The sequence below is a fragment of the Cryptomeria japonica genome, chromosome 8, assembly GCF_030272615.1.
Source record: "Cryptomeria japonica chromosome 8, Sugi_1.0, whole genome shotgun sequence".
Lineage (NCBI taxonomy): Eukaryota > Viridiplantae > Streptophyta > Pinopsida > Cupressales > Cupressaceae > Cryptomeria > Cryptomeria japonica.
The window spans coordinates 49739315-49811403 of NC_081412.1; the positions used below are offsets into that span (position 1 = coordinate 49739315).

The following is a 72089-nucleotide window of genomic DNA, read 5'->3' on the forward strand; positions in this document are numbered from 1 at the left end:
GAAATCCAAACTCAACCAATGAAACTACATGCAATACATATGAAATAAAAATACTAATATTACCTTCATGATTTATGTCTCATTGTGTCTTAACTCCACTGTTCCTGGTTGCAAATGATGTGCTCTCAGACAATGCACTGATACCTTCCAAGATGGCATATGAAGAATGGACTGATAACTGATAGTTAATTGATGCTATGATATGCAATACTACATTATTATACTAAAATGATTATGCTATATTGCTTCAAGGTTAAAACTCACGGATACAAATGATTTGCTTGAAAATGCATTTGAAGTCTCTTGAAGTCTCTTGATTCTTAAAGTCTAACTCTCTCTCAACTGAAGCTCTTGATTTTATAGACCTTGAGAGGATGAGATGATGTGGCTTAGATCAACAGTCAGGATCAGATCTATAGATTTGAATGACTATGAGTAAGGGTGAAGGTTGAGAGAAAGGGGGAAGGAGAAGACAAGTGTCACTCATCTCACCTTGATTGGGTTGCTGACTAAGGGAATCTAGGGATGGTTAGAGAAGATTTAGGCATGAGAGGACAAGTGGACTCAAGTCCTTCCTAAGATGTAGGGGGTGTTGGAGAGAATATAGAAGATGGTTATGAAATATTGTGTACGTACACAATATTCATTAAATTTGGAGGTTGAAGATAAATGATGAATTAATATTTAAGAAATATTAATTTCCTTAGCCACATGTTTGATGAGTTGGCAAAGGGAAGATGAAGTGGAGATGGAAGGATGAGTTGGAAAAGAAAGATTAAATAATTTAGGAAATTATTTAATATTTGAGACTAAAGGATAGGAGAATAACTATTAAATATTAGATATTTAATTGTTTCGAGAAGATAATTAAATATTAGATATTTAATTAATTATAAGAATAGGATAGATGAATTAATTAATAAAATATTAATTAATAGAAAGATAGGAAAATGAATTAAATAAATTAATCTTTTCAAATTAACTATTTAATAGAAGAATAATCATTAATTAAATATAAAATGAGCAATTTCGCAATTTTGAATCATCATAAATAACATGCATAAATATTTTAATTTATAATTAATGTTACGTTATTATTATGATAAGATAACAAAAAAAATTAACATAATAATTACTAATCATAATGTAATAATGCTACAATAATAGTATATTAAATAATTTAATAATAGTATTAAAATTTAACCCAGTGGGAAAACGTATAATCAAATAGGTTTCCTTCAGAGACATACAAGTCATGGTTTCCTTATGGATCTAAATCAGATGTAATTGTTAAAAACATAATTTTAGTCACACAAATATTATATGTCAATTGATGCACAATATTTTAGGGGCTAGTCAAAGAGTTTTATACATATGCACCATTATGATTTTATAAGTTTTTGAGATGTAAGGAATATTAAATATACAAATACGCCTCGCGGAGAAGTTTACAATTCACAATCCTTTCATCAACAACTATGTTATTTTGTTCAAATAGTGAGCTATGAGCCTTATGTTACTTTTATTTCTGATCACAAATTTTGGGAATATATATTTATAAATTTGGAGATATTATTAGTTTAGAACTTTTGACATTATGAATGCCTCGTTTTTATGAGAGCAAATAGGAGTAGTATTTTTTATTCTTTACTGCTTAAATGTTTTGACATAATGTTGCAAAAGAATGGTTTTACATAATGTGACTCCAATTTCATACATTGAGGAAGAACGTCTACCAACAAGTCTAACCCTAATTGTATTGATAAAATGTCATAAAATTGCCACCAAGATTCTCATCTCAGAAAAATGCATTTCTATTTTCTTCTCTAATATATCAGCCAAATTATATCTTCCTATCAGTAACCATTGCACCTTTTGATGAAAGCGCTAGTTATTAAAACCTCATAATCATCTTGTCTACCTACATGCGTGCCGATGAACCCTAATCCTAGATAAAGAATCCTCGAATATCTCTGGTCGCCGCTAGTTGCAGCAATCCAAATCTCGTTCCAATAAATGCGATGGCAGTTTTGTATCCTAAACACTTTCTTTGTTCAATGACATGTCTGTCATGCATCCCTCTAACAATTTCACTGGAACCCTTAAGATTTCTACAGTTCGCACCACTTTCATCATCATCGTTTCCTTCCGCTCCCTGCCTCAATGTTGTGTCAGATTTTTTAACAAAAGAATGTGGGTTTTCTTCTTCTCAAGTAACAAGACTAATGAGGAGAAGACCAGGACTGTTGAGAAGCAAATCCGAACAGACTGCTAGAGAAGCCATTCATATTCTGAAAGATTATGGATTTACTGAAGACCAACTTAAGAGCGCCATTCTTAGTAACCCAACGATTCTTATGCTCAAAGTGGATGCGCAGTTGAAGCCCAGGATGGAATTTCTGAAAAATTTGTGCTTGGCTCCTGAAGACATGCCAGTTATTATATCTCGTTGTACCAGACTTTTTGATTCCAACATAGAAAAGTGTCTCGCTCCTAATATCCTCCATCTTAGAAGCTTATTTGGCTCAAAGGACGATCTGTGCAAGGCTGTCAGATGGGCACCTCAGTTTCTGACAAGAGATTTCAAGAAGCATGTGATACCTAGAGTGGAGTACGTGAAGAATGATTTGGGCATTCCAGATGGCTCCGCAGCATTTGTGCGAGTCCTCGGTGTGGTTCTACGCCTTAGTTTCGAAAATCTGGAAGATAAGACTGAGAATTTGGCGAGCCTTGGTCTGGCAGCGGAGGAGATTCGTCAAATTCTTCGGGGTAATCCTAGGGTTCTTCAGAGTTCAACTAAGAAAATAAAGGAAAATATGGATTTCTTTATACACACTGCAGGTCTGATGCCCGAGATTGTTGCTTCACGTCCAATGATCCTGAATTCCAGCGTAGAGAAAGCGCTCAAACCCCGCTTTGAATTTTTCAAATATCTGAGGACAAATCCACACTGCAAGAGTCCACCTAGTCTGGTTGATTTTCTTACATCAAGTGAGAAAATATTACTTAAATATTATGGCCAATACCGTACTCAAGTCAAGTCTAACGATTATACAATCTCCTAAAGCAAGCATTTTGGAGCGGTGATGAAGTTGCAAAGTATACAATCTTCTATGGTTGGACTGACCTTAAAGGGCGTAGAACTCGTCTCGGCTAAGGTAATGTTATAAGTATCTTTACCCTCCTGATTTTTCTGATACCCCAATTTGATGAAGAAAAAGTTAAATGTATCACTTCTCTCGAATTACGACTGATTAGCTAAGTGCAAAATAAGACTGTTGAAACATCATGTCTGTTAAGACTAAATTGTCATTTCGTTGCCCTGTTTTTTTAAGTACGTCTCCTTCATTTTCTGAGTCTGTTGCTCGGTGTTTTATCTAAGCGTGGCTTCTATGTTTCAAGCTAAACATTAGATACCCATTCCCTCACTATATAATGCTCTGTAGAGACTCGAGATATTTTCAAAATCCATGATGTCACAAGTTTTTTTTTCGTAGGATGCCAACATAATATTATGTATGGCGTGTGTAGTTCAGGCTTTTAATGCCACTATGAAAGGGAAGCAACCATATTGTACTTAAGGATGTATGTAATCGATTCATTAGATCAAAGAATGAAAATTCATTTCCATCAAGGGATTCAAGGTTCTGTGGTCTGTTCCTTTCCATATGAGCCATGTACATATTTTGAATAGTTGAAGGACAAGTCATATAGATTCTGTTTAAATTTTACTGACAAATTGTTTCATGTTTGGATCATTCTGCTCTAGATCAGATCAAAGTGAACAATCATTAGATCAGGTTAGCTCAACCCACAGTTTTCTTTCCAATCTACAATTAAGATATCCACTTACAGAGTATGTTAACAATTGCTTTTTTCTACATAGCTTGAACTTTAACAATAACAGTGTTAATCACAGCAGCCTATTTTCTCGAAGCCCAATGGCATTCATACAAAGTCAGGTCATATTCTACTCCTTATAGGATAGTGCAATTAAGAATTTTCTTCAATATTCTACTTCTTCTAATTGGCTAGTCGTTGTGATATCCATAATCTACTTAAGTTGTGACATTAACTTCAACCTGGTTAATCACTGAGTTTCGAAGTCAATCTTAGATTCGTTTTCTCACATGTATAATTTATCCCTGCTTTCAATTAATAGTGGCATGCAATATTCTTTCTATTGTTGCAAATCAATCGCAACAATATTCATCTTTCTACTCTCAAGATGATTAATATTTTTCTGTTTGAGATTTCTGAAGATGTTTCAGTTTGATAGAGTGTTTAATTCTGTCATTTCTAGGCCTTGGATAGTCTGGTACTTTAGCCTGCATAATTTGGAAACGGGTTGTTAGAGCTGCTGTGATTTGCACTGTTCATTGTGGCTGCTGCCTTTGATGTGCCAGAATATTATGTTGCTTTTACTCTAATAAGCGCTACTCTAATTCCTGCATGGAAGCAAGTAAGCTCCATGTAACTCCCATTTTTCTGAAATTCACTATCCTTGTACGTGGGTCATTTCATGCCTCATATATTCCACATTGTGAAACAGAGATATTATTTAAAAACTGGAAGGATATGGTCTTTAGCTAAAGACATAATTAGATTCTTGAAATTATATTCACTAGTTCACTTGTTTGAAGCATTTATGTGGAAGCAATGTGTTCTATCAGCAATCTGGTAAATAAAATTGAATAGGATACAGCCTTTTCTAAATAAATGCTTCAACTTGTCAGAAGATACAATTTGATTGCAAATTATCAGTGATATAAAAGGAAAATATTGTTCAGAATGCCCTTTACTCAAATGGCATGGAATTACAAACTAAGCTTACTCATTAAAAAAGTTGAGTAGTGTTTGATTCCACCACAAGTGAGAAGCAATTGACAACCAGAGTATATGCAAGGGACTTTTTTATTTTGGCGGATGATGTGGTCATAGGATCGCTAAGTTGTTGTGACATGAATTTATCATGTTTTTACATGCAGGCCTTGATGTTTATACCATTGCTTATACTTTATAATTTGTACTATTATACTTCAAAGAGATATCCATTAAGGAGCTCCAGTCTGTAATCCTAAGCATTTACATATTGACAATGAATCGTGTAGCAAAATCCCAGAGGTCAAGATGAATTTTGAATGCATTAAAGGTCTTTTTCAAAAAGTCTTTTCTTGAATATAGACTTTGGAAGCCTTAATACTCCTGACCACGTTCCAATTCGAAATGCCTAAATTATATATCAAGGCTGCTGTGTTAACTTTGAGCAAGTCAGAAATTTATTTGCAAATGAGTCTAGTTAATATACAATTAAGATCACAATATGACTGTTTGCTATTTTTGTTCATGTACATTTTGAAATTTTAAATATCACAATATACTTGGAGAAAAATGCGAGAAGTTGGAAGAGAAGCAACTTATTAAGTTATTACTAAATAGCATTTGGGTCACAAGTAAATGTGCAAGGCAAGGATGGTGAATAGATGGAAGGGCCAGTTAAACATGTAATGTGTGGATTTTATAATTACAAGGAGAATTTTGATGTCATCTGTATTATACTATTATAGTAAATTATTATCAATTTAGTGAAATCATAATCTGATTATTATTCTTTGTGTATGCTTACCATTTTCAATGTAGTTTCTGAACACTTATCCTTCCTATACCTGGGAGTAGAGAAGCCCATCTTTGCCTTTAAGCAAAGGAGCATTCATAAAGGAGAACACATGAGAAACATAGGCAGTGATTGGAGGAGAATACAGAGTTACTTTGAAAATACTGCTATTGATCCATCACTGCAAGTTTGATGCCGATAGCCTACATATTGTTGGGCTACAACAAATGTAGAATCTCAGCCAATTTGGGAGGAGCATAGACCCTATGTCTGTTTATAATGTCTGGAGATTTGGTTTAGGGTTTGTTACCAAGGATTCCTAGAGTTTCCTTTTCAACATTATTCACTTGTGTCCTTTGCATTCACAATCAGCACCTAAGAATGACTACAAGAGCACTATAAAATTTATATTATTTGATAACATATAAAAGCTACAACAGTGCCTATGAATTCACGTCCTAACAACCATGTTGAATGTAGATCATCGGGACAGCTTTGTATAGAATTGCAAGAGGAAGAAACTACCCAGCAAGCTCCTATTGGAGGCTGCTATGAGGAATGTCTTTTAAATATTTCTTTCTTTCTAATCTTCAGATAAATGCTTGGAGAAAAGAAGCATGAACAGTCATGAAAAGGCAAGAATGAGCTAAGTAAAGGTAATTTAAATGTTGGTGTGAAACTTTTAAGATTTATTATTTGAATTGAAACAATTTGTCACAAGTAGCTCAATCGGCAAAGGCGTTAAATTTATCCCTCAAGGGTGACGCTTCAAATCTGCTTGGTGCTAATTGTGTGTTGGGTAATTGGAGGAAGTTTTAAATTCAAAGCTTTTGCTTTTCGCAATTTATCTTTGTAAAATTGGAGATAGAAGGTTTATATTGTAAAGGTATATTATCAATAGAAACCTATACTTGAAACATATGAATTTTATTTTGTTATGTGAGCAGTTCTTAGAGAAACAAGACTTTGGTTGGCTTGAATACCTAGTATTTGATGCACGGTGTGCCATTCACCACGAAAAACAAAAGCTTGAAGGTGGTTATGAGGAGAACTTTGAAAACAATGGAGAAGGTAGAAAGTAGAGAAGTTTTAGTTGTAAGGACTTAGAAGATCAAAGAAAAGGGTGGTGGACATCAAAAGTTGGAGGAATTTTTTCATCCCGAGCTAACTTCTCACTTTGAGATATCTAATTGTTTGAAAAGCATCACCACATTCGTGTCCATTCTTGGGGCCAGGGGTGCTTGGTAGTTTTGTAACTATGGATAATTGAGTATGGAAGCTCACACTTTTAAGATAGGCAGAGATCTAGTGTAGATGAAGCCCAACATGGATGGTTGCCTAGGTAGTTTGGAGTTTGTGGAACTTGAAAATTAAATATTTAGAAGGGTCATGAGACAACTTGATGTAGCACTATGAAAGTAGCTCGACATGGATGGTTATCCAATAATTTGGAAATCAATTATTGTGGGGGAAAAGCCATTGGTTCTAGTCTCTTTTTATTTAAGGCAAAGTTGTGCTCCATTTTTGGGGAGGTGAGCATTAGAGCAACAGAAGGGGAATTTTTTCAAATTAGAACTATGGGAATCAATTTCTGTGCATTGTCTTTTTCTGATTCTAGAGATCAATGGAAAATACATGTTGTGGATTATTGTGGTTTGGCTAATTTTTTGTGTTCTATATCTGTTTGGAATTATTGAATGCATTTGCAATCCTCTTTTTTATTTTTCTGTCAGTGAGAACTTGCAGGCACAAAAGCGTAATTTGCATCATTTTTTTGGTATAAGAGCCATCTGTAATGGCCCAAAGGGGAGTTCACATTTATTGAGGGAGAAACGGAAGGGAGAATGTAGGCCCTCGAAGAAACACTGGTGAAGTGCTTTGAATATTAGAAACCCTCAAGGCGAGATTAAAATTGTACGGTTTTGAAGAGGAACCAGAGAACTTGGAGAATGCTACTTGGATATCAGATCCCATGGAGAGCTTATTTAAGCATTGACAAAAAAGAGCTCCAAAGTAAAGGTGGATATTTCAGATTTTAAAGGAGAGCTTGACCTTTATATATCCATAGACTGGATCCAGGAGTTGGAGAAATACTTTGAGATGGAAGACATAGATGAAGATGATCTAAACAGAGTGAAGATCACTGCTTCCAAGATGAACTCTCATGTAGCCCTTTGGTGGGAAAACATGTAGAGTTTGAGGAGGCGGCAAGGATAAGATAAAATTTGACTTTGGTCTAAGATGCTAAAACATCTGAAAGCCCGATTTTTGCCCTTAGATAACCAGGAAAAATTGTTTAAATAATTTTAGACTCAAGGCAAGGAGATTAATTAGTGTAGGCTTATACTGAACAGTTTTTGAGGCTTCAAATTTGGACAGATATACAAGAAAGTGAAATTCAAGCTGTAGCTCGCTATGTGAATGGCCTAAAGTTCCAACTTGAGGTCAAGCTCACATTAGTGAAAATTAGTACAGTGGATGAAGCTTAAGCTATAAAGGTGGACGAGAAGTTGATCCCTTAAGACAAGTTGGCTAGTAACTGAGGTAACTGTTAAAATACTTCTCATTGATGTCAAATGATTACAGGCTACACAAAGAATTTATACAAGGTTTGCACTAAGAGTGTCAACATAATGACTAAATAGATGTTTTCAGACATTGATCTCTGAAATGGATACACAAGGTTTTATATTCTCAGAAATAATTTTTAGAACAATCGTATTTCTTAAGTATACCAAGAATCTGAAAATTTCTATACGTTCAGGATTCCATGTTTTTGATTTATGCATTTGAAATGTGGTCCGAGTGTATGTGACTGTACAGCAAATGTGGAATTATTTGTAATTTGATTAAAATCTTTCTGTGTATGTCCGATCCCATTTGTCTGTCTGCAGACTTCTTGTATTGAATGCACAGAAAATAAGTTTCAGAAAGTAATGAAGAAAATAAGTTTCCGACCTTAATGAAGAAGAGAAGATCGTTGCTCTTAGTCTTTCATTCGTTTGTATCTTCTTGATTCAAAATAATTAAAGACTATTGTTTTAGTTTGAAGAAGGTGCGATATATTTATAAGAAGGTAGATTGTTTAGAAATAAGCCATGATGAAAAGAAGTTTGAGTGGCAGTTGGCAGTTGGAGATTGGTTATAACTACTTGTAACTTCTTAAACTATATACAGTTAGCCAACCACTTAAGTGCCGATGCGGAGGAGTAGAAACAAGCATGTTTCGAAGAATTTAAAGAGAGATTTCTTGTTGTGTAAGTGTAACATATACACTTTATGAAACAAATGAGGTTGTATTGAGACAAATGTTGTTTACAGAAGAGTGTTGAATGGTGATCACGTGTGCATCGATTTGATGAAGATATTCTGAAGGTGACTTATTGCTGAGGTCTGAGGTTATTTCTTCAAGAAGGAAAGTTAACATGTTAAAATATCAGGTATATCGTGACAGTGATATTCTCAAGTCTGATTTTACAGCGCTTAGTTTAGAATACCATATTTACAGAGATACATCAACTCTCAGCATTGATTTCAATGAATTATCTTGCAGAGATACAGGTTCATTTTGTCATTAAAGTTTGTTGTATTTCTCAGCATTCCTATTCTGTTTTGATGCTTCAGATTGTAGAAACAAAGTTGTATATTTGATCTGTAAGCAAATCAACTGTGTAACTGAACTTCTTTTGGAATTGATGCTCCAAGATTCTTGAGTTGGTGCTCAAGTTATTGAATTGGGATCTGAAAGAGTTGATGCTCTTAGAATAGGGGTTTGGTTACTCCTTAGGGTTGGTGCCCTTTAGCATTCTAATTGAAGATATTCGAGGAAGGGGGAGGCTTCAATGGTAAGCGGATGAGGACAAATGCCTCTTGAACCCTTGAAATGCTCTATTTATAGCGAATCTCATAAAATTGTTGATTGACCTCAAAAGCCCAAAAGGGCAATGGTGGCTCAAGAAGGAGAACATGGGTTTGAAGAAGCTGAAGTTGAGTCAGGAGAGAACCTGATGCTAAGAAGAACCTTAATATCGAGAGACAAAGAAACCCCTGAAGCTGATTAGAGGAGGAGTGTCTTTTAAATAAAATGCAAAGGCAACAACAAGATGCGTAAAGTGATCATAAGCGGTGAATCTACTAACAATCTAGTGAGTTTAGAAATGGTTGACAAATTACAACTTGCTTGCATTCCTAAATCTAATCCCTATAAAGTCTCCTGGCTGAAAAAAGGATCATAGTGTGCTTGTGGATAAGTTGTGTATAGTTGCATTCAAAATAGGTCCTTATGTAGATGAAGTTCTTTGTGATGTTGTGCCAATGGATGCATGTCATCTGTTGTTGGGTAGGCCTTGGCAATATGACTGAAAAGTAATCCATCATGGTAGAGAGAATACTTATGAAGTTGAGCATGAAGGAAAGAAAACACTTTTGAAATGATGGTCAACTTTAGTCATTGTATCAATGAGCTATAAAGACTTTCGCAAAGACGGAAAGAAAACAATTTTCTATTTGCTATGCTCAAGAAAAGCAAGTGAGCCTAGTAGGACCCAACCTCCACCATAGGTGCAAAAGTTGTTGAAAGAATATTTTGATGTTACTCCATCAAAGTTGCCATAGGTTTGCCTCCTTGAAGAGGCCTTATACACCACTCTGATTTAGTGCCAGGATCGAAGCACCCTAATTAAGTAGCATATTGGTTATCTCCAAAAGAAAATGAATAGATGAGAAGGCAAATTATTGAGTTGATAGACAAAGGGTTTGTTAAGGAGAGCATGAGCCCTTTCGCTACACCAAGTCTACTCTTGCCCAAAAAGGGAGGCAAACAAAGATTGTGTAGACTTTAGAGCTATCGATAAGATCATGGTGAAGTACCATTACCCTCTTCCTAGAATGGATGACACACTAGACTATTTGGCAAGTGCTAGAATTTTTTCCAAGGTGGATTTATGAAGTGGGTATTATCAGATTTGAAAAACCATTCTTCTCAGTAAAATAAACCACTTAGTGGTAGGATGCCCCTTATTCTTGGATCGACTTGGGCGTCCAGGCTTTTTGGCCAGAACCTCAGGGGGGTCTTCTACATCTTCTCCGGACACAAGATCCATCTGTGCTTCCGCGTGTGGAAGGGAGAGGTCTTTGTTCAGTGTGCAAGGAACTTGCGAGTAAAGCAGAGAAGGGTCTTCCTTTGTGGCCGGAATAATATAAATGTCAGAGTCGTGTTCAATTTCATTAAGGCTATTACAAATAGGGTTCAATCTTTGAGTAGTATTGATTACATCACTAGGGAAGGGGTCAAGGAGAACTCTGAGTGTGATTCCACAGCCATTAGGAGAGGAGATCAAACTCGAAGGTCTAGTTGAACCTTCCACAGTGATGGAATCAGTAGTAATCAGTTCCGAATTTTCAAAGTCTTGAATGATGGTTTTGACCACAGAGTTAGATCCAGATTTGTTTGCCGAGGATCGAGTGACCATAGCATGATCGACGATGGTGTCATTCTTTTTATTCTTGTTAAGCTCAGGTGTTTTGAGCGCGTTGTTTTTTAGCACACTTTTCCTTATGCATTTTTTTGATTTGTTGGTAATCGTTTGGAATAAATCTTGCTCACTTTCGAGATGCTCCAAGGCTTGGACAATCGGGGAGTGGGGAGGAGGGGTGGCGTTAAATTTGCCAAAGTGGGGGTTGAGGTCAAGGTTCACAGAGGAAGGGACAGGGAGGTCAGGGGAGGAGTTAAACTTATTAGCGGAAGAGGTAGGGAGAGGGGCTTCCTGGGGGACAGATGGAGCAGAGGGAGGCAAGGGGACGACAGGAGCAGAGTCGTTTGTCTTAGCTTTGGAGTTTCTCCTGATGATAGGGCAGCTATTCCTCAGGTGCCCTTCCCTTTTGCAGAGGAAACAAGCATTCAGACCCCCAAGTATTTCGAGAGGGCATGAAAAAACGTCACCCTCAATATTGAGGTCTAACGCTTTAGGGATGTCTATACCAGGCTTAAGCGAGATCAAGATACAGGCATCAAGGTGGGGGATGAGTCGGGAGGTCTCATCGATTCGGATAACCTTGCCAATGGGCTCCATATGCTGCTGGATAAATTTCCAGAGGAAGGGTGGAATGTTTTTGAGCAAAACCCACCTAGGGCACGAAAGTGCTAAGACTTCTTCGCAAATAGCTTCAGGGGTCCATCCGAGGGCACGGAAGGATGTTTTCCCAACCGCCCAGTATTGTTTTTTTAAGACTTCGGATTGCATCTCATGATTAGCAAAAAAGATAACAAACAAGCCTTTCTGAATTTGTCGACATAAAGAAATTTTAAAGCCTAACTTTAAATTCTAGTAATTATGAAACCAATCATCCATAAATTTCCTTGGGGGACATTTTTCAATATCAACAGAAGCAAAGAAGATCACAGTCTCTTTAAGCCTATTTTTCTCCAACACTATTTCATTAATCATGGAGGTATTAGGAGAAATGCAAATAGTAGCAGGGTCGGAATCAGGATCCTTGCCTTCACTATGGCCTCCTTTGTTGCCGCAGAAAGGCACAAATCTGGCATGATCCGTAGTTGTCTCAGAAGCCCTAGCCACAACGTCTCTAAATGAAAGTTTAATGGCCGGAATAGGGTTAGGGAGGTCATTGTTAGGGGCAATTAGATCGGCCCTAAGGGGAGCCTTAAATGCGCCATCAGATTCAGGCTCCATTAAGAGCTGAGGGGGAGTACAAACGAAGAGGCAGAAGAACGTGGGGAAAATGAAAAACTTAAATGAAAAGTAATAAATGCAGAGGGAAGCGAAGTTCAAACCTCGTGGAGGAGGGAAACCTCCTCCACAACACCACTTGGAGACATTCGGCGGATTGGGAGATGGGTTGCTGCCGTCAAACGAATGTGTAGGACTGCTAGGGAGAGTCACCAACCGCCGGGAAAGTGCAGGGGGGGATCACTGGAGAATTTGCATCCTTCGCATTCTGCCTTTCTTCGTCACCAACAGCTGCTTGCGGAGATCTTCCTTGGGAGGGAGGTAACACAACTAGAAACCTATTCAAAACTTTTGCATTTGTATTCAACACAACGATTATGGCCTCCAATGAGAGCTCTGCGTGTTCATGTGCAAGTTCTGCTCGCAATTTCCGCAAATCTTCAGCTGCAACTGAAAAGATGGATAAAAAATGGAGATTGTTGTTGGATTCGCCTTCCTTCCAAGTGATATTCAAAGGCTTTCAAAAGTTTCAGGTCTGCACCTCAGGTTCGCCTTTGCAGATTCAGTTCTTGACCAGCCTTCTCAGATCAGAAATTCGCCTTCCTGCTGCAATTCGCTCTTCCAATTCTGCTCCTCGAATTCCACATTAAAAAAAATCATAACAGCTCCAAATAATGTCTTTTTTAGATAATGTGCATGTTATTATCAAAAGAAAATGAAGAAAACATTTGTTTAAGTTGTGATTAGCTCTTTGTTTTACTTCAAATACTATGTGTATTTTTACAACAAAGATGATTCGGCATAACACCTAGTATATTCTATGTAATTAAAAGGGGTCATCAAATTACAATTTGAATAGACAATAGAGGTGACAAGATTGAGAAAATTGCAAAGTATGGTATAAGTGGTAGTAAGTTAGATCTAGAGAATAAGTTTTGAAACACCTAAAAATGTTTATTTCAACTATACTACCCAATTAATGTATTCATCACTTAGGTCCTAGTTTCATCTAATTCATATTATCATCTTATCACCTAATACACAACTTCACTTTATCACCTAATGCATACTAAATTAAATAAATAATTTCTAAGTTATTTAATTTTATCTATAAATTTATCCTTTCCATCCTTTGTAATTAAATAATATGATTACTTTTATTCTATATGTTGTTCTTGCAGCCTTTTGTTAGACTGCTATTCTTTTTTATTGTAATTCAACGTTGATCAATAAAAAAATAAATAAATTTTGAATTATTTAATTAATTTATTAATTTATTCTTTTAATTCACATTATTAAATAACTTATGAATTGTTTAATTAATTTATTAGACATTAGGTGATAAAGTGATTGCATGTGTACTAGGTGAAAGGACGATTAAGTGAATTAGATGAAACCAAGACTTAGGTGATGATTAGATGATTTAGGTGATATAGGTGAAAGCAATATTTTTTAGTTAATTCATTTATTTGCACACATGATTTGTTATTTGGCACTTATAAGCCTTTAAATGACGCATTTGACCTAAGAAACAATGCATATGATATGGGGAACATCAAATCTATTATTTTTAGGCCTTCAAAATAGCTTTGTACTATTGAAGGTTAGATTGGCACCATTGATTAATAGAATGATGCTTCTGATTGATAAAATGGCCCTTTTAATTGATATAATGACACTTTTAATCAACTTACATTTTTAGGGTTTTTACATTTTATTTGGCAAAACCAACTTAATTTGGTACTATTGATGCATAGAATGGTACTATTGATAAGTATCATTGCACTTTCAAGGCATAAGATGACACACTTTTGATCAGTGGAATTCAATAATTTTGATTAACTAACTTTGATTAGCGGAATTCTTACTCTTTGTCCTCTTTCTATGTTGTAATAAATGGCATCCTCCTAATGTTTTGAGAGTGGGCATGCCAGTGGTTAGAGTTAGGAGTTTCTTTATTATAAATAAGTTCAGAAATCCATTCTCAAAAGCATGAACATCAACTATTGTAATTTTCAGTTTTCAATTTTATTGCAGATTATTTTTTAGCAGATATTATGAGGTAACAAATGTTTTCAGATCAATAAGATAATATTCTAGTTCATGGCACATAGTTGATTTTTGGGAAGACTTGCCAAGGGGGCCCACTTAGTAAGAATTCCACCCTTTTGTATTCAACGGTTATTTTCCTTTAGATTTTAGTTTGTTGTCCTAACAATTGACTGTTCTTGCAACCACTAGAAATCATCATGTGACTGTTCTTGCAACCAAGGCAGACATAGTAGTTTCCTGCCAACTTGCTATGGACCAAGTTCTTGTTTTTCTAAATTCAAGGCAAATTCAAGCATTTTAGTTATTTACTTTCAGAAACCTTTTCTTCTTAGTAGAATGACTACAATGAGGACTTTAGTGCATATACCTTGCTGACCCATTTCAAGTATACGTCTCGGGTTGACAGAGAAATGAACTTTCATGATGATCATATAACTACTTAGTATGGATGTCCAATTCCTAACTCATGGTCTCAAAGTCTAGTTATTATAACCATTAAGAGAGAAACATTTTTGGCGTCGTTGTCATGGATGTTGTCAAACTAGGGAACCCTTTTGTAGTCATTTGTAGTTGTATTTTATTTCCAATGGTATCAAAGTTTGTTTTACATATGGTTTTCACTTTTATAGAGTAATGATCCACTATTATTTATGAGTAACACCACATGCATAGGAGAAGAGATGTTTTAGGGAGATTTCTTCCTAATAACCCTTATCCTGATAATCAACCGGAAAAAGCACTAGATCAAGACATAAATCCCTTCGCTGATATATTTGCCAATTTCAACAATTTTGAAGACCCACCTGACCAAAATCCTATTAACAACCCATTTGCTTTGATACCTTACCAAGCAAGGATAGTTGCACAAAATCAAGCTAACCAAACTACTTTTGAATTCCCTATCACTGACCAAAATGATAATGATAATCTCAAGAATATTCTTGCTTCAATTTTCCCTAAATTCTATGGTTTGGTAACAGAGGACCCAAATACCTTCCTATTTGAATTTGATATCCCCTGTAGAAGCTATGACTACACTACAAATGCTCATAGGTTTAAATTGTTCCCTACCATCTTGAAAGAAGCAACACTAAGATGGTTCATGAGTTTAGGAAGAAATGTTGTGGACAGTTGGGCAGACATGAAAACAAAATTCCTTGAGAAATACAATGAGTACTGTAGAGGTGGCAATATGAGGGGCGATGACATCTTTCGGATGCAGCAAAAAGAAGAAGATAGTTTGGAGGACTATATTTCAAGATTCTTATTTTGTTTGCAAAAATCCTCAGACCATGCACTTAATGAAGAATCTCAAAAGTTGGTCTTCCTTAGAGGAATCAATGAGAGTTGTACTGAAGCCTTGGACCTGATGGGAGGAGGAGATATTACTCAAGTTCCTTGGCATGATATCAAGAAAATATGTCAAAACTACTCTAGAGCAGCTATTAAGAAAGGAAGAGGTTACCAACCTAGTATAGGTAAATCCTCCACTAATGGAGTCTCAAGAATGGAGATCACTAATTTGCTATCAGATTTCAAACAAGACATCATAAACAATATGGCTACTCAGCTGGATACACTTCAAGCCATCAGGAATCATGAGCAGGCAAAGCCAATGTTCGCAAAATATTGCCCTCGCTGTAGGCAAAAGAAAAAGGATTGCAGGTGCAAAATAGTAGCTACTATTGAAAGCAAACCAATTCCACCAGAGTTCAAGCTGATTGAAGGAGATGAAGATCAAATTTTCTACATTGCATAAAGAAGGTCATGGGCTCCAAGACAAGGTATGCCACAAGACCCACTATCTTTCAATGGTCCTTATACAAATTCTTACAATCCTAATAGTTAGTGGTAACCTTCTTACCCACAAAACTATGGAAATTTTCCTCCACCACCTTGGAATAATCAAAATACATGGCCCAATTATCAGAACTCCCCTTCTCCATGGTCCCAACCTCAAGGGAATTGGCAACAACCTCGAGGGGGTTGGCAACCGACATCCCAATGGAGGGGAGGATAGCAATGGCCAAACCAATCTATTGGGTACCTACAACCATCTCGCCAACCTCAATAGTAGCAAGCCCTAATGCCTCCTCCTAATCCAAATGCTAGTGCACTTAGACCTACTCAATTGCCAGCACAACCCGTTCCTAATCTAAATAGAAAACCATGACAACAACCTGCTTATTCTGTTGATCCAAATCAATATCCTACATATGTTGTAAGCATAAGTGATATACATCTTTGATTAGGGACAACTCTGGCAACACCCTCTTCCCCAGTGATAATTGAGTTACCTATATAAAAAGTTGAGCAGAATAATTTGCCTAGTCCACTTGTACCACCCAGTCATCCACAAAAATCTGATGCAACACCTTCATTTCCCCAAAGGCTTGAGATGGAAAAAACAAAGCAAAAAGAGAAACCAATGTTTGATCTCATAGATCGGTTGAAACACGTTTGTGTCAAAATCCCCCTATTCCAAGCCATCAAAGATGTTCCAATCTATATTAAAGCAATCAAAGAGGCTTGTTTAAAGAAACCGGGAAGAAAGAAAAATGATCCACAAACAGTACATGTAGTAGGTCAACTAGCTGATATCATGCTTGGAAAGGTGACCATTTCTAAGTATTTTGACCCTGGTAGTCCTGTAGTTGGAGTTGTCATCAATGGAATCCAAGTTCAAAATGCCCTAATTGATCTAGGTGCAACTATCAACGTGATGACAAAGGATATCATGCAACATCTAAATATCACTACTCTTAAGACCACCACCTATCGTCTCGTAGCTAGCAGATAGTTCTATTGTTAGACTTGATGGTATGGTGGAAGACCTTGTTGTCACCTTGAAATCTTTGGAATACCTAGCTAATTTTATGATTTTATCTCTAAAGGCAACTCTGGGAGGCTATCTTACTATTCTACGCAGACCTTGGTTAGCTACAATAGATGCTTTTATAGGATGTAGGTCAGGGGACATGACAATTTTAGATGGCATGTCTACTAAAAATCTTGCACTTTATCCCCCAGCAAAACCTCAGCTTGACTTGACACAACCAGTGTGGCTTAACATAGGTGAAGAAACAGATGAAGTCAATTCAGTTGCACAACTTATGGTGATAGATAAGGATCCCTTCTTGTAGCTTCAAGAGGAAGATGACATACTCTCTAATATCCTTTAAAATCATCATGGAGCAGTCGAGCAACCAAATGGATACTCATCAAGTTTTGCATATCCATTATAGTCAATCCTTCTTGCTCCCAGTTCAAACAACTTTCCTGTAGCCAAAGATTTACTTTATACACTACTACCGCATGAGGTACAAATGTCATATCTTACTGAAGCATCTATGATTGAATTGACTAAACAAATATAAGTATCACCAAGAAATTGTTTGAATATTAATAGTAATCTCACTCAAGATCATAATGTGTCTCTGGTAGAATTGCTTAAATCTCACAAGCAAGTATTTGCATGGGATTACCATGACATGAAGGGTTTGAATCCTAACTTGTGTACACATAGGATTTATATCAGAGAAGATTGCAAACCAATGAGGCAACTGTATGTGGGAAAATGTGGTGATCAAAACGAATAATTTGAGATCAAATGACCTGCATACCAATGAGATTCTTAGTGCAAGTATAAACTAATTTAAACTAGTTTAACTTCCCAAGGGGTGTCCCATTGTTCTCTATGTCACAGGATCCCTAAAGTCAATGTTTTTCTTTTAGATAATTGAGCAAATGACTTAGGAATGACAACTCTAAGAATGAGTGATATTGTGATCTATATGCATGAATGCATTCTAAGATCTATATGATATGTTAAAAGCTATGATGATTAAGCTAAGATGAAGATAGCGATATGATAAAGATACTGCTAAATTATCCTAACATGATAAACTAGCATGGATATACTATTGATATGAAAATGCTTCTAAATGCTATGATGATATTCTAACAAAGAGAGGCTAAAATGCTTAATACAATTTAGACTATAATGTAGATGCATGAAACTTGGATATGGAGAATGAGGAATGAAATCTCTATTTATAGGGAAAATAAGGCAATGGAGGGTTAAGATTGAATAATCTTAACAATGGCTAGGATTGAAAGTTACTCAATTCATGTTTACTATTTTCACCAATGAAATGGTGACAATTGTCAATAAGAGGTGGCTTGAGAGGAGATGCAAGAGGAATTAAATGCCTGTGGAGACATAAAGGTTACCTTAGGAGTTAAGGTTAGGGTCATCCATTGGATAGAGCTTTTACCTAAGGGGTAAACTCTTGTGCAAGGGTTAATAGGATAACTAGGGTCAAAGCCATGAGTGCTTGATGAGACCCTTGGGTTAGATGAGGGTTAAGTTAGAGAGAAAGTCTCTAACCATGAGGGGAGATTGAATTAACCATTAATGCTTTGGAAGACTTTGGGGACAAATTTGTAAGAGTCCTTCCAAATTTTGGGGAACTCAACAAGTTAGCTTGTTGAAGAAATAAAGCCTTTAATGCATTTAGAAGATTTTCTTCCAAATTTGAGAAGTAACATCCTCAAATTTAGGGAAATGACATGATTAGAGGGATTAAAGCTAATTGATTAGGATTAGATGGGTTCAAGAAGAATGATTAGGAGGCAAGTGGGCAATGTAGGAGAGGGCAAGTAGGAGAAAAATAATTTTAATTAAAATAAAATGTTTTATTTGAACTAAAATAGATGCAACTTGCATAAATACAAGTCGGGGGATTTAATTAAAAGGAAGAAAGGGGAATTAATTAAATAAAGTGATTTATTTAATTAAAGGCTAGAAAAGGTTTAGATGATTTTAATTAAATAAATTGAGTAATTCACTTAATCAAAAAGATGAAAATGAAAAAATTAATTAAATAGGATTTAATTAATAGGAGGGATGGAGTTAAAATAAATATTAAATATTTATTTAAGAAAGTGGTCAAATTTATACGTCTACATTTTGCCCCTCTTTGAAGTGACGTGTGTGCACATGTTGATTCAAAGAAAATCATTGGATATGCTACCAAATTTTTTTGATATGGTGATGTTGCCAAAGTCGTCGATATGATTCCCTGGATAAAAATTATTTTGATATGATACGTTGATATGATTCTATCGATATGAAGCTGATAGCATTTCGATATGATACGCTGATATGGAATTGATATGAGACTGATAGCGTTTTGATATGATATGTTGATATGGAATTGATTGGTCTATATGAAGTTGATATGAGTCTGGTAGCATTTTGATATGATATGCTTATATGGAATTGACTGGTTGACATGAAGTTGATATGAAACTGATATGGAGATTTGATATGATAATGCCCCTTGTCAATATGAAGCCCCAGATATGAAGGGGTAAAAGTACAAACTTGTGTCTTACTTTTATAAAGGATAAGGCTAACAACAACAAAACAGTTCAACTTCAATGGCATAAAAGTGATATTTCTATTTGGTATTTGAAGATGATGTAAATTGATAAAATATGTAAAATTGGATGAAGTTTATGCCTATTATTTAAAAAAGAAATTGGAATGAGAATTGATATGTTTTTTTAATTATTAAAGTCAATTTTTCAATTATTGAAAAATACTGCAAATCAGGGGTTTCACCTCCCACCACAAAACTATATGTAAATAATCTTATTTTCCTCTGATTCTGAAATATGTTTTAGATGACATCCATAACCACTGCAGAAAAATAAATAAATATGATTTCGATGTATATTTTCGCCGTTATAACAATTTAAATTCAAAGTTTCCTAAAATCGACAATTTTCGTCTCCTAGCAAATTTCCCCGATCAAAACTATAGCATTCCCCAAAAAAATTATATATTCTTGAAGAGGACTTTCTCTTCTAGTGTTATATATAATTTTTAAATTTTTTTGATATGATTTACTATTTTTTTAATTTTTCCGAATCAGAGTCTTCTTGAATGTTAATATACCTACTTGCAGTATTTTGTAATTTTTATATTATAATTCCAATTGAAATTCTATAAAAATTACATGTTAGCATTCTTCACTTTGAGCTCTCGAAAAGGGTATTTTTAGTTTTTTTTTTTTAAATTGATGGTCTAATTCTTAGCAGAACTTGAAAGTTCTGCAAATTGTGGGGGTTTTGTTGAGTACGCTGCCATGTGGGATGCCACATAGGCAGCCTCAGTCAAGTAGGACTCGACCGAGTCCACCAAGCGGCAGGACCCTCCGCGATCGGTCGCGTGGGGAAGCAACCGCTTGCTTCCCCACCCTTTCCCTCATATATTAATGAGGTGATTTTTTATTTATTTTTAAACAAAAAACAAAAAACAATTCATGAAATTTTCAAATTTTTTTCAAGTAAGTTGATTTTTTTCAAGGAAGGAGGTGATTTTTTATCAAGGATATGAATTTTTCCAAAGGAGTTGATTTTTTTCTTAAGGAGTATTCACTTGCGATTTTAGGAAAGCAAATTTGAATACTTTGTGTAATGGGGAATAAAAGAAATAGAGAAAAAAATATGATCGTATAAGGGATGATTCAGTGAAAGGTCATACAAAACATAATCAAAAGCAACCTGTTGATGTTGAAGATGATGCAACTGAAGTAGCGAAAGAAATTGGTACTAGTCAAGGCACAAATTTTTCTTTTGTCATGAGAAATTTGATGGAGATGAATGAGGATTCTTTTTTCAATCAAATTTCATCTGAACACATGGTACCTGAGCACAATTAAATTACATTGCAAAAACATTTGGGAGGAATATTTTGAAAAAAAATCTATAGTCGGGAGAGCACAATTATTTGTAAAGTTATTCAGGAAAAGAGAAATGACTGTTGTTTTGGAGTTGTTGGGTGTCAATAATAGGAAAAGCTCAGGAGGTCATGTAAAATAAAGAATAGTTGAAAATTTGCAAGATGCATTGAACCTTATTGATACCACAAGTCGAGGAGTTGATTCAAATGCTGCACGTAGAGCATTGATGACTACGATTTTTAGTAAGAGGTTATCACATAAAAGACAAGTTACAACAATTTTTGAATTATTGCATATATCTAGAAAAAGTGTTCAAAGATATATTAGGAGGAGAAATATATTAGATGAAAACATTGAAATGAATTGGGTAAATATTTGTTGACTTCCTCGAAAAGACAATTTTTGAAGATCTAAGAAGATTGGTCATTGAATATTGGACCAACCATTCTCGTGTTTCTTCCAATAGAAGGGACACTATATAGATGAAAGATGAAGAGATCGGCATGAAGATTTCACATCCTAAACATTTTGTAGATACAACACAAAGTGAACTATTGGAAGCATTCAAGGAAGAATTTTCATATGTGAAAATATGCCAAAGAATGTTTGAGAGGTTGGGCCCTTGCTTTGTACGCATAAATAAGGTACATGAAACTTGTTGTCGAAATCATGTTGAGTTTCATCTATACTTAAGAGTCATATAAAAAAGCTATGGCAATACTTAATCCAGATATGGTCATCCCTGGAAGTACGACACAATTTGTGAAATGAATTTTATGTGATAAATCAAAAGATTTAGATGACTTCAATGTACAATGTATAAAAAGTACATGCATTGATTGTGGAGATTTGCAAAAATTTCCATTAAAATTTTAATGCCAGTTTTGTGGAAGAGATTTCAATATGAGACATATCAAACTAAGACAGGCGATGAATCCAAAACAATTGCATTGAAGGAGAGTGAATTGCCCTACCTTGAATTTATGAACAAATTTTGTATTATGATTTATCCACATATCCAACATTGTCATGGTGCACGATGGCAAGCTAAATAATTTCGTGATTCCAAAAATTGTTTTCCACCTTGTTGTATTCTTTTAATTGTAGATTTCTCCAAGAACTATACATTTGCCCCTCAATCGCAAATTCAAGCTCAATATTATCATTATGATCAAGTTGCAATATTTGTGCAAGTGACCTATAGACACGCACAATTCGATGTGGATGGGGTAGAAAACTGTACTGATCCAAATGAACACATTATCATCAAGGAGCTTCATTTCTATATCAGCGGTGATAAGGTTCATGATAGGAGCTACGTAGCTCATTGTTTTGCAATGTTTTTTGAAGATCTTGCAAATCCTGGGATAAATGTTTCACAACATTGTATTTGGTCAGATGGTTGTGCATGTGAGTACATAAGTTTTAATTCATTTTTATCTATATGTAAATGTGTATTTGATTTCAATTTGATAAATTTTATTTTATATGTTCAATTGTACATGTACATGACATACAACTTTATGGAGTAGGACAATTTAAATTTGCAAGCCTTTAATTGGCTATCCATGCAACATGCTAGACACAATGTTAAGTTTATGTGGAACTTCTTTGAAAGTGGACATGAAAAAGGAGAGCACGATGGAGCAGGAGCATGTGTGAAGTGTGCACTTCACCAACATGAACTTGCAGGTACTGTTATTTTTGTTTTCAATTTGTTTGTATCTATTTCTTAATATAATTTCATTTAAAAATAAGTGCACATAACAACATCTCTAAGTTCTTTTATGTAGGTAATAGCATAGAGAATTCAAACAAAATTGTTGAATGGTGTCAAAGTCTTTTTGCTAGTCGGGACACGCCATACAACAAACACTATTTTTGGAAAGTGAAAGGTAAAATATTTTTGCTCTCAAGAATTCTTAAAAAAAATCATCAGCTCTACATTTCACTTTTATCCTTAAGTTGTTGATCTTAAAATGTGCAAATTTCATTTCATATTTGTAACAAGTATTGATCGATCTAATCCTTGCAATTGTCAAACAATTGTTGATATTAGAAGTTTACATCAAGTGATGACTACAAGACACCACAAGCCTCCATTGCTTCAAGTAAGAGTAAAATCATGCTTTTGTGCTGACTGTGTTGAAGACAATCCAATGAGTCAATGCGAGAATATTGCAAATGGATATGTCTCACAATGGGATATGAAGATGATGAAAATGACAGATATTCATGATCCTATAATTCAACTAATTATGAACGTGTTTCTAATTTAGTCGTTACAGGTGCGTGTGTGCATACATGTTCTTTTATTTAGTTTTAATTTAGTTCATTAGTGACATGTTCAAATTTTATCTTCATCTTAATTTTGTTTTAAATTTATATGGTGTCATTTGGATGTACATACATGCAGGTGATATTTTTGTTGTTGTTGCAGATCCTGGCAATGTGGAAGGTGTAGATTATTATCTAGTAAGATGCACAAAAACGAAATTCAAATTGTCAGAAGTAACTATAGACGGTGATGGAGAGTCATATCCAACTGGTTTAGTTGTTATAGAAGGCACCCATTATCAACAAACTAAGATAGACAAAAACGGTGTTCAATTTATTGAATAAATGCTTGGAAAAACAGTTCTACATTACAGTCACTTGGTTATAGTGACAAAGCTGCAATTTGAGACATTGCCAAAAAAAGGACGTGGCAACCAAAAGTGGAGGTTACCTTTTGAAGAACATGAATTTTTTTTGGAGATAATAAAAGATAGAGAGGATCCAAACTATATGTATTAGGAGCTAACTTAGGCTATCTAACTTGTTTTTGTAGCTCATACTTTTATATTTGAACTAGAGTTTGAACTCATGTTTAATTTGAACTAGGACTTTATATTTTTGAACCATATTAAAGCTTAGAGATGATTTTTTAATATTGGATCATATCTAGTTTTTTTTTTTGACATGGTAAACAATGGTTTTCATATATTGTTATGCATGCTCAAGGTTGAAATGCTTTTATATTTATGATTTTATGTATTATTCAATTACATACATACATGCTTTTACATGTTATACATCCCCCTTCAGGCATGCACTTTGGACATCCCCTTAAGACATCGTCTTTGGACAACCCCTTAAGACATCCTAATAGGTCCTAACTTTAGATCCCCTTATGCTAAGTACGCTAAATTATATAAATTGTTACATATGCATGCTTGGTTGAAAAGCTTTTAAATTTATTCTTCTATGTTATACATCCCCTTAAGACATCCTCTTTGGCCATCACTTTATGAACTTAGTATGCTAAATTATATATACATTGTTATTTGATTTTTCATGAGTTCACACACATGTAAATTCCTTTCTTTGTTACATTAGATTATTAGTGATTATTTACATTACTTGAATTAAATTATTAGTAATTATTTATATTGCTTGATTAAGAAATTATGTACATATTTTTTGTAGTTTTAAACTCAAGATTTTTTCTTGATTAAGAACAAGGCACTAGTCATAATTGCATTATTCCTATTTATTAGTGATTATTTATATTACTTGATTAGAAAATACATAAATTGATTTTTCTTTGGCATTTCATTGACATCCCCTTAAGACATCCTCTTCAAACATCCCCTTAAGACATCCTCATAAGAAAAGTCAGGTATAGTCCTAGGATGTAGTCTTCAATAATGTTAAACTCTAGATTAATATCAAACTTAGCTCTTAGTTCAGTATTAGTTGTGAAGAAAAGCAAGCATCCCATACTACTTGTGGTCATCACCATTAAAGGTGTTACAACAAACACAACATGTAATATTGTTAATAATATTTTCACAACCTACTAAAATGATCCATAACCCTGATGAATAATGATGAACTACTAAGGTCCTAATCGGTAATGAGAGGGGAGGGAGTGAATCAGTACACACAAAAATTGCTTCAACACTTTATCATATTAAAACACAGCTAACCGGTTGTCTTCACCATTGTACTTAACCATAGCAATGTCAGTTAAACAGAAATACTTCAGACAACTAAACAGGTTAAACAAAAATACTTCAGACAACATTCAACAGATCTCAAATCTTGATGACTACTTCACCGATATAATCATGCATGAGTTGTATCAATAATACCACAACCATTTAACACTGCATGCATATCTAACTTAATCAGAATCACACAATCATCACATGAAAAACTCACAACCCATAACACAGATTTTTCACGTGGAAACCCAAATGGGAAAAACCACAGTGGGGATGAATACCCACAAGCTTGTTTGTGAACTCTTTTGAAGTCCGCTCTATCAGGAGCCTAGTCCGGTTAAAGACTTTACAGTAAAGGTTCTGTTAGGAACTGATCCTGTTAGGAATCACCCGGTTAAGGGATGGCTATATACCCTGTTAAAGGTTGAAACCCTGTTAAGAGTTACCTCACTAGAAGATTTAAATAACTCAATGAACATGAGCCACCTGGTTAGAAGATTTACAACAAATCTTGTTAAAACTACCCAATCAAGGGATTTACCTTCTATTGAAATGGTTAGAAGACAATAGGTAAAACACTCCGATCTGATAACATCACTTCTTGCTAAGGCAGATTCATTTCAGTTCCTTTCTTCTGCAATCACACTCTGCAGATTCCTCACTCTGGTTTGGCAAGTATCAAATCTCCAACATGCGGACACAAATACAACTTTTGCCAACAACTACAATAACAAAACTCATCGACCTTATAGACAACAATTAGGTCGGTAGCATAAACCCTAAACCCTAAATATTTTAGGTTTACAATTACAAGCGGTCCAATCCTGGCCATCAAAACACATTACGTAGAATGAAACGATCTAAGACAAATCTCAAGACATTCTACATCGTCTAGTCTTCATCGCATCTAGAAATCAATAACCCATCACGCGCTCTTCACACACCGCTAAGAAAAATGATCATTCTCGAGGTAGGCATTTAATCCATTCAATCTTCACGCGCAAGAACCACAAAGACATCCTTCACGTGCACACAACTAACATGGCATCTCGATCCTTATCCTTATTCCTTAGCTGACTGGTCACAAAACATCATCGATTGCACCGCACAAGCAACACCGAAAACCCTAGAGCTGAACAGAGACTACCACCAGTAGTCACACTTAGTGAACCTCAACATCGGTCCACTCCATCCCGGTTGACCATAACCTCTTTCAATCTTCATATAGGTGCATACCGGTTCACCTGCTTGAGCACTTATTGACATCAATGACAACATACATTGTCACTGCTTCATCATATGCCAACAATCTCCCCATTTAGCATTGATGGCAATACTCAGTGTATCATTGCTCAATATCTGCACCATGCTCAATAACATATACCGGTTCAACTTAAAAAGATCACCACCACCACCTGGACTGGTCAGTGTGCACTTTGCACAATCACTTCTCACACTTGCATATTGTCCTTCAAACACATATCTTCTCCCCCATATATCTTCATCATCAGATATCTTCTCCCCCTTTGACAGTAATGCCAAAGTGGAGGCACAAGCTTCCGATCTCCATGATGTTGCTCCCCCTATGGAGTAGCATCCTTCAACACATCAATCCTATAAGATCTGACACGGTAGTACTTGACTGATGTGGAGCACACAACTTTAATTTACTTCATGAAGGGGCAGAACCCCTAATTCACTTCTCAAATAGGTAAATGTAGTCTTTAGTAAGGGCTTAGTGAATATGTCTGCTAGCTGCTCGTTACTGGAAACATGTTCTAATACAACCTCTTTATTTTGAACCTTTTCTCTCAAGAAATTGAACTTGAGCTCAATATGCTTGGTGCTAGCATGCAATATTGGATTTTTGGAAATATTTATTGCACTAGTATTATCACAGAAAATACTCACCGGTTTAGATATAGTCACTTTGAAGCCATTCAGTACATGCTTCATCCAAATTGCCTGAGTGCAGCTCATAAATGCTGCCACATACTTCGCTTCAGCTGTAGACTGGGAAATATAGCTTTGCTTCTTGCTCGTCCACGAGACTAGTCTTCCTCCAAGGAAGAACGCTCCACCGGTTGTGCTCTTCCAGTCGTCCACATTACCTGCCCAATCTGCATCGGTAAACACTTTGAGATCAAAGTCGTCATTGTATGGATACCACAATCCATAATCAACTGTTCTTTTTAGGTATCTAAGAATCCTCTTTACCACAACCAAGTGGGATTCTCTTGGACTCTTCTAAAAACAGGTCACTATGCCCACTACATGAGCAATATCCGGTCTGTTGTGCACCACATAGTGCAACCTACCGATCATTGACCCGTACTCCTTCTCATTCACCAACGCTGTATCATCCTCCTTTGTTAGTTTGCAGCCAGTCACCATCGGCATTCCAACTGGTTTGCTCTCCTCCATGCCAAAGGTCTTCAAAACCTCTTTGATATACTTTGAATGGGTAATGAAGATACCCTCTTTCATCTATTGAATCTGTAAACCAATGAAAAACTTTATCTCTCCAATCAGAGACATCTCAAAATTCTTTTTCATCTCATCTGCAAATGCATGACTCATATCATCATCTCCACCGAAGATTATATCATCTACGAATACTTCACATATGATAATTTGATCACCTTTAGATTTTAGGTATATGTTGTTATCCTCACTTGTTCTCTGAAATCCTATCTTCACAAGATGAGTGTAACCATTCGTACCATGTCCTTGGTGTTTGTTTCAATCCATACAGGGCCTTGTGTAATCTATACACCATGTCACTATCTTCTGACAAAGCAAACCCATCTGGTTGCTCAATATACACTTCTTCCTCTAGGATTCCATTCAAGAAGGCAAACTTCGCATCCATTTGGTATACCTTAAATCCCTTGAATGCTGCAAATGCAAGTAGCATTTAGACACCTTCCAGTCTAGCCACTGGGGCAAAGGTTTCTCCATAGTCTTCTCCTTCTTCCTGAGCATATCCCTTGCATACAAGTCTTGCCTTGTTCCTTACCATTGTGCCTTCTTCATTTAGCTTATTCCTGAAGACCCATTTGGTACCAATGACATTCTTGTGTTCCAGTCTGGGTACCAAGGACCGTGTTGCATTCTTCTTTATCTGGTCCAACTCCTCCTCCATTGCCTTTATCTAGTCTTCATCAGTAAGCCTCTCTAGTGGTGTTATGCTAAAATTATGAAATCATGCAAGAATTTTCTTTCACCTTTCTCCTTGTAAGTATTCCTGCATCTTTGTCTCCTATGATTTGCTTCGGATCATGATGTAATCTTACATACCTAGGAATGACCGTAGCTGGTTCAACTTGCTTTTCCTCTTCTTTTTCTGCTTCATCTTCTTCTACACCCATAGAAGCTTCTATTGGTGCAGAAACATTGAGGTCTTTGTAGTGTTTGTCTCTTGTTTCTTTCTTAAACGGTTCCTAGAAGGATAAACCCGGTTCATCTTACATTTGCATGCTGTCGGTTTCCTCAGCCTTCTCAAGGGATTCATCAACCCTGACATTGATACTCTCAACAATCTTCTAAGTCTTGTTGTTGTAGCACTTGAGAGCTTTGCTTTTAGTGGAATATCCCAAGAATATTCTTTCATCACACTTAGCATCAAACTTACTCAGGTGCTCACCTCTCCTGATATAGCATTTACTCCCAAACACTTTGAAATAACTCACATTGGGAGTTCTCCTCTTCTAGTACTCATAAGAGGTTTTGTTTTTACCTTTTTTAATGAGTACCCAGTTCATGGTGTAGACTACAATGCTCACCACTTCTCTTCAAAATGTGTGAGCGACATTTCCTTGGATCAACATAGTTCTGGCCACTTCAACCACAGTCCTGTTGTTTCTCTCTGCTATGTCATTCTACTGTGGTGTCCTTGGTGCAAATAATTGTCTCTTAATCTTGTTCTCCTTGCAGTACTTATTGAATTCATCATAAGGGAATTCACCTCCCTGATCGGTCCTTATGAATTTTATCCTTCTATCGCTCTCCTTCTCCACTAATGCTCTAAAGGCTTTGAACTTTCTAAATGCCTCATATTTGTCTTTCAAGAATGTGACCCACATCATTCTTGAGTAATCATTGGTAAGAATCATGAAGTATCGATCTCCCGAAATGCTTCTAGTTTTCATTGGACCACACAGATCGGTGTGCACTAGATCAAGTAAGTTATCTGTTGAGAAAGACTTACCTTTGAATGTCGAGGAAGACATCTTCCCAAGTTGATATTCTCTGCACAAGGCATTCTCCAGTTTGTTTAGCAAAGGCAATCCTCTTACTGCCTTGATCTTATTAGCCTTTACAATATTGCCAAAATTCATATGACAAAGTCTCCTACGCCATATCCAACTATCATCAAATTTCACCATCAGACACTAACTAATCTTGGCATTCAGCTAAAATAGGTTTCCTTCGGTCTGCTTATCAATGGCAATAAGTTCACCACTCTTTCCAATTATTCTACAGACTCCACCTTTGAATTTTTGTATGAGTTCTTTGTCGTTTAGTTGAGAAACACTCAAAAGAGTATGCTTAAGGCCTTCCACCCAGTAGACATCATCCGCACTGCTCTTTCCATTTAGTGAGATGGATCCTTTTCCTTTCACCATGCAAGATGCATCGTTGCCAAATTGGACAATACCACCATCATATCCTTCAAGAGACAAAAACTTTCTCCGGTCACCGTCATGTGGTGAGAACACCCGCTATCAATGATCCAATCGTTAGAGTTGTCAATATGTGAGACAAGGGCTTTTTGGTCAGACAACTCTTCCTTGATAGCCACAAACACTATGTCCTCATTCTCTTCATCCTCAGATTCCTCATCGGTAACACCTTCATCCACTGCAACAAGACAATGTCTCCTACCTACTCCTTTATACTTCCTAAAACTCTCTGGTTTATCCTTATTGTCATTATTAGGATAGTTAACATCTATATGTCCTATCTTATTGCAGAAAAAACACTTCAGAGGAATCTTACCTCTGTATTTTCCGGTGCCTTTTGGAAGTCTCTTGGCAAGAAGAGCTTCAAACTCCATCAGAATCTCTTCATCGTCCATATCTCTGCTTGGCCTGGATTCATAACTTGTACTGACCTCCTTTCCTTTCCTGGTTAGTATGGAGGAAGCAGATGCTCTAAAGGCTGACTCGTTCTTCTCAACACTACCATCATAGCCATTCAATTCATATGTAGTCAACTTTGCAATAATAGAGTCTAAAGATACCTTGGTTTTGTCAATAGACCTTAGCTCCTGAATAGCGGCAACCCTGATTGCATAGATCAGTAAAAGTGATCTCAGAACTTTACTGACAACAGTTGCATCATCAATTGTTCCACCAGTGCTCTTGATCTCTCCAACCACTGTCTTGATTATTATGCCATATTGTTGAATGGTCTCTCCTTCAACCATCCTCATATCTTCAAACTTTCCTCTAAGGCTTTCTTCCTTAGCCTACTTGACATGTTCATCAACGCCATAAATGGATTCCAGTTTGTCCCATACTTCTTTCAGATTGTCCTTATCTTGTACATCAATGAACTCTACATCAGACAAGCTGCTGATAAGGGCTTCCATGACTTGCCCATTTTCTTGTATCCCTTTTTTTCTGATCATCGGTTAGAATGCCAGAGGGGATTACATAGGCATTCTCAACATAGTTCCAGTGTTGAGCACCCAAACTCTTGATATATATCTTCATCCTATCCTTCCATATTTTAAAGTTGCTTCAACACTTTGTCATATTAAAATGCAGCTAACCGGTTGTCTTCACCACTGTACTTAACCATAGCAATACCAGTTAAACAGAAATACTTCAGACAACTAAACAGGTTAAACAAAAATACTTCAGACAACATTCAACAGATCTCGAATCTTGATGACTACTTCACCGATATAATCATGCATGAGTTGTATCAATAATACCACAACCATTTAACACTGCATGCATATCTAACTTATTCAGAATCACACAATCATCACATGAAAAACTCACAATCCATAACACACAGATTTTTCATGTGGAAACCCAAATGGGAAAAACCACGGTGGGGATGAATACCCACAAGCTTGTTTGTGAACTCTTTTGAAGTCCGCTCTACTAGGAGCCTAGTCTGGTTAAAGACTTTACGATAAATGTTCTATTAGGAACCGATCCTGTTAGAAATCACCCGGTTAAGGGATGGATATATACCTTGTTAAAGGTTGAAACCCTATTGAGAGTTACCTCGCTAGAGGATTTAAATAACTCAATGAACTTGAGCCACCTGGTTAGAGGATTTACAACAAAGCCTGTTAAAGCTACCTGGTCAAGGGATTTACCTTATGTTGAAATGGTTAGAAGACAACAGGTAAAACGCTCCAATCTGATAACAACACTTCTTGTTATGGTAGATCTTTTTCAGTTCCTCTCTACTGCAATCACACTCTGTAGATTCCTCACTCTGGTTTGGAAAGTATCAAACCTCCAACATGCAGCACAAACACAACTTTTACCACAACTACAATAACAAAACTCATTGATCTTATAGACAACAATTAGGTCGGTAGCATAAACCCTAAACCGTAAATATTTTAGGTTTACAATTAGTCCAATCTTGACCGTCAAAACATATTACATAGAATGAAACGATCTAAGATAAATCTCAAGACATTCTACAACGTCCAATCTTCACTGCATCTGGAAATCAATAACCTATCATGTGCTCCTGACACAACGCTAAGAAAAACGTTCATTCCCAAGGTAGGCATTTAATGCATTCAATCTTCATGTGCAAGAACCACAAAGAAATTCTTCATGTGCACACAACTGACATGGCATCTCGATCCTTATCCTTATTCCTTAACTAACTGGTCACAAAACATCATTGGTTGCACTGCACAAGCCACACCAGAAACCCTAGAGCTAACAGAGACTACCAACCGGTAGTCACACTTAGTGAACCTCAACACTGGTCCACTCCATCCCGGTTGACCATAACCGCTTCCAATCTTCATACTGGTTAACCTTCTTGAGCACTTATTGACATCAATGACAACATACATTGTCACCGCTTCATCATATGCCAACAATCTCCCCCTTTGGCATTGATGGCAATACTCAGTGTATCATTGCACAGTATCTGCACCATGATCAATGACATATACCGGTTGCCATATATCGATTCAACTTAAAAATATCACCACCACCACCTAGACTGGTCAGTGTGCGCTTTGCACAATCACTTCTCACACTTGCATATTGTCCTTCAAACATATATCCTCTCCCCCATATATCTTCATTATTAGTTATCTTCTCCCCCTTTGACAACAATGCCAAAGTGGAGGCACAAGCTTCCGGTCTCCACTATTCTGCTCCCCTTATGGAGTAGCATCCTTTAGAACATCAATCCTGTAAGATCTGACATGGTAGTACTTGACTGATGTGGAGCACATAATTTTAATTTACTTCATGAAGGGGTAGAACCCCTAATTCACCTTTCAAATAGGCAAATGTAGTCTTCGGTAAGGGCTTAGTGAATATGTCTGCTAGCTGCTCCTTACTAGAAACATGTTCTATTACAACCTCTTTATTTTGAACCTTTTCTCTCAAGAAATTATACTTGAGTTCAATATGCTGGGTTCTAGCATGCAATACTGGATTTTTGGAAATATTTATTGCACTAGTATTATCACAGAAAATACTCACCGGTTCAGATATAGTCACTTTGAAGCCATTCAGTACATGCTTCATCCAAATTGCCTGAGTGCAGTTCATAAATGTTGCCACATACTCTGCTTCAACTGTAGACTGGGAAATACAGCTTTGCTTCTTGCTCGTCCACGAAACTAGTCTTCCACCAAGGAAGAACGCTCCACTGGTTATGCTCTTCCGGTCGTCCACATTACCTGCCCAATCTGCATCGGTAAACACATTGAGATCAAAGTCACCATTGTGTGGATACCACAATCCATAATCAACTATCCCTTGAAGGTATTTAAGAATCCTCTTTACCGCAACCAAATGGGATTCTCTTGGACTCTTCTAAAAACGGGCCACTATGCCCACTGCATGAGCAATATCTGGTTTGTTGTGCACCACATAGTGCAACTTACCGATCATTGATCGGTACTCCTTCTCATTTACCAACATTATATCATCCTCCTTTGTTAGTTTGCAGTCGGTCACCATCAGCGGTTCCAACCGGTTTGCTCTCCTCCATGCCAAAGGTCTTCAATACCTCTTTGATATACTTGGACTGGGTAATGAAGATACCCTCTTTCATCTGTTGAGTCCATCTCATCAACAATAGGGGCACTACGAGAACGCAACACATATCTTCCCACGTGATCAGAAGTCATCTCATCAAACTAAGTAGCAATGTTGACAATGCTAGAATACATGCCAACGCGTGCCTCCTCAACTACCATATCACCAGCACCATCTGTGACCAAATCCAAACCTTTCAGAAAAACCGAAAGTTTCTAACCCACCATTGCCCTCTTACTAGGGGGCAATGTATCATGGTATCTAAATCTGTCTGCAAATCGGCCCCTGCCCTGCCCAACATGTCATGGAAAGTCTGTGTAATCAATTCATATCCTAGATGAAATTCTGCATATAATTGTTTGCAGAAATAATGTGGCAGCTCATCCTTCTGCGGCCACCTATGATGTGTCGCCAACCATCTAGGATATATGAATGGTGCGACAATAGGATCCTCACATCTAGTGACCCGATATCCTCTAACTACAACCATTTCCATGTAAAACAAGAACATGGATTTGACATTCATTGCATAAACATCTCTATCTATTGTTTTCCATTTAACCGTGCCATAGACAGTGTGAGATAAATTCCTATAAAAATGCTCAATGTAAGGGTCATCATATGGGTTGTATGATTGAGAAAGCTCAATCATACGCATCAACTCATCTCTAATACATTCTATTTTATCCCTATTGGCCAACACAAGAGTGGTATTTAAAGTTTGTTGTAACTGTGCTAGAGAGGACTACATTCTTAAAATAGTCCGAGTACGAGTAGTCTCTGAATTCTCAGGAGTCTTAGACCTTCTGCATGTATACATGAAATTGAATTAAAAACGAGTTCATATACAATGTATGCCACAAACAAGATGAAACATTGTCCAAATATGCAAGTTAAACATTTTAACAAAACGAATCAAATGAACTGCAACCTATAGACATTGAAACTTAAAGATTACATTGCAAAAAAAATTACATGAACATACACATGAACTTATTAAACATAAAAATCATAATATGCATATGCGACTACACCATTATAGATAATGATTATGATCATTTTATTAAACTAGAAAGTTACGCCAAATATCAATAATAATAATCATTCTAGCATAATTGTACTTCAAATATAAAATTTCGTAATAGGTATATAATGTTGGAGTAAAATAGACAATCACCTAATTTATTAATAAATCATTAATTAGGTCTTCTTTTCCTTTATCTAGGGTTTTCATTTTGCTTTTATAAGCATTCATTAGTGTACAATGTAATCTAGTTAATCTAGTTTAAGTTTTCGCAATTTGATACAAAACTTTTGATCTTTGGATTTAATTCATATGAGTTATTGTTAAACTTTAATTCACTATCAGAATGCAAAGTGATGTTATGTGGTGAAATGTGATAAGCTACATTGAGATGCTCCTACATCATATCTACACAATAATTTTGAAGAATACTTTTGTTTACTATTTTTTATGTGGCGACCACATGCACGTGTTTCCCTTTGATGTAATTTTAAAAAACATCACATTTTTATTTCTTTTACCTAAATACCTATTATCATTTAAGTATTAGAACAAAAAAACACATTTTAAAAGTAGATATAAATTTTTACATTTCACATTTTTACACCATGTTAATATTCTATCTATAAGTGCTTCAAATCTTTACCCCAACTATAGAAAATTCTCCCCTTTAGGATATTTGTGAAAAAAAAATCCCATTTTCTAGCCCATTACCTTATAGTTATCCAATCAACCCACTAGCCTACTCCCAAAACCATGGTAATATAACAAACAAAATCAAACTCACACAAAAGCATTGAACCAAAGATCAAAGGACCAAAAACATTTAGGAAATGTCAATGAAGCTATTAAAACGTTTTAAGAATTTTAATCAAAATGATGATTAATGGGAGGAAACCAACATTTAGAATCATGATTTGGGGGTAGAACTTGAGAGAAGTAGGGGATATATGGAGCCAAGACTTAAATAACGTTATAATTAGAAGTTAAAATGATGAAGTTCACTATATAGTAGTTATTGCACCAAAGGGTTCTAGGATCTCAAAAGGTTCCACAAAGTGAGATGCAAGTTTAGAAGACAAAAATTAATCAAGCTTGTCAGTGGCTAATTTATTAGAAACACTCTCTCCGATACATGACTATTTTGATTTATATATTTTTGTCATTTATAAATTTTCTAAAAATCCACTACATTTACCAATTGTTAATCGATCTAAGTTTGGTCTTTCATCTTTTCTAGTTCATTTGGATCCACAACTATCATGTCCAAGCCTATTTGTCAAGCATACAATACTTACTTACGAACCTCCAATGAAGAAATGAGAAGTGTGTTTATGGTTAGTGTTACCATATGCAAACTCAATTAATGGTAAGTAAGTTCCCATCTTTATTATTGAATCCTAGATTCTACATCAATAATAAGTCCTCAAGAATTTGGCTCAGTCTCTTTTTGTTGATCAATCTTAAGGTGATGGGTTGATCTATAGTCCAATTTACTTCCCAATTTTGTGTAAGGTTTTCCAAAACCTTTACATTATCCAGGTGTCTTAAATATGATCTTATCAAACTTACCTTTATTAAATATGATATTCTTTGGTACTCTATGTTTTGGAGATACATAACATATGTACATAAAGATTTGTATAGTCAATTGTGCCTTAATCCTAATGGAATTATTTCAAGAACCTTAAGTACTTTGTTGGTTTGAAATGGTGGTTTGTTTAGGAGATCTTTTAGTTTCATGGAGTATGAGGCTTACACGATTTGGTTGACTCCAAAATGAAGCATTGTACTTGAGGATCTGTGAGCTGTCAGGGAGTTATAGATCAAATATGTTTTTTTGGTTGTATTTTCTATTTGAGGATACATTGATTGAGCCATTTAAAATCATTGTTTGTATTTACTATTGTTGAAAGATGCTTTTGAAATCCTTCCAACCTTAATTTAAAAAAATTAAAACAATATATATACGTATATTATTATTAAAACAATTAAAAAATAAAAAATGTATACATATAAATTATTAAAACAATTAAAAAAAAAAATTAAAAAGAAAAAAAGGCTTTTGGCTCTACCTTGCTCGGTTGAAAGACTTCTTAGCCCCCCTCCCACTCCAACTATTTCAGACTGTGGAAATGGGGGGCTAAGTGTAGTCGGCAAGTATATGTAGGGTCGAGTAGGACTCAGGGGAGTATACCTCACCACCCGTCCTCCATGTAGGCGCCACACAAACACTATACTTTCGCTCGAAGAACTAATTTGATATGAAAAGTTGATATGAGATTGATATGAAATTAAGATTGAGATTTGATATGATCCATCAAATATGAAGAATTGATTTGATATGAAATGTCTCGATATGAAGCTGGTGTCGATATGAAACTAATATGAAATTGATGTGGAGATTCAATATGATAATGTCACCTCGGGAGATCGTTTGTGCACTAAAGGCATGAATGATCTCTCGAAAGAAGAAGAAAGCTATTTGAAAGATAGAAGAGTGGATAGTTGATGACCTGCATGGGTTTTGATAAGATTGATTAGATTGATTGGATTGATAAGATTGATCAGTTTGAGATTAAGTCTAGTTTCAAGAATGACGCCTCCTGTATAAGACAAAGATGATCAAAACGTATGGTTTCAAGAACGATATATCTTGTATAAGACTTGATCAAAACGTCTGGTTCCAGGAAAGAGATATCTGGTATAAGACATGATAGAATGGATCAGATGAAATGGATTGATAGAATTGATAAGGTTGGGATCAAGTCTGGTTTCAGGAATGACACCTCCTGTATAAGACAAAGATGATCAAAATGTCTGGTTTCGGGAATGATATATCTTCTATAAGACTTGATCAAAATGTCTGGTTTCAGGAAAGATACATCTTGTATAATACATGATAGATGAGAGTTGGATGAATGATGAAGATATGAAAGTGAAGAAATATTCCATGATGATGTGATAGATATGCATGCATGTGAGGGATGCAATGATGAATGTGACTAGATGATGATGACGAGATGTATCTTGAAAATGCAATTAAATGTATGAATGCAACTTAATTGTATGAAATGCCACTAAATGATCATTGCAATCTTGTCGAATGTTGTCATTCATGTGAGTCACTTTGTTTGTGCTCTTTTTGTCATCATTGAGCTTTTGATATGTTGAAAGTTAATACAAGCATCATGGCATAATTAAACCATGATGACCTAAGTATAACTTACATGATTTTTGATATTGCAAGATGACACAAGCATCGAGGTATAATTGAACCAAGATGATCTGAGTGTTTCTTGCATAAAATAGACACGAGTTAACCATTTTTATGTGTAAAATAGAAAATGTCTTCAATGATATGTTTCCAATCATGTCTTGAGATTGTTAGAATCAATGAAATTCCCAAAGACAATGAGAGGGGGGGGGGTGAATTAGTGTCTAACTGGTTAACAAAATATTTATACTTATTTAAAACTTTGCATTCCAAAATAGTGTACCGGTAAATAAGAATTATTGTAGCAAATAAGAATAACAGAGACAACATAGGGAACACACCATAACACAAGATATTTAACGAGGAAACCCGATGTGGGAAAAACCTTGGTGAGATTTGTGACCCACAATATTTACTCACTGGCCAATGAATAAATACTACTTACAATGAGGGACCTACACGTGCAGGGAGGCCAACAACCTAGAGCACACTGCTCAATAAAGAGTCACACTGACTACAAAATAGATTTACAAAATCCAATACAATGTACTACTTCAAAACAACATCTCTCATGCCAGGTTCAGTACTGGTTTAAGCTCAGTCAATAACCAAAACCTTCGCTGTCAACTATAGCACCTTATACAAAATTGCCTTATACTTCACATCTATCTCCATTCAAAATAACCTAAAAGATCTCATACATATATGAGTCTATTACAATGTACCATGTCGGCTTTTACAAAAGATAATTACAATTCAAAACAATATATAAAATTTTATTCCATGTCGGCCTGAGTGTCAGTATGCATTATTGCCGATGTTGGTGAAATGCCTATCAGTGTATGTAGAAGTCTATTGCCAGTGACAGTATCTGCCAGTTGGTTTCTAGATGATTTCCAATTGGTTGCCATCAATGACAACATCAACTATTCTCATAAGAGTGTAGAATGCCAACAATCTCCCCCTTTGGCATTGATGGCAACACTCATGAGAAAAATCCAAAACTGAAGTCCAAAAAGATTCCAAAAAGATGTGCTCTCCCTGAGCAAGTGATCTCCTTTTTATAAGCATTTTTCTCCTCCACTACTCCCCCTTTGACATCAGTGACAAAGGTTTGTCACAAATAATCAAACGAGTGCAAAAATCTCACCTCAAAGTCTGTAACCGGTTGGTTACAATTTGAAAAGTATCTGCCAAAACTAAAATTAGACTCTGCATAAACCTTTTGTTATCATTCAAAGTTGCCTCAGTCTGTTGGATCGTACCGGTGAGATAATGCATGTGTTTTTCCGATGATCGCTCTCCTTGAACTAATGCCTTAGAGATTTCATTTCTCTAAGAGATAAGATTGTCCAACTTAGGACCAAGTTTATCTTTAAGTTTCTAGGCATTTGACCTTATCCTTGCCTTCTCTTTCTCATGTTTATGTAATTTGTCTTCAAAACCTGCGATTTCCTGCTCAATAACTCATATATGTCCGGATGAACCAATTATATTATTAACTATGTCATCAATTTCTTTCTGTGTTTTACTGATCTCCTTTTCTATGTCCTCTGTCAAAAGGTGAGGTTTGCATGTTTCCCTATATAGCTCCTTGTATTCCAAAATTGTAGAGTTAAGTACCGGTAATAATGTATTTAAGTGTTTTGTACACTTCTTTATAGTGTCTTCAAAGAATTTGTTTTTCTCTTTTTCAACTCTCTCCTTAATTGTGTCCTCATTCCCCTTGTCAATAGTTATTACATTATCAGCAATAAATTTTGACAATGTGTCCAATTTACCTAAAGAATCCTTAATATGATCTATATTACAATTTGGTGCTATCAACTTAAGGATAGGTAAAGTGTTGTCAATTGCCTTGTAGGCCAATGCATTGTAATCCGTTATCTTCTTGATTGAATCCAAAAGTACCTTTGTAACATTGGTAGGTCTGAATTCACCTGTAGATGTACCGAATGTCTGACCAGTTATCTTTATTACCTCTTTGCTTCCATCAGGTGTATCCATTTTGTTTGCATTTTCCTCTGGTGGATCAGTCTAGGTTTGCATCTCAACTTGCAAAGGTTTCTAAGACTTTTTCAATGTCGTGGTGATTTCCAGTTTCTTTGCTTCAGTGTGTACCTCTGCCTCAATCTGTTTCTCTGAAATTTCAACTGCCGGTATCTCTTTATCTGGTGGCCCTATGCAAGTACCTTTATCTTCAGTAGGTTTTTCAGTCTTTGACGGTTGCTCTGTTTGGGTTGGGATCTCAACTTCCTGAGAGTCAATTGTTTGTGTCGGTTCCTCTGCAATCTTTTCATTATCAACAATATCTACTTTAACCTCTGAATTATCTTTATCCACAACAATGTTTACCTCTTGAGTATCCACATTCATTGTAAAAAGTATCTTTGATTTAGGATTAGTATCATCATGTGTAATACCTCCAGTGTTAATAACTGGTGGATCTTCTGAGCATATCGGTGTAGTATCTAAAGGTGGTGGTGGAAGATTGTCAGTAATCTTAGTGTTTGGAACTCCACCAATTTTTCTTTTACCCTTGTCCTTGTCTTTTTGATACACTTTGAATGCCTTTTTAGGTCTGTTCATTTCCTCTTGTTTTTCTTTCTCCACAAAGAATATATCCCATTTATCTGAGGTCTCATCTGCAATTTCCTTCACTCTTCCAACCATCAGGCTTACTTAATAATGCCCACTAGCAAATACTGATCGATTAGCCTCAGAAATAAGTTCATCAATTTCTTCTTTGGAGTTAACCGAGTGAACAACCAAGAGTGCTTCAACCTTCAATTTCTTGTCTAATTCCATCACTGATAGCCATTTAGCTTCTAATCTCATGTAGAGATTATTTGGTAGTTCCTCAACAACTTAAATCAAAACTTTCTTATAAATGTCTCAATAATGCTTTCTTCAATAGTGTTTCTGTCAGTATCATTTGAAGTATACCATTTGTTAACATTAGATAAATTACCTTCCTCTGTTATTTCATTCAGTAAGTCATTCAATGTGGGATTTGTTGGTGTCTGTTTTCTCTTTGGATTAAGCTTCTTCTTGGGTTCCCTAACCGCCTGTTGTTTCTTCCTTAATGTTCTTGTTTTCTTTGGAGAATGAGAGGGTACTGGTGAGGGTTTTCTCTTCCTTTCCACTCTTTTGAACTCAGTTGCCTTACTACTATCATTGTCAGAAGATGTGTCAACCGGTGAAATATGTGCTTCTAGTTGAAGTCCTTCAAGCTCACTAGCTGATATGCCACTAAGGTTCATGATATTTTCTTTGATTTCCTTTACTTTCTTGGATGCATCCCTAAGGTTCATGATATTTTCTTTGATTTCCTTTACTTTCTTGGATGCATCCCTAATGTATTTTTCTCTTCTCTTAGTCATTTTCTTTATTCTCTATGGTTTCTGCATTTCCAAATAATTCTTCAGATGTCTCTCTTGGTGCATCAAGCAGTGCTTTTGCATATGTTTCCAAAACATGTAGATCATCCTCATAACCCATTTCAGTAACCCAAATAGTTCTAGGGCCTATGGCTTCCATCCAGGTTTCATCTCTTTTAATGACAAAGAAGATTTCCTTGTCATATTTTTCAACTGTGCTTTGAGGAATCCTTACCCTAGCTCTCATATTAGATTGGAAAGATTTAAAGTAATCAGTTATGTTGTTGTATCTAGTAATTCCCATGCTGGTAAAAGCTTCCTGTAGTTTTTTTCCTACCGGTATATCATAACCAAAGTCTTTGGGTCCTATACCGGGGATCTCTTTGGTGAAATATAGCATTAAACATACCAGAAGGTTTCCAAAGCAGAAAGTGCCCTTCTTGTCTCCCTTAATCTTTTTCAGGTTGTCAATAAGCTCATCTTTTAACCATTCACACACATCTATCTTAGCATTGTTGTTTATCATTTCATGTGCATTGTAAATACAAAGACTAGAAACAAAATTGAGTTTGTTAGCATGTGTGGCTTTGTATCCAAGAACCATACTTGCATATCTCACATTGATGTCCTTAATGTCATTTACTCTAAGTGATCTATTGTCAGATGTTGCTTTGGTTAGGCTTGTTACCATTTTGTTGGGAATCTTCTTTGTCTTATCAGGTCTACTACCAGTTGAGGGTAAACCAATAACTGCCCTAATTGCTTGTCGGGTTATCTTACAAACATAATCCAACCATAAGAATTATCCATGTGCTCTACTCAATACAATCCTTACCACTTCCTTTGGAAATTGAGGGATATTCAATATCTCCACAAAACCTAAAGTCTCCACAATCTTGTGTTTGGGTTTAACAATTCCATGTTCATCACAAATGACCTTATTAAACATTTTCATTAACTCCTCGGATCCTAGATCTTCTATATTGCAATGTATATAAATCGTAGGGTCTTCTGCAAATGCTACTCCCTTAGGTATTTTTGAAAAAGCTCCTACAGAGTCGTCTTGCTTTGCAATCTGAGGAATTATCTTGAAAATGGGCCTAGGGCATTTCACATTCTCCACAATGGTAGGGTTCGGAATAAATTCAGGAACAGAAGATGAAGCAACCATTTTGAAAAATACCTCTTATCCGAATGCTTGAAAAATACTTCCCAGATTCGCCTTGAATGCCTTTGCTCGATTTCGCGCTCACTGAAAGTTTGAATGCTCGGTGAGTTTGAAATGAGGGTTTTCTTGGTGCTTTATAGCCAAAAAGTTCTTCAAAACATCATTAAATGCTCATCGGTTAAGTGAAAATTTAATACACCTGCCGGTAAAGAAGAGATGTATCTTCTCACCATTAACCGAGGGTAGAATGCATATTTTTCAATTCGCTGCCATACCCCCCAGGGATTATTCCTCAATTAGATGAAGAATCTCATGTCGGTGGAGGATTACTCTGTTCTACTGATGAAGATATAGTTTCATCAGTTCTTTGATCTCTTTTCTTAATCCACTTTTTAGAAAATTCTTGTTGTACTTCTTCTACCTTCTCTTTTCTCTTCAAGCTAGATCTCATATTATTTGTCGGTGCATTCTTGCTTCTACAAAATTTAGCAATATGTCCAATCTTGTTACAAGCATAACAAGTCACATTATTCCTCTGAATAGCCTTTCCATATCCTTGATCGGTTTGAGATCTGCATTGATTAGATAAATGTCCAAATCTTCCATAAACATAATATTTCACATTCATTCTGTAATTTTATGAATTATGACTAACTTTTTTGCATTTGGAACATTGACCGGTGGGTGAGTTTGTGTTCTGATTATATCTAAATCTACCCTGATTTGCTCTATGACCATATTTGTTGCACTTGAAACACTTTTCATTAAATTTGTAAGAATTAGGTTGTCTTACCAGTTTCTTCTGATCTTCATTGTTTGCAATACCAGAACTTTCTCCAACTTCAAATCCAAGTCCATTAGTATCTCCATTAGGTTTCCGACTTTTTCAGCATGTCATCAAGCTCCTCTGAACTTTTCTTGAATTTGTCTTTGTCTTTATTTGCAGTAGCCAACTCATTTTCCAGAATTCCAACTTGTCTCATAAGCTCAGTTTTATCATGTTGCATGTAAATCAGATCTGTCTTCAGCATATCATTTTCATGACTAAGTCTCAGATTTTCATTTACAGCATCATTGAGTCTCCTAGTCAAGTCTTCTTCATTCTTATTCCTGTCTTCAATATCTTTACATAACCTCATAGTCATATCTTGCATTTCATTCTTCATATTATTGTTTTCTTCTCTCAACTTGTTTGCACTATCTCTAAGAGTTTGTTTTTCATCATCATCTTTTTGCATCTTCTCATGAAGTTCTTTTCTTTTATTTTGTGCTATAGAAAAGTTATCCTGAAGTCTTGTAATGAATTCCTATGCAATCCTTAGATCATCTTGAAGTTTGATATTCTTCAATTTCTCTGCATCAAAATCTTCAAGAGCTCCTTCCAACTGTTTTCTTAAGTTCTCCATTTGTACCGGTGTCAGAATCTTCCTCAAGTTGTTAGGCTTTTGAAAATAGAGGACCAAGCTCTGATACCAATTGTTAGAATCAATGATAGTCCCAAAGAAACTGAGAGGGGGAGTGAATAAGTGTTTAATCGGTTAATAAAATATTTATACTTATTTAAAATGTTGCATTCTAAAACAGTGTATCGGTAAATAATAATTAATGCAGCAAATAAGAATAATAGAGACAACATAGAGAACACACCATAACACAAGATATTTAATGAGGAAACCCAGTGTGGGAAAAACCTCGGTGGGATTTGTGACCTACAATATTTACTCACTGGCCAATGAATAAATACTACTTACAATGAGGGGCCTGCACATGTAGGGAGGCCAACATCCTAGAGCACACTGCTCAATAAAGAGTCACACTAACTACAAAATGGATTATCAAAATCCAATACAATGACCTGCTTCAAAACAACATCTCTCATGCCAGGTTCAGTACCGATTTAAGCTCAACCAATAACCAAAACCTTCGCTATCAACTATATCACCTTATACAAAATTGCCTTGTACATCACATCTATCTCCATTCAAAATGACCTAAAAGATCTCATACATATATGAGTCTATTACAATGTACCATGTTGACTTTTACAAAAGATAATTACAATTCAAAACAATAAATAAAAGTTTATTCCATGTCGGCTTGAGTGCCAGTATGCATTATTGTCGATGTCGGTGAAGTGCTTGTCAGTGTATGTAGAAGTCTATTGTCGGTGCCGATATCTGCCAGTTGGTTTCCAGATGATTGTCAGTTGGTTGCCATCAATGACAACATCAACTATTCTCATAAGAGTGTAGAATGCCAACAATACAAATTTGTACCATATGAATGATCGCCTCACAAACAGAAAACCAAAGAAAATATTATATTCCTTTGTTGCCTCTCTAGCGCAATGCATCCTTGAGTAGCTCAAGAAATCTAATGGTTCAGAAATCAAGATACAAACAGTCAAAACTTCATGCCAAGTGTAAACAAATCATAATACATAATATATCATCCATCGTGTGTGTGTTGCAGTTGTAGTTTGGACAATGATCTTGTTTTCTAGTTCGATGAGTAGTTTTGACATTGGTTTCCTTAGTATGCTACGATCCTTGTTTATTGATTGAATGCTAAAGTGAGATGAATTTTGCCCCTAGCTATGGACACTTGTCGATGTGGATATATACATTGATCACCAAGTCATGGTGGGATATGATATGGATAACTGTTTAGATAATCAAGGACAGTGACTATGCTAAGTATGTCTGGGATAATATTGTATGTATAAGTGTTCTACGATGGCTATGGGCTTAGATCAGATGGATTAAAGATATGATGTGAGTACCGATAGATAGAGGAGATATTCTCTCACAAATAGAGCTTGTTGCCAAGTTTTCACCACTTGTTTTTATTGCACTTTTGATTTATTTTTCATTTTTTTTTATATTTTTCTGATTTTTTTATTTGTTATGTGTCACAAGGTGCTTGTTTGCTAGGTTTTTGCCATAGTGATGACTTTTTATACTTTTTTTTCTATCTTTTTAGCTTTTTTGCTTGATCTGTGCATTGGACGATTCAAGTGTATAACTTCTTAAGATGGATGTTGTTGGTTGGTTTGTCGAGCATGTCCCCTTCTGAATTTGACAACTGATATGCTCCTAATCCATAGGTTGATATGATAACAAATGGTCCCAACCAATTAGGTTCAAATTTTCCCTTTTCTCCTCGAGTTTTCTGATTTTTGGGATTTTCTTTTAGAACCAAACTAATAATTTTGAAAGCCCTTGGGATGACCTTATGATTATAGCTTCTGCACATTCTTTGTTGATATGCTTTGATATGATTGAAGGCATGTTGGCAATGTTCATCAAGCAACTCTAGCTCTTGTAACTTGTTGACTCGATATTCCTCATCTGGAATGAGGCCTTTCAAGGATACCTGGAGTGACAAAATCTCTACCTCAATAGGTAGAATAGCTTCTGATCCATACACCAATGAATATGGTGTAGCTCATGTAGGTGTGTGGATACTTTTTCTATAGGCCCAAACTGCAGGATTGAGTTTCACATGCCAATCTTTGCCAGCATCATTCATGGTTTTCTTGAGGACTTTTAGAATTGTTTTGTTTGAGGCCTCTGCTTGACCATTCCTTTGCGGATAATAAGGTGTTGAAAAGTGATCTTTGATATGGAATCACTCACAAAGTTCTTGGACATCTGATTTTTAAAAGGTCTTCCATTATCTATGATAATGGAGCTAGGGATGTTGTATCGACAGATGAGGAAATTCAAGATGAAGGAAGCAATTTGTTTGCCAATCACTATAGTCAATTGAACTGCTTCAATCCATTGGGTGAAGTACTTAGTGTCCGTGATGATGAACTTGTGCCTTTTCACGAAGAAGGATGGATTTTTCCCACTAGATCAAGTCCCCGTTGACAGAAAGGCCATGATGTGGTGAATGGTTGCAACTCTTGCGCTGGTGCATGTATGAGGTTGCCATGAATTTGGCACTGAGGATATTTCCTAGAAAACTGATAGGACTCTCTCTCCATTGTTGGCTAGTAATATCCCATACTTAGGAGTTTCTTAGCAAAAGTAGGACCACTTGAATGCGTACCATAAATACCTTTGTGAAGCTCATGTAAGGCGGAGTCAGATTCGTTACGATTGAGGCATCGAAGAAGAGTACCATCAAGAACTCGGCGATAAAGTGTGTTAGTGGTTAAAGTGTAGTGAGCTACTTTTTAGATAAAGCTTCTTTTTTGGTTGCGAGATAAGTCAGGTGGGAGGGTATTGTCTTTGAGATAGTCATGGATTTTCTCGTATAGAGGGGAATAAGAACTGGCCAGGGAATAGATAACTTGGGATTCTAAATTGTCATAGGCTGGGGAAAATAATTGCTCGACCAGGAATTCATAATGATTTTGTTTATTTGGAAGTTGTAGGAGGGAGGCGATAGTGGCCATTGCATTGGCATCTCTGTTATCCAACCTTGGAATCTTCTCGAAGGTGATGTTCACAAAATACTTCTTGAAATCGTCCACCATGCGTTTGTAGGGCATCAACTTTTCATCCTTTGTTTGATAATCATTGTTGACCTAATTGATGTCTAATTGAGAATCTCCATAGACTTTCAATTATGTGATTCTCCATTCCACCACTATTTTGATACCAATCACTAGGGCTTCATACTTGGCAATATTATTGGTGTAGGAGAACATCAATCTATGGGATCTTGGAAGTGTGTTTTCCTTTGGAGTGATGAACAAGATGTCATCACCTGATCCATGTTGGCTATAGGATCCATAAAAGTATAGGGTCCATTGCTTGGGTGTGATAGTGAGCACATATATATATGCAAATTCCACTTGTAGTGGATTTTTGTCTGGTAAAGGTGCTTTTGCTAGTTGATCTGCAATTGCTTGTCCTTTGATGGCTCATCATCCCGTGTATTGAATATTGAACTCACTTAGGATCATAACCCATTTAGCTAACCTCTATGTGAGAGCGGCTTTGCTAAGTAGATATTTTAGTATGTCAATCTTTGCTACTAGCTTGATTGTATGGGCTAGCATGTAGTGGCAAAACTTTTGAGAGGCAAACACCACTACCAAACAAGCCTTTTCAATGAATGTATAGTTGAGTTCATATCCATTCAAAGTCTTGCTAATGTCATAGATAGCTCTTTCCTTTTTGGCTAGATCTTCTTGTTCCAGTAGTGCCCCCAGTGACACTTGTATTGTTGATATATAGAGAATGAGTGGCTTTCTTGCTATTGGTGGTACCAAAATTGGTGGATTCATTGGATATTGTTTGAGCTGGTGGATTGATTCTACACATTTGTTTTCCCATTTGAAATTACATTCTTATGAAGCAGATGGTTGAATGGAAGACATTTATCTGCTAACTGAGCAATGAATCATCAGATAGATTGTATTCGTCCCTATAGAGATCTCAATTGGCTGATATTTTTAGGAGGTGGCATTTCCATGATAGCTTGAACCTTTGCTAGATCCACCTTGATGCCCTTTTCTGATACTATGTATCCTAAAAGTTTGCCAGATGTTACCCTGAAGACACACTTCTTAGGTTTCAATCTGACATTGAATTGTTCATGTCTTTGAAAGATTTTATCCAAGATGTCTAGGTGTTATGTTCTTGTGAATGAATTGGCTAGCAAATCATCCACATAATCTTCCATAAAAGTGTGCATCATGCCATGGAATATTGTTGGCATGGCCCTCTGATAAGTTGCCCCAACATTTTTCAAGCTAAAAGGCATGACGTTCTAGTAGTATGTACCCCATGAACATGTGAATGCAATTTTATCTTGATCTTCAAGAGCTATCTTGATTTGGTTATAGCCAGAAAAGCCATCCATGAGGGATAACATAGTATGTCTCGTTGTTAGATCAACAATGGTGTTGATGCCTGGCAAAGGAAAGTCATCCTTTGGACGAGCTTTGTTGAGATCTTTGAAGTCTATACAGATTTTGATGCTTTTGTCTAGTTTAGACACTGGCACAATTTTAGAAATCCATTCCGCATAATCAATGGTTCAGATGAATCCTAAATCTAGTATCTTTTTTAGCTCTGTTTTTACCAAGATAGCCACATGCAGGTTCATCTTTCTTAATTTTTCTTTTACAAGTTTAGCTCTAGGAGCAATGGACAAGTGATGCATGATAAGATTTAGATCTACCCTTGGCATGTCTGCATAAGGCCAAGCAAAATTGATTTTCTTCTCCTTGAAGAACTGGACAAAGTCTAGTTTCTCCTTTTATGTGAGTGATTCTGCTAGATGTATGATTTTGGTTGTTGCTTCAGTGTCGATGTTTATTGATTGAGTTGGTTCAATCAAGATTGGTGACCTCTCCTAGTAATGTTCAGGAAGAGTGTCAAGTCTCCCATCCTCAAGTGCTTTAGAGAGGTTTTCACCATTAGATGTGTCATTTGTTTTTACCTTTTTGTGATCTAATACTACCATTAAATAGTTTTCACCATTAGATCGATTTTCAATTTTGTTCTTTTTGTGACTGAGAGACTTGGCACTCCCCTGATTGTAGATATCGTTATGTGGTTCATTGGTGGATCAAGTTTTTGGGTTAACAAAGCAGAGGTATTGAAAAATGGCCTCATCATTTTGGAATATGGGTATATCATGTTCAGGATCTTCCCACTCTATGAGGTCAGGAGATATGAGCGGTAGGGAATCATTTGGTAGGTCAAGATCAGCTACTGTGAGGGTCATGATAGAGATATTATCATAGTCATCTGCAACCAGGATAAGGTCTATAACAGTCTCAAGGTTTTCGATGATACTCTCTTCAAAATTGCCTCTTTCATATGGAAGTTGTTCATTCTCACTAGCCTCATAGATATGTTGTTGTCTGAAGTCAAACGATCTAGAGCTCGAACCTTGTTCCTCATAAGGAATGGGTGTGTATGTGTGGATTGTATCCACCTCAATATCCTCAGTAATATTAGAATAGGTGTCCCACTCATACTTATTGGAATCTATTTCAGAATCCCTATCTGAGGTGGCTCCACTAAATCTGACAGGTACGTTGTCTGGTGAGAAAATATCACTGATAATTGACACAAGTTTGGTAGCTTGTTCTGATTCGAGATTGGTGCTTTCTTGTACTCTTTAAATTTGTTCATACACCATTTAATTTCTTTGAGTATCAATTTCGTCAGGTCGTGGCCTGGACTCATCTTGATCAGGTTCTTGTACATGATGTATTTTTTTATAAGAAGCTTCCTCCCTATGGATAGCAAGTTCTTCTTGTCGCTTATCTTTTTCTTCATGCTATTGGTCTTTTCTTGTCTTTGCAGTTGCTTGATGTAGTGCTTCTTTCCATGAGTCTTCGTTATGTTTTATCTTTTCTTTCCATTGATGTTTTTGATGGTGATCTCAGTTTTACATAGGTTGAACATGCTAGCCATACCCAAGTCATGTTTTGTCTTTTGCAAATTTTGAATGGGGTTGTATGGGTTCTATGATGCCTTCTTGATGCTTGCCAATATGACCTTTTCCTTTGTATCCCATGTGTTGCATGATTCTGAATCCATTGCCATACTATTATGTTGGAACGGCCACTTCTAGGGCAGCAGATCCGATTTCTTCCTCATCTTTGTATAGCCAAGTGAGGATGTCTTTGTCTTCTGAATCTTCTTCTAGTGTGCCTATTTGTATAAATTTACCATAAAACTTCTTGATGGATTGTGTTGACTGATGTCTTGATGTGGAAGGTTGTCCATGAGACCTTGGTGAAGTTGGTAACTTAGATAGACACAGGGGTTCAGAAGAGTACTCCCCCATGCCTTAGTCCTTTATTTTCATCTTTTTCTCAAAGTTTATAGACAATGATTTGAGTTTTTCTTGATCATGGGATGATGAGGAAGCTTGGGCCTCCCTGTTGTATGGAGCTAGGCTATCTTGAGTTGCCCCCATAGCATTGTAGTACTAAAAAGGGTTAGTATCTACAGATATTGAAATTTCTTGTCCATTGTAGGAGAACTTGAGACATTGATGGTACGTGCAGGGTATCGCTTGCATTTCATGGATCCATGGACGACCCAATAGTATGTTGTATGTCAAGTCTATGTCCAAGAGTTGGCATAATGTGTCTCTCTACACAGGCCCTACCTGAATGGGTGGTACCATTGTTCCTTCAAATGACCTTTCTTCTTCATCATAGGCTTTAATGGTGATCTTCTTTTTGTGATCAATAGCTTGTTTAGAGAATCCCAATCCACGGATAATATTTAGGGTACATATATTGAGACCGGCTCCTCCATCTATGAGTACTCTTTTCACCCGATGTTCGTAGACTAGGACTTCGATATGGAGTGGGGTGTTATGTGGATGACTCAAAGAGACATCATCATGTTCAGAAAAGGATATGTTATGTGACACCATCATATGGGCCACCATGGCTTGGAATAGATTGACATCCAGATCTTTTAGAACAGTTGTTTCGACAAGAGCTTGCTTCAAAATATCTTTGTGATTTGGTGAGAGTTTGAGCAACTCAAGTATTGATATCTGAGCGGGTGTTCTCCATAGTTGGTCGACCAGGTTTTATTGAGTCTTGGGGAGAGTTGTTACTGTTGATGTGTTCCCCTTCAAGACATATTTCTGAGCACTTGTTCTCACATTTATCGACGCATGTTCTTGTTTATCTTTGATCTTTATGACATTTATTTGATTGTCATATGCCAATATGTGATTGCTGGTGTTTTCGTATATGTGATTTGATACGAGCTCCTTTGTTGTTGTTCGAGGTTGATGCTCCTCCCTTATCATAATTAGGAAGAGGATTTTTGAAGGCTTCATGATCATCATTGGTTTTATGACCATCTATCATTATGTCACCATTATCGATTAGATATTGAACCAAGTTCTTCAATCTTAGGAAATCATTTGTGCGATGCCCTTTGTTTCTATGATAATCACAATAGTATGTATCGTTCCACCTATAATACCCTAAAAATGGTCATCCAAAACCATGGGCCCCTAATCTCGACTAATGTGCTTAAATTCAATAAAATTCATCAAGGTCCTGAATCAAATAATCAATTTAAATCAACCATGAGAGCTTGATTAATTAATTCCTAAGGTATAAAAATGCAACATGGCAATTACAATTAATTAAATTCATTTAATTAATTGATCAGATTCAAAATTCAAAATAGAAAATATTTTTAAAATCAAATATCTCATTTATTTAATTAAATATCTTTTGCATATTTAATAAATAAATAAAAATTGCCATAAATCTTCAAAAAAAAGGAAACAAATCAAGAAAGAGGAATTAATTTGAAAAACAAATTGGAAATTATAAGCACAAAAATTCAAAAAAGGAAACAAATCGACTGAACTCAAGAAAAATGGAAAGAATTTGGGTTGTTAATTTGAACTCAATCTTATCTCTCCAAAATGCAAGTAAATTGCCCAATCAAATCATTTCACCTAGATTGTTCTTCCTTCGAATCGATCTCGATCATTGATTAAAGATCAATCCTAACCTTTGGTCTCCCTCTTGATTTTCCTATAAATTTAGTCTCTCATTCTTCAATCAGCATCCGATAATTTTACATCATTATTATGCTAATATTGTGTTGTAGTTTATCGAGAAAATTTTGAAGAAGATTTACATATTTAATTCATCAATCAACTTAGTTTTTATAGAGCTTTCATTTAATCTTAAAATCATTTAGACTTCTAGTTCATTAGCTTAGAGTCATTTCTCTTATCTAGATTCAATTTCTTGCATATAATCTAGCTTAGCTTCATTTAGAGCTTTGTCATTTAGCTTGATAATCTCATTTCGCTTAATCAATTAATGTTGCATTCAATCTTGCATTTAATTATTAATCTTGCATTCGCCTAGTTGCATGCATTTAAAAATACTTCGTTTGAGTGTAGTCTAGTCACTGGATAGCTTAGCAATCTGAGAGAAGTCCACACTCGCACTTTCTAGGAGGCAATAAGTTGACTTGCAATGGATTTCATTTTGTTCTTTTTGATTAACTAACCCATGCAAATAATGGTTTATTGAAGTGTTTGTGCCCTTGTAGGTTCCCAAAATTTCACACACATATTTCTGGCACCCACCCTAGGGCTTGAACCCATGACTACAATATTTCTAATTTTGATTGAACAGATTTGATGTTTGGTTTTTATAACTAATAAACATGTGTTAAATTTGCAAATAAAAATCTTTCTTTTTGTTTGGTCTTTTGTGACAGTAAAAAATGGTCCCTGTTTGGAGGGCATAACATTTTATTAAACTGCTGGATCTAAACAAATTTTGGATATTTCATTTCAAACCAAGTTTTTTGTATTTTAACCGAAGAGATTTTCCTAATTGTCTTTGGTTTGAAAGTTATGAATGATAGAGTGCAGTACTATCATTTTGCTTGTTCTTCTGTGACAGTCAAAAATAGTCTCTACTCAGAGGGAATACATTTTTATTGAACTGTTCGATCTAAAAAAAATTTGGATATGTTGTTTAAAACCAAGTATTATGTATTGTCACTAGAGATATTTTCCTAATTTTGTATAGTTTGAAAGTTATGAAAGACAGAGTGAAGTACTATCATTTTGTTTGTTCTTCTATTACAGTCAAAAATGGTCTCTATTCAGAGGGCATAATTTTTTAGTGAACCGTTTTATCTAAGCAAATGTTTGATATTTTGTTTCAAACCAAGGTTTATACATTTTCACCAGAGTGATTTGCCTAATTTTATCTGGTTGGAAAGTTTTGAATGAAAGAGTGCAATACTATCAAAACTATCATAACTAGGATAGTCATAAAGAATGGAAATTCTTGTTGGATTATCTTAATTTACAGTTTGCATGCTAGAATTTTCTTTTGATGATTTTTTATGTTATTTTTGAAACTAATTTGGGGCTTCTAATGTTTACAGGTTTGCTTGGCAAATAATTCAACTATTAAACATAAGCTTGCCAAAGATTATAAACTTGAACTACTAATATCTTTGTTTTGCAGGTTGCCTCAGGAGATACAAAAAAAAATTCTATCTTCTTAACCTTTTTAGGAACACTTCAATTTCTATAAGGGAAAGAACTTTGTTTTACGTGTTTTTGGGAAAAATCTAGAGTAGGAGAGTATGCTCTTGTCGATTCGGACAATAAAAAATTAAGACCTTGAGAATTTTATTTCTATTAGAGTTTGAGATTTGTTGATACCTTTAGAGGGCCTACCTCCCGAGAAGCCCCTAAGGTTTGATGAGAGGGAACGACCCAAGTGAGTTCGGCCAAAGCCAGGAATCTAACTCACTATAATAAAATGCTTCAGGGGTGAAAGTCCCAAGAGATGGAATAATCAATGGCACTGCTTCATTTATGAGGAGTGTCTGATGTTGAGCATCTTGTAGGGCCTCATGGTCTAAATCACACGTGTGTGACTACATGGTTTCAACATCTTGTTGGGTTTTATAATCTAAATCATGGTTGTGTGACAGTCAGATGGTCCTTCCGAATGGAACCCTTACTACAAAATTTAGGTTAGAAGCTACCTGACTCACCTCCGAAAGGAGGATAATCTTTGTGCAAGGGGATAGATGGTTTTCCCCCTAAGGTTACTCATATCATGCCTCCATTAGCACTTGAATCGGTTAATACAGCTTCATTGATCCGTTGCATGATCCTTGGCCTCCATATTGCAATAGCTATTGGGGTCTACCTAGGTTGTAGACAAAGGTTTTCTTCCTCAGCCAACTTCCATAGGGTTTAGCATGTTGTGCTTGTTATCATTTTACACCTACTATTTGTTGTGCTTTTCATCCCTCAAAATAATTGAAACAAAACTTCAAGACAATCGGAAACGTTAAACTAAAACTGAAAGACAAACTGAAAAACCAAATCAGTGATCAAAACTTTGTCAAAACTCGTCCTGGGTTAGTCCTAGGTCATACGAGCCAACAACAAGTCAACGTTTTGTCATTCTGGTCAAATTTAAATTCGTACAAACAAACATCACTATTGCCAAATTGTCTTTCTAATCAGAAAGGTCCTCATATGAGTCAGAGTAGAAGCTCATGTGACACTATGTCTCCATCGTCTAACCCTGAAAGTTACTTGTTTTGGTCTCATACTATGTCGTACAAAAATTTGTCCTTAAGTCCTAAAAGTAATTAGTATGCTAGAGAAAACCTCTGTTGACCTCGTTGTTCGAACATCCTCTTGTCTACCATAGTCAGTATCTGTGTCTGATCGAGCGTCAATATCTTGAATGTCTAATCCTCAAGTGTTGAGAAGAAGAAGCCTCAATCCAGAGGCTAAACTAAAAAAGAAGCGTCCTAATCCTAGGCAAATCTATAGGAGGAGAAAGTTTTTATACCTCAACCATCATCTCTTCTTGTCACATAGGGTGTTTTTGAGACATATGTGGTTATACCTTCAAGGGAAATCTAATGAATTTGATGAAGAACCCCTGAGAAGTAGGGCTTTTGCTCAAAAATCTGCATTCAACTATCGCTTAAACAAAGGAGGGAAGATCAATCCCGCTCTATTTCCAAAAGTTTCTATCACTTACGACAAGGCTCAACCTGAACCTACAACCCCTAAGAGAGAGCAAGAAGTCGATTCGCCCTTCGTAGGACAAGAATTCTATTGAGATAACTACCTTGTCCACTTTTGTGTCAAAAATTTGTCTATCTAATCTTAGTCTTTGTTAAGCTCATTGATCTTCATTCTTCAATAGCGAACATAGAATTAAACTAAGAAAACTTGGATCTCAAGAAAAACACTTCTTTATAACACACCCTTGTGGTAGTGTTGTGCGATTTGTCGGTCACATCCTAGCTATTTTATCAATCAATCATCAAATCAAACCTCGATCTTCTTGAACATCTTAGGTCACATCTTAAACGAGATAGATCTTTCTCGAAATTAGATTTTGACCTCATCTCTTTATCTGAATATCAAGTTGAACAAATTAGCTCCGATTTGATCTTTACTTCTGCATCACCTCCTACATCAGTCACATCAAGTTGCCCATGCCTGTTAGAACCAGGTCTCACACAAAATCTTACATCAACAATTTATTTGAAGATTCTCTAGTCTTTGACAAACCACTACACAACACAATGTCGGTCTTCAATAGAGATACAACTGACTATCGATTTGATACAAACTCTGATAACGTAAGCAACCACAAAAAATGACAATGGTAGTTTATCTAGTGATTTTGAGATCAAGGAAATGGATGTCGCTAATTGCATGAATGACAGAGGCTTTAGGATAATAATGAAGGTTATTCTAGAAAGAGAAAAAGAAGAGCACTTCCTAGAGCTAGCAAGACAAGGAGCAAAACTTCCTCCTGGTTTTAATGTAGAGAGTATCGTTATGAAAGAAGAGGAAACACCAATAACACTAATGGCTAAACAAATGCAATCCCTACAATGTGAAATTCAAGAAATGAAAAACAAGGACAAGGTTTCCTCACCATACTGTCTGGATTCAATTTGCCCCTTCCCTTTCGAGAAAAATATCTGCATGCCTCTATTTCCATCTAGGACCGAGATACCAAAATTTGACAAATACGATGGAAACTCAGATCCCCAACACCATGTTAGAGAATTTTGTGCCCTATGCATGGAATTCATGCATGAACAAACTTACCTCATGTGCCTTTTTCCAAGGAGTCTGGGAGGACAGACCATGGAATGGTTCTCAAAGTTGCCAATAGGAATAAAAATGTTTGAGGAGTTGGTTAAACTATTTTTACAACAATATGCTTACAACATTTATAACCCAGTACCATGCTCAACGTATGCAATGCAAAATAGAAAATAGGAGAACCATTCCTTACATTCCTTTAGCGATGGAGGATAATTTTCTCTAGCTATCCAAGACCAATCCCAAAATCAGAGAAAATGGAGATTTTCATCAGCACTTTAATACCTGAGTTGAATTACAGCATCTGAATGCAAGCACACCCTTCTTTCAACAAGATGGTAGAAGGCATTATAAAAATAGAAGATGTGTTGATCAAGAAGGGGGAGGTTTCACTCTATAAGGAAACATTGCATGGATCTAGCTCCAAGAATAAATATTGGAAGTACGACAAAGACAACAACAAAAATATCGTTAATGATAGAGTAGTATTTAATATCAAACCAAAGCAAAAACAAGCAACATTCAACTTGACTACTGGAACACAAGCGCTTAAGGCTTCTGAGAATGCAACAGAACGCACCTCGAGCAAATGGAGCAATTTTATGAAAAACAAACCTTGGGCTCCAAAACCAAAACATGAGTTAACTCCTTTAGGAGAGCCATATGAATCAGCATTGAAAACATTATTGGCCAATAATTTACTCACTTTACCGGACAACTCAAAACCCTACGATCCAGAGGTGAAACAAAAATGGTGGAGAGAAAATGAATATTGTGAATACCACAGGAACAAAGGACGTGCTACCAACAACTGCATGAAGTTAAACCATGAGATCCAAGATTTAATTGATGGTGGTAAAATAGTTATTGGCAATCACACAATGAACTCAGATCACAAAGCGTTCAAAGACCCCTTGCCCACCTATGAGCAAGGAGACTCCTCGAAATCTAAGGAAGGAGCTAAAATCAACTACACTTATTTTAATAACAATAATGTCATTCACATGATCTAACCAAATGGACCAGAATGTTATAATGTGATCATAATCAAAGACAATCATGACAAATCAAAATCTGCCAATGTCCTAACCTGAGATCAAGGTAACGTGACCTTCAAAGGAGTTGCATCTTCTTCTACCAATCAACCCGTGTCATCAAATAGACAAACATCTTCAAAGCAACTGGATACTAACATGACCAAACCATCTTCATCATGACAGTCGGTCTCATCGAATTCCTTTGGATATAGCATCTTAGAGAGAATTCAACGAACAACTACTTAGATATCCATATTAGAACTATTGAAAACCTCTCCTGCGCATAGGGAGATTCTAGACAAAGCGCTGCTCGATACCAATGTTCCAAAATACCTAGACCTAAACTAATTTCAATCCATGGTGGGTCACTTAACTTCACCTCATTACCTGTCTTTCTCTGAGGAAGATGATAACTTGCTGAGTCATCCATATAATCAACCCCTCCACATTGAAGTAATGATTCACAAACACCGCATCAAATGTGTCCTTATAGATGGAGGCGTTGGCTTGAATATTTGTACCTTTGATTTACTCATGCAACTGGGTCTCTCAGAAAATGTCATTCATCCGAGGAAGAAAATCACAATAAAAGCTTATGATGAAAAGGAAAGAACTTCAAAAGGCTTAGTGCTCTTATCGATCAGAGTGGGACCTATCGATAGAGATGTTCTTTGTCAAGTGCTAGATATTCTGCTATCTTACAACATATTGCTAGGAAGACCCTGGATACATGATATGCAAGTAGTACCTTCCACATACCATCAATGTTTGAAGTTCCCCTACAATGGAGTGAAAGTGAGTTTCCTTGCCGATCCTAGCTATACTTGTAACACATTAAGTAAAAGAATTGATAATTTGGTGCCAAATAATAGAGAAACCTTAGAGATTCTCTTGAAAGAAATGGAACAAAAACTTAAAATCACTAGAGATGGCATGGAAGGATATCAAATAGAACTTGTTCTTACACTAACGGCTCTTCCTCCATCACCTAAAGAAATGGTTAGACCATCAAAGTCAATGAGACCACAAACTGCACAAGCAAATATCATCTACAATGGGGCATTCATATAGTCCTCAACATCACTAGCAGATGAAATGGAAGAAGCAGTTGTTCCAGATTGGCTCTACAGAGAAGATAATAAAAATTCAGAAGCCCAATATTATGAAGCTTCTTCTAAATTGTATGGATGAGGTTATTACATACTCCTTGGCATGGGATACTCAGGAGTAGGTCCTCTTGGCAGGTGACAACAAGGGATCGCTGAACCTATTCACCTGAAGACAAAAGCAGTAAATGATAAAAATGGACTAGGGTATCAGGTAGATAGACTAGTGGTTTGAACAAGAGAAGTTTGGAGGTCCCGTCAAACTGTAATCACAAGGATCAAGAGCAGTCCAACAGACTACAGACCTAGGAGGAATATGAGACAACCCAAGAAGAGCTTAAAATTAAAACAGAAGAAGAATCTCACCAACAAGTTCACAATACACCTACACTGGCAACACCAAAAGAGGTTCCAATCAGTGAACAAGTACGGAGGGTCAAGGAGATATTTGCACCATATGAGGTTCCAATCTCATTTAGAGAAATGGTCCTAGAAGGAACTTCAGAAAGCCCAAGTGACTATAATTGGTATCTAGATCCACTGCCAAAACCATCTAATGAAGAATATGTTGAAGAATACTATGATTCTAACACAGAACAAGAAGAAGTGGTTGTCAGAAGAGAAGAAACAACTCCTAATTAGTTTCCCAGAGTACAAATAATGAGAGGACCATCAGTTGAAGTCCCAGAGGAAATGAGAGAACAGGTGGAGAGAGTCAGAGAGATGTTTGCATCTCTGAATATTCCTGTCACATATACTAGATTGATGCCAGAGACTGACTTAGTAACATATTCAAATGAGTATGAATGGGGACCTCAACCATTATCAGATGCTTCTACAGAAGAGAATCCTAAAGAGTTCACTGAGCCTATAGATGTAGCAGAAGCAACAACACATAGAAGACTACAACAAGAATTAGAAGAGGTCAGGTTACAAAGACAAGAGGTCTATGAGTGTGAATTGAGACAAGCACTAGCATAAGAAAATCGCTCCCAAAATATATATTCTCATGGATCTAGACAAGTCAGATATAGAAACATGACTGACGAGTTAGAAGCCAGTCAAGCAGGACCTGTCATGAGTCCCGAGGAACTTGAATGGACACGCAGACAAAAAACCCTCTGAGCAAGTATGTCAGCTACAAGAAATTGGAGAACCAGATCCAGAAGGAACCTATAGAAATAAAGATGTTTACATTGATGTTATTCATACCTATACAAATCAAATTTCTAATGTTGAATCAACTGATGAAGAATCGTATGCTTCCTCCTATGACTTTGAAACAAACTATGTCTATGTGCTAATTATTGAACCATTGTCTGACAAAGTTGGTATACCTTAACTTGTAGTCCAATCTCAGGTGGTAGACGTTTCTGGTGGTACGTCGTTCAGGTTGGGTCTTCATAACACTGATGTGGATTTTGATAGCCTTGTTACTACTCTTCCTAGGCTAAATGCTCTAAATCAATGCAATCTTCTAGGCTTCAACTTAGCAGTCGAAAGCAATGATGACATTGCTATTAACTTCCTTGAACCTATCAGATCTATAATGCTTGTCCACCCTGAATTGATTAACCTTACGCTCCAAAGCAAACCCATGAACCTACTAGTCTTCTTCGACGACCATACCCTAGCCTGTTATCTGAATGCAGTTGAACCAATAGGCTCTTTCATCAGTAACTATAGTGAGAACATGACTGAAACAGACATCAAGTATCTCAGTCATAGAAGTAAAAAGAAAAATAAAAGTTATGATGACAAGAACCACACTGTGGCGATGTCAAAACAAGGAAAAGTAAAAATAAAGGATATACCTAAGGGTGAAAACCTCTCTGAGGCACCTGAGGTTGAGATACTTGATATGCTGCCAAGTCACTTCCAAGAAAGGTCTTCAATATTGATTGAACCAGCTCAACTTGTGAATGTTGGAAGTCAAGAGACACCACATATCATCCACTTGGCTCAATCACTGTCAGCGAAAGAGTTAAAACATTTCAGCAACCTCTTTTTAGAGAAGAAGATCAACTTTGCATGGACATACTCTGATATGTCAGGCTTAGATCCTGATCTCATCATGCATCATCTCTCTATTGCACCAGGGGTTAAACCAGTCAAGCAAAAACTTTGTAAGATGCATGCTTATGTGGCATTGCTAGTCAAAGCTGAACTCAAAAAGTTGCTCAAAGCAGGATTCAACATATCTATAGACTATGCAGAATGGATATCAAACATAGTAGCTGTATTCAAGGTAGACAAATCTATTAGGGTTTGCATAGACTTCATGGATCTCAAGAAAGCATGTCTAAAAGATGATTTTCCATTGCCTAACATTGATATGATAGTGGACATGACTGCTGGATATAAGATGTACTCATTAATAGATGGATTCTCTGGTTATAATTAGATCAAGATAGCTCCTGAGGATCAAAAAAAGACATCCTTCACATGTGCATGGGGAACCTTCTGCTGGAACTTCATGCCATTTGGACTAAAGAATGCAGGAGAAACTTACCAAAGAGCAGTAACCACTGTCTTCCACGATATGATGCACAATAACATGGATGATTATGTTGATGGAACCCTAGTTAAGACCATGAAGAGATCCACGCATATCCAACAATTGGGCCTGATACTGGATAGAATGAAAAGATTCAAGCTCCAGCTAAATCCTTAAACATGTGCATTTGGAGTGAAATCAGGGAAATTGCTTGGTTACATCATTTCAAAGAAAGGAATTGAGGTTGATCCTGAGAAGGTCCAAGCCATAATGGAAATGCCTCTACCCAGGAACATCAATCAAATGAGGACATTGCAAGGATGTCTACAATCAATTAGACACTTTATATCTCAGCTAGAAGACAAAGCTCAACCTTTCACCAAAGCATTAAGGAAAGGAGTAACATATAACTAGGATGAGGAATGTGAGCAACATCTTCAACAAATCAAAGAATATCATTCCAATCTGCCTATTCTAATGTTGCCTATTCAAGGCAAACCATTAATTATGTACATTTCAGATACTGAGACATTGTTGGGGGCACTCCTTGCTTAGTAGGATGAAAACAATAAGGAAAGAGCTATATACTACATTAGTCGAACACTGGCATTATATGAGAAAAATAATCCAGTAATTGAGAAAGCTTTCTTAGCAGTGGTATTTTCATCACATTACTAAGACACTACATGTTAGCTCACTCCATAAATTTAGTAGCTAAGATTGATCCACTAAAATATCTTTTCAGTAAGGCTACCCTCATCGGTAGAATGGCTAAATGGGTCATGGTGTTGATAGAATTTGATATTGAATACATGGAAAGGAAAGCTATCAAATGGCAGGCCATAGCGGATCAACTTGCAGATGCTCCTCTATAAGATGATCACCCCTTGAACATTGAATATCCAAACGAATTGATTTTGCATCTCACTTAGAAATCCTGGAAGATGTTCTTTGACGGATCTTTCACCCATCAGGGGTCCGTAGTTGGAATTATTTTCATTACTCCTTAGAAATACTCCATACCAAAGGCGTACAAGTTACTCTTTCCTTATACAAATAACATTGTTGAATATGAAGCCTTGGTAAATGGGATTAAGCTAGCACTTGAATGGAATGTCACATAAATGCACATATATGGTGACTCTCAGTTGGTGATCAATCGAATTAATGACCTATGTCAGACCAGAGATGAAAAGATGGTGCCTTATAAAATAATGGTGGATGACTTCAAGAAATACTTTGTGTTCATCTCATTTGAGAAAATTCCAAGGTCAGCAAATAGAGCAGTAGATCTATGGCAACATTGGCATCCATTCCACAGCTACAAGAGCTAGAATTCTGCTATGAATTTATGGTGGAAGAGATTTTCTACCCTGCATATGACTCCCTTGACTCCCAAATTGGACAAGACTCATCCTGATATAGCCATATCTATTCCTTTCTTTGAGACCAAGCTATCCAAGAAAATTTCACCTGTAATGAAAAACATAACCTAATCCGTAATGCCTCCCATTATGTCACCATTGCTAACGATCTGTATAGGCAAGGGTCAGATGGTTCCTTTCTTATGTGTTTAGAATCAGAAGAGTCTCAACAAGAACTGTCTGAAGTCCATGATGGTATTTGTGGATCTCATTTGAATGGCTTAACATTAGCATGTAAATTGCTAAGGGCTGACTATTACTAGCCTGATATGGAAAAGGATGCTTTGAAATATGTTAAGACGTGTCCAAAATGCCAATTACATGGTAATTTCATACATGCCCCGGTAAGGGAACTCATTCCCTTTCTAACACATTAACCATTTCAACAATGGGCTTTTGATTTGGTTGTTCAGATTTATCAAGCGTCTTCAAATGGACATTAATTCATCATTATTGCTACTCAGTACTTCACAAAGTGGGTCGAAGCAGTTCTTCTCATCAAAGCAACTCGGAAACAAGTATCCATATTCATTTTGAATCATATAATCTGTCGGTATGGGATTCCCTCTTCAATCATCACTGATAATGGGGGATAGTTCAAAAATATGGACATAACTGAGCTATGTGAAAAATTCAAGATCAAACAATACTGGTTCTTTGTATATTACCCTTAAGGTAATGGACAGGCTAAAGCATCCAATAAAATGCTGTTAAGAATCTTGCATCGTACAGTGAACAAATCTGGAAAGGATTGGCATCTACATATCAATCCTGCACTGTAGGCTTATCGAACAAGCATTGGAACTCCTACTGGTGCTACTCCTTTTGCTTTAGTATATGGGGCTGAAATAGTCATTCCTATAGAAGTGGAAATCCCATCTCTGAATTTCCTTGCAAAATCTAATCACCGATGAAGACCGAAGAGTATCCAGGTTGCACGAACTCGAGTTGCTTGATGAACATCGACAAGTGGCATTCAATCACTTAAGAGCTTATCAACAAAGAATGTCTAGAGGATATAAAAAAAGGTTTGTTATAGAAAATTTCAGGTTGGTGAACTTGTGCTAAGAGAAAATCCAAAGAATCAGCAAGACCAGGAATAAAAAGGGAAGTTTGAACCCAACTGGCTGGGTCCCTACATTGTTACGACAAAATTTGGCTCAGGGGCCTATCAGCTCTCTACATTAGAAGGAGAATAGCTCCAAGAGCCCATCAACACCATCCATTTGAAGAAATTATACATCTAAATCATTCTTAAGCTCTGGCTACTCTGTACAGATAAAAGTCCTAAAAAAAACAAACAAACAAATAAAAAGAAAAAAAGGTCTCTGCCAAGAAGGTGACAACCTGGTAAACAGGCACCTCTTGTACTCACAAGTGCTCCATCTATCAACATAACTTTGGTATTCCCTAATTTCTCACTTTTCTTTTGTTTGTGCATAAACTTTAGTAAGTTTTGTGACCCACCTTGGTTCTCCTTAGAACCCTCATGGCTTGTAATCGATCAACATTATACCTTTCTTTGTTTTCTGCTTGTGGATGTGATTTCGATGATCTAAAAATGTCTTATAAATTGGGTGTCTGTGATAAGAGACTTCACATTAAGGTGAAATGGCCTCACATACCTTGACTCTGTTTATATGCATGCTTCATTAAGGTCGAAACTATTTCCTTGTCTATTTTAAGTGTCTGTTGTGTTTGCATGCAATAAGCATTCAGGTCATCTTGGCCTCCTTTTGCCTTGGTGCTTATGTTTGACTGCTATATCAAAGAGGATAGGACATTTAGGTCATCCTAGCTTTGTGTGCCTTGATGCTTATGTCTATTTCCTATATTTAACGCTCAATGATGATAAAAAAGTGATTCAAAATTTAGTGACCAGGTCCTAGTTGCATATTTTGCATTTATGTTAAGTTTCATGCATTGCATGGTGAATCTGGCATACTAACGATGATTTTGGTCTTCTTCACCTAGAGCTTGAATTTAAATCAACCTTCTCTTCACGGCTAACTGGTCAACTGGATCATTCTCATCACAACGATCGAGCAACTATGTTATCATCATTCCTACATAAGATGTTAGCTGTATACATGTCATAATAGGTTCATACATCCACATCATAATCATTTGCATTCATATAATTGCATTAATTTATTTTTTTTTAAAGTGAAGAAAAAAACAAAAAAACACATGCATAGCATTCACATTTTGCATTATCATATTCATCCATTAGATCATTTATTTGCATATGAAAAGGAACAACAAAATTCATAATCATCATCATAGCATACATCCATACTAGAAAAGAAATGCATGCATGTAGAGCATCATATAGCATAAAGCATAATAGAACATCTCATGAAATCAAATCAACAAACACAAGTGCAATAAGATCAATAATCAAGAGCTCATATATATATCATCTCAATGTCGTCGAGGTACAATGATCTCAAAAATATGTCAAATTAGAGCAAGAATCGTCAATGGCTACAAAACTAGGGTATACAACAAAATAAAGAGCCATGTCCAAAAACTAATTATGACCCTCTCCCTCATCGCCTGGTGGAGGAGGAGGTGTTTGTTGAGCACCACCATCATCGACCCTAGGTGCTCAAACTCCCTCCGATCTAGCCATATACTGCGAGTAGGGGATCACCTGTTGAGCAACAAGAATAACCACACTATATGGTGCCACATAATATGCTGCCCTGTTCGACTAATGTAGAGCCTCATGCTATGATGCTACTAGCGCGTCCCTAAAAGGTTTTCAAAATTTCAAATCGAGGATGTGAAAATGACTTGAAAATGACCCCTCCAGGTCTTATATAGTCAGAACCCTAATTTTCAACTTGCTCTAATTGGCGTAAAACTGCACCCTTGGTTAATTTGACCATCTTGATTCCATTTTCGGGATCGAAATCGAAATCTGAGATCATCTTCCTAGTCAATTTTGCACAATTGTGGCCACTTAGTGCTTTCATCAAATGCTCATTCTTTTCTTCAATTTGCGCTTAATTTCTCATCAATCAATGCTAAATCTTCAAATGTCCCTTTGAATCATTCTTTGCGCTCAAATCATTAATCGCTTAATCTTTTTATCAAATTACTTAAAATCACTTTGCAACCTACCAATCTTTCGATTTTGCTCCTAAGGAGGCATACTCATTACATCATCATCATCAGTGATCACATCCTCAAAGTCGAGAATTTCTTTCAAAATCTTCATTACAAATCGAGAAACTAATCTTTACCGAACATCAAACAAGACCTTATCGCTAGGGGCATCTCAGCTTCATATCAAGTTAAGATTTCTTGATCAGCTGAATCAAATCAATCTCTAGGGACATATCAGTTTCATCACATCAAATCAAGCTGATATTGTCTTCATCTTAATCAATCTCTTAACGGTAATCAGTTTCATCGCTTTTCATCAAGCTGACTATTCGTTTAAACTCAATCAAGGGTTTAAAGAGTATCTTTGATCACACGCTCAATCTAAGTAGGTGTTTAGTTTCATCACATCAAATCAAGATGAATAGTTTATCTTCACTCATCGTGTCTTGATCCATCAAGTTCAAGATTGGTTTTATCTTCGCTCACTGTGTCTAGTTCAATCAAGTTCTAGATAAATAAGATCCACTTCTTGATCCATCAAGTTCAAGTTTGGTATCTTTGCTCTTCATCGGTCCTAGTTCAATCAAGTTCGGGATCAGTATCGCTTTCAATCAGTCTGTTTAGTTTCATCGCTTCAAAACAAACTGAATACCTCTCTCTTCATCGGGTTCGTGATCAATCAACTTCAGAATTGATATTTCCTAGACATGAATTGTTATTTGAATCAATGCACTGCTCGCACATCAATTCAAAGAGGGGCAAATGTAATACCCTAAAAATGGTCATCCAAAACCATGGGCCCCTAATCTTGACTAATGTGCTTAAATTCAATAAAATTCATCAAGGTCCTAAATCAAATAATCAATTTAAATCAATCATGAGAGCTTGATTAATTAATTCCTAAGGTATAAAAATACAACATGGCAATTACAATTAATTAATTCTCATTTAATTAATTGATCAAATTCAAAATTCAAAATAGAAAATATTTTAAAAATCAAATATCTCATTTATTTAATTAAATATATTTTGCATATTTAATAAATAAATAAAAATTGCCATAAATCTTCAAAAAAAAGGAAACAAATCAAGAAAGAGGAATTAATTTGAAAAATAAATTGGAAATTATGGGCACAAAAATTCAAACAAGGAAACAAATCGACTGAACTCAAGAAAAATGGAAAGAATCTGAGTTGCTAATTTGAACTCAATCTTATCTCTCCAAAATGGAATTAAATTATCCAATCAAATCATTTCACCTGGATTGTGCTTCCTTCGAATCAATCTCGGCTGTTCATTAAAGATCAATCCTGACCTTTGGTCTCCCTCTTGATTTTCTTATAAATTCAGGCTCTCATTCTTCAATCAGCATCCGAGAATTTTACATCGTTATTATGCTAATATTGTGTTGTAGTTTATCGAGGAAATTTTGAAGAAGCTTTACATATTTAATTCATCAATCAACTTAGTTTTCAGTCAGATTTCATTTAATCTTAGAATCATTTAGAATTCTAGTTCATTATCTTAGATTCATTTCTCTTATCTAGATTCAATTTCTTGCATATAATCTAGCTTAGCTTCATTAGAGATTTGATCATTTAGCTTGATAATCTCATTTTTATTTATTAATTAATCATGCATTCGCCTAGTTGCATGCATTTAAAAAATCCTCCGTTTGAGTGTAGTCTAGTCACTGGATAGCTTAGCAATCTGAGAGCAATCCACACTCGCACTTTCTAGGAGGCAATAAGTTGATTTGCAATGGATTTCATTTTGTTGTTTTTGATTAACTAACCCATGCAAATAATGGTTTATTGAAGTGTTTGTGCCCTTGCAAGTTCCCAAAATTTCACACACACACCACCATGGTGGTTTGATTTGAGGGTCAAAATCTCTTACATTTGGTAATGTAATGACCTTATTTGCCAATAGCTCTCGAAATGAAGATTCAAGGGTTTGTGCCAAAGGTGCGAACTTTCATCGATATGGTGTTGGTTTTGGATTAGCGTTATTGTTATTCCCTTGGTTGATATTGCCTTGATTGTTTATTCTTGGATTTTTGGTTCTTTGTTTGTTGTTTTGAGGATTTGTTGATGGAGTAATGCCAGATAGGTTTAACATTGGTAGTTTTGTTTTAACGTTGTCTACCACACCATCATTAACAATGTTTTTAGTCTAAAACTTGGACTTGTCTGAGTTGTTATTGTTTTGGTTTTTGTAGGTGTTATTATTTGACGAACTAACACATCCCTTGAAGAACTTCAAGGTCCCTTTCTTGATGGAGGCTTCCTCTACTTGGATGCCATTTTCGATTAACTTTGCAAAAGTAAGAAGACATTACAATTTGAGACGATAACTCATTTCACTATTTAAGTTGTCTATGAAGATCTCCATCTTTTCTTTTTCAGGTATGTCATGGGGGTACCTTGAGACCACATGTCTCCATCATTGCAAGAAGACCACAAATGTTTCATTGTTCTTTTTCTTTGTGTTACAAATGTCAAGCATGGTGATTTCATGTTGGGTGTTGTAGGAGTATTGTGTAATGAATTTGTTTACCAACTCATCAAATGATTTGATGGGAGGTGTGAGTTTTGACAACCACTCCATTGTTTTCCCTCCCACACTTCTTGGTAATAGCCTCATCATGTATGTATCATTGTGAGAAAACTCCAGATTCATAGTACAAAATTCCCAGACGTGATCACGGGGATCACTTTTACCATTTTATTTATCATACTTTGGTATATTTGAATTTGATGGGAAAGGTATCATGTTTAGCCTCATGTCAAAAGGGTAAGGATAAATATCCTCCAAAGAATACCTCATTGTAAACCCTTGTTGCATAACTTGCATTTGTTGTTGGAGAGTTTGGAGTTGTTATGTAAGAAGAGATAGGGCCATATTTCCTTCTCTGGACCTTCAGTGAGGAACATCCCCTTGTTCACTAAGGTTGTCATGATCACGGGTATTTTCTTGGTTGCGTGTATTGTCTTGATCATGTGTGTCTTCCTCTCTCAAATGCTCTTGATTTTGCGTATTTTAAGTATAGGTCCTTGCCCTTGTTCATGAGTTTCTCTCAACAATATTCCTTAAATTGTCTATGTCAAAATTTGCAGGGATCCTGACTCCTTTACTAGTTAGCATGAGGAAGTACTTTTGCTTATCTGATTCTATAAACTTTTCCATGAGTTTTTGGAAAGAGGAACTATCGTGACATTGTTGGAGAAGCTCTTTGGTGATCTTTGTTTCCCCTACATTTGCATATTCATCAAAAGGATTGGGGTTCTTGGTGGGGTTTGTGGTTTAGGTCGAGATTTGTTGCAGGTGATAAGAAATTTTGGAAATAAGGTGGGATTGATCCTTCCTCCACTGTTAAGGCATTGATTGAAGTCTTCCTTTTGAATTTAAACCCTACTTCTCAAAGGTTCTTTGTCAAATTTGTTGGTTTTTTCATGGAGATACAACCACATATGATGCAAGAATTCATGATGTGATTTAAAAATTTGGTGATTGATATAGAGAACTTTACTCTTCTTGATAAGTGCCTTAGAACTAGGTTGTCTCTTCTTCAATTTAGTCTTTTGATGAAGACTTCTTCTTTTCAAAATATGGAGAGTGGTCATACAAAATGATCAATGCTGATGTTGATGGTTGATCTGGGTACTTTGTTTTGGATACTCAAGCTTACTTGTCAAGTAGAGGTTTAGTTCGATTTTCCCCCATAAGAAAGTGTGCCAAATGATATGAGTCAAGTTTCACGATATAGAAATTTAATTTGGCAACTTGAGAACCTAACTGGGTATTGTTTTGATAAGATTCCTTGGATGGTGGAGCCTTTGATCACTATATTTAATACTCCTTAATTTTGTTGGATGAAATCTAATCTTAAGATGGTTCAAGATTTGATATCCCCTTCCAAGGGTGCTTAGTTGGATTTAAAAATTTCTCACTTATGATCCTTCTTTGTTTGCTACAAATTTTTCTTGTATGTGTTGGATTTGTCAAAATACCTAAAAGGGTATCCAAAATCGTTGATAAAATTTTCAAAAGGTTCTTGGATTGCTCTCTATTTCTTGCCAGTTTTGATCATGCGCTAAAGATGAACCCTGATGCACTAAAAGACGACCCCAAAGCACTACAAAAGTTTCGAAATGTGTTATGTTGTCCCTCAAATGCGCTATTTATTACTGTTTGATAACACAAAAGTTGAACATGTTATGCACTAGTATGTCCTTTAGAAGCGCTAATATTTGATATGTATGCACTATCTTATGGTTGAGATGTGCTAGGCTGATGCACTAAAATGATGTTTGCAAACACTATCTAATTTTTACCAATGTTATACTGATCATGCACTAATTTGAGTCGTGAAAGCGGTAATTTTTTGTTTGAACACATTATCTTATGCTTGAGATGCGCTAGGCTGATGCTCCTATGCGCTAACTGTCCTAATTCCTCCATTTTGATGATTTTGTTGAAATTTTGAGAAATATTTTTTTTGCTTGATGGATGATTTTCTGAAAAATGACTTGAAAACACAGTAGACAATCAAAATAGAAATTTGCCTATGCTAACAAATAGTGTATGTTCTTGTGAGGATGTTTTCAAATCCCCGATGTTTTCACTGGTTTGGATTACAAAGAAGATATATCAAGCAGACTCTTTATTCAAAGGTCATCACCAATAACATAACCCACTAGTCTCGATACTCTGTTAGCTCAAACATCCTTTTCACCCCCTAGAGGGTGCCTAATTTTTTGCCTCTTTCCATAAATTAACCCAACGTGAATTGCTTCACAATTGGGTAGTTATCTTGGGAGATATATGGTTAGTAATCTTGGGGGCAAATTCTTCTCTACCCTTGCACTATGATATTGCCAATGTTTGGCAACTGAATCGGCTCAAAGTTTATAATGCTAAGGTTCGTAATCAGGCTTTCATTTGGTCTTCAGTGATAAATTCCCTCGGGAGGCTTCCCAACCTTTAGAGCGAAGGCTTTACGTATCTTAAAGATACTGGGGGAAGACTAATCGCTGAGAAAAACCATTGGAGGGGATTTTCATCAGCCTCCACATTTGATTATAGTGAGTTGGAATACTTGGTGATAAAGTCATTTCCCACTTGGGTTGTACCCTTCTCACTAGCCCTTTCGAGGCTTCGGGAAGGCGGACCCTCTAAAGGATTTAATTGCTTGAAAGTAAAAGAAAGCATAAAAGAGTGGTTTGGTTTTTTTCGTCACCCAATTAAGGGGAGAGCATATGCCTACCACTTTCGAGACACAGAATACATACTTTCTTTTTATCCAATATTGTAGTTGTTTTCTAAAAATCTATCTTGGAGATGTTGCTCCAAAAAGACATTAGTTATTTTTCACCCAAGATAGCAATGTGTGAAGGTAGTAAAACTTTGAATTTTTTAAAGTAAACCCTTGTCAACAAAATGAATCGCCAATGTAAACAACAACGATCTTAATTTTGAAGGCTTTTGAAATGGAAATGTGAGGTTCTTTTTAAGCTTCCAAAACAAAGGTGAAGTTTGTTTTAATAAGCACCAAAGAATATGATGTTCAATTTTAACTTTGTGCAAAAATCAGAAAGTTTGTTTTGTTCTTTTTAAAGTCCAAAGAAAGATGATCCTATCTTGCATAAAAGGAAAGATTTGAATTTCTCATTCTTTTTATCGATGCAAGAAAGAAAGATGAGTTTTATTTTAGGCACCAAAAGAAAACATGAAGTTCATTTTAGGCATCCAAAAGAAAAATGTGAGATTCATTTTAATTTTTTGCAATAAAAGGAAAATATGAGTTCTTTTTACTAACTTTTTAAAAGGAAGTAAAGAAAAACTAAACTAATTCTTCATGTTCCTGCATTGAAAAATGTTAAAACCTGCACACAGTTAGTCAAAAAAAATAGATCTTGATGGTGGGCTTCACAAGCCTAAATTTCTGACTCAGATACAAAAAATTTGCCTTTGTTAGTGCTATGCACTAAATTATGGATCAGATGCGCTAAAACATGGTGCAGAAGCATTAAAAGATAGAGTCTATGCACTACACTATAGTCTAAATGCGCTAAACAAATACTCCTATGCGCAGAAAAAACAAAGAAGAATATGCACTACAAGGAAAGTCAAATGCGCTAAGGAATGGTTTCTAGGCACTAAATAGTGCGATGGATGCTAAATTTGACCACAGATGCACTACAGAAAGTCCTCAATGGGCTAAAAGAGTGTTTTGACGTGATTGCAATCTTTAACCTACACAAAAAAATGATGTTATTTTTGGGGACGAGCCCCACAATGGGCACCAAAGATGTATGCGAGAAAATATGGTGATCAAAACAAATAAATTGAGATCAAATAACCTATATACAAATGAGACTCTTAGTGCAAGTATAAACTAATTTAAATTAGTTTAACTTCCCAAGGGGTGTCCCATTGTTCCCTATCTCATAGGATCCCTAAAATCAATGTTTTGCTCTATGATCGTTGAGCAAATGACTTAGGAATGACAACTCCAAGAACGAGTTATATTGTGATCTATATGCATTAATGCATTCTAAGATCTATATGATATGTTAAAAGCTATGATAATTAAGCTAAGATTAAGATAGTGATATGATAAAGATATTGCTAAATTATCCTAACATGATATACTAGCATTGATATACTATTGATATGAAAATGCTTCTAAATGTTGTGATGATATTCTAACAAAGAGAGACTAAAATGCTTAATACAATTTAGACTATAATATAGATGCATGAAACTTGGATATGGAGAATGAGGAATGAAAGCTCTATTTATAGGTAAAATAGGGCAATGCAGGGTTAAGATTGAATAACCTTAACAATGGCTAGGATTGAAAGTTACTCAATCCATGTTTAAAAGTTTCACCAATGAAATGGTGACAATTTTCAACAAGAGGTGGCTTGAGAGGAGATGCAAGAGGCATTAAATGCCAGAGTATACATGAAGGTTACCTTAGGAGGTAAGGTTATGGTTAGGTTAAGGTCATCCATTAGATAAAGATTTTACCCAAGGGGTAAACTCTTGTGCAAGGGTTAATATGATAACTAGGGTCAAATCCATGAGTGCTTGATGAGATCCTTGGGTTAGATGAGGGTTAAGTTAGAGAGAAGTCTCTAACCATGAGGGGAGATTGA

The 72089-nt window shown here is 36.0% G+C and overlaps 1 protein-coding gene and 1 long non-coding RNA gene across 2 annotated transcripts; both read left to right on the plus strand.

Annotated features, from left to right (window-relative positions):
• The first annotated feature begins 2225 nt into the window (after window positions 1-2225).
• LOC131041730 (uncharacterized) lies at window positions 2226-8103 on the plus strand. Its single transcript, XM_059210169.1, has 4 exons — window positions 2226-2991; window positions 4407-4462; window positions 6562-6685; window positions 7994-8103. Exons 1-4 carry the CDS (start codon window positions 2226-2228, stop codon window positions 8101-8103), a joined length of 1056 nt encoding a protein of 351 aa, XP_059066152.1.
• Window positions 8104-22009: 13906 nt separating this feature from the next.
• Window positions 22010-23986, plus strand: LOC131041731 (uncharacterized). The gene is made up of 4 exons (XR_009105071.2): window positions 22010-22799; window positions 22901-23002; window positions 23167-23395; window positions 23548-23986. It is a non-coding gene; the product is annotated as an uncharacterized LOC131041731 (long non-coding RNA).
• The last annotated feature ends 48103 nt before the right edge of the window (window positions 23987-72089 follow it).

Coding starts and splice junctions, on each gene's coding strand:
- LOC131041730 (XM_059210169.1), top strand. CDS start 2,226: ATGAGGAGAAGACCAGGACTGTTGAGAAGCAAATCCGAACAGACTGCT. Junction 2,992..4,406: donor GGTTGATTTTCTTACATCAA/GTGAGAAAATAT, acceptor TTGATGTGCCAG/AATATTATGTTGCTTTTACT. Junction 6,686..7,993: donor CTTTGAAAACAATGGAGAAG/GTAGAAAGTAGA, acceptor AAATTTGGACAG/ATATACAAGAAAGTGAAATT.